General features: G+C 46.8%; 1 protein-coding gene across 3 annotated transcripts; it reads right to left on the bottom strand.

Moving 5' to 3' along the window:
* Positions 1 to 19100: 19100 nt before the first annotated feature.
* On the bottom strand, positions 19101 to 68941 carry NOL4L (nucleolar protein 4 like). 3 transcript variants are annotated; one of them, XM_089665553.1, is made up of 8 exons: positions 68842 to 68941; positions 57301 to 57423; positions 43437 to 43684; positions 41840 to 42028; positions 36213 to 36404; positions 30266 to 30406; positions 28920 to 29106; positions 19101 to 26108 (listed from the first exon to the last, which is right to left on the bottom strand). In XM_089665553.1, the coding sequence occupies exons 2-8, from the start codon at positions 57392 to 57394 to the stop codon at positions 25909 to 25911; spliced, it is 1251 nt and encodes a 416-aa protein (XP_089521679.1). In that variant the 5' UTR covers positions 57395 to 57423; positions 68842 to 68941; the 3' UTR covers positions 19101 to 25908. The 3 variants fall into 3 exon arrangements, with proteins under 3 accessions (XP_089521679.1, XP_089521682.1, XP_089521680.1); XM_089665556.1 differs by having other exon boundaries at positions 30266 to 30388; XM_089665554.1 differs by having other exon boundaries at positions 57310 to 57423.
* Between the last annotated feature and the right edge of the window lie 3148 nt (positions 68942 to 72089).

The following is a 72089-nucleotide window of genomic DNA, read 5'->3' as shown; positions in this document are numbered from 1 at the left end:
TATAGATGGCATCGCTGTGTGAGCTTCCATTACTGGCCTCCTCTTTCTGTCTGTTGGCCTTGTTCTGTATGGGGATTGGGGCACCTAGACCGCTTTAGTACCGCCCCATAGCAGAAATTCTGCTTCAGGGCGGCAGCTGTGCACAAAATCACGCGTGTGTGTGCGTGTGTATGTATATGTGTGTGTACATATATAGTGTGTGTGTGTATATATATATATATGTGTGTGTGTGTGTGTGTATATACATACAGTGGGGATCGAAAGTTTGGGCACCCCAGCTAAAAATTTGTATTAATGTGCATAAAGAAGCCAAGGAAAGATGGAAAAATCTCCAAAACGCATCAAATTACAGATTAGACATTCTTATAATATGTCAACAAAAGTTAGATTTTATTTCCATCATTTACACTTTCAAAATAACAGAAAACAAAAAAATGGCGTCTGCAAAAGTTTGGGCACCCTGCAGAATTTATAGCATGCACTGCCCCCTTTGCAAAGCTGAGACCTGCCAGTGTCATGGATTGTTCTCAATCATCGTCTGGGAAGACCAGGTTATGTCAATCTCAAAGGTTTTAAATGCCCAGACTCATCTGACCTTGCCCCAACAATCAGCACCATGGGTTCTTCTAAGCAGTTGTCTAGAAAACTGAAACTGAAAATAGTTGACGCTCACAAAGCTGGAGAAGGCTATAAGAAGATAGCAAAGCGTTTTCAGATGTCAATATCCTCTGTTCGGAATGTAATTAAGAAATGAGAGTCATCAGGAACAGTGGAAGTTAAAGCAAGATCTGGAAGACCAAGAAAAATATCAGACAGAACAGCTCGCAGGATTGTGAGAAAAACAATTCAAAACCCACGTTTGACTGCACGATCCCTCCAGAAAGATCTGGCAGACACTGGAGTTGTGGTCACTATTCCACTATAAAGAGATACTTGTACAAATATGGTCTTCATGGAAGAGTCATCAGAAGAAAACCTCTTCTACGTCCTCACCACAAAAATCATTGTTTGAACTTTGCAAATGAACATATAGACAAGCCTGATGCATTTTGGAAACAAGTTCTGTGGACCGACGAGGTTAAAATTGAACTTTTTGGCCGGAATGAGCAAAGGTACGTTTGGAGAAGAAGGGGCACAGAATTGAATGAAAAGAACCTCTGTCCAACTGTTAAGCATGGGGTTGGATCAATCATGCTTTGGGGTTGTGTTGCAGCCAGTGGCACAGGGAACATCTCACGAGTAGAAGGAAAAATGGATTCAATAAAATTTCAGCAAATTTTGGATGGTAACTTGATGCCATCTGTGAAAAAGCTGAAGTTAAAGAGAGGATGGCTTCTACAAATGGATAATGATCCTAAACACACCTCGAAATCCACGGGGGATTACATCAAGAGGCGTAAACTGAAGGTTTTGCCATGGCCTTCACAATCTCCTGACCTCAACATAATTGAAAATCTATGGATAGACCTTAAAAGAGCAGTGCGTGACAGACAGCCCAGAAATCTCAAAGAACTGGAAGACTTTTGTATGGAAGAATGGGCAAAGATACCTCAAACAAGAATTGAAAGACTTTTGGCTGGCTACAAAAAGCGTTTACAAGCTGTGATACTTGCCAAAGGGGGCAGTACAAGATATTAACTCTGCAGGGTGCCCAAACTTTTGCAGACGCCATTTTTTTGTTTTCTGTTATTTTGAAAGTGTAAATGATGGAAATAAAATCTAACTTTTGTTGACATATTATAAGAATGTCTAATCTGTAATTTGATGCCTTTTGGAGATTTTTCCATCTTTCCTTGGCTTCTTTATGCACATTAATACAAATTTTTAGCTGGGGTGCCCAAACTTTCGATCCCCACTGTATATATATGTGTGTGTGTGTGTGTGTGTGTGTATATATATATATATATATATATATATGTGTGTGTGTGTATATATATATATGTATATATATATATATATATATATTAGTGTGTGTGTATTCGAATCCCAACCACAGCACCACCTGCCTGGAGTTTCCATGTTCTCCCTGTGCCTGGTTTCCTCCCACACTCCAAAGACATGCTGGTAGGTAACTTGGCTCCTGTCCAAATTGTCCCTAGTATGTGTATGTATGAATGTGAGTTAGGGACCTTAGATTGTAATTTCCTTGAGGGTTAGGGACTGATGTGAATGTACAATATATATTATTATTTAAAGTTCTTCTATAGCGCCGTTAATTTACGCTTTACATATATATTGTACATTCACATCAGTCCCTAACCCTCAAGGGGCATACAATAATATACATGTATGTATGTGTGTGTATATATATATATATATATATATATATATATATATGTGCTGCATAAATCGACGGCACTCCAGAACTACCTGTAGTTGCCTCTTCATGCCCACCAGGGTTGTCAGCCCTATTCAGTTGTCTGCTGGACTGCAGAACAGCCCCCTCCTAGGTTATACAGAGGGCGAAGGTCTAAATTCCGGCAGGTGGGGAACTCCAATCAAGACATTCCTTATACCCAGACATACACATGTGCACTAGCAGAAGTTGACAACTGGCATTTACTTCTCTTCCACAGCGCCGGCCCTTTTTGGTATCGCACACATCTCTTTGGACGCTCGTCACGTTGTAGGTCTGAGCTGTGGAAATGCAAAGGAAATCTATGAGAAGCATGAGGCTAATCAGAGTTTTTACAGACTTTCATTTTAGCACATGTGCCTTAATATATTCTGAATGCCAAAAGCGGCAGTTAGTGCTCCTGAGATCCAGGCAGGCGTGTCTTCTTTCTCAAGGTGGCTACTGGTGGGTATGGATGACATGCCCATTTATTGGACTGTTGGTCCCATGACCATTGGCATACAGGTGGAGACGGCTGAAGGAGCTGAATCACAGCAGTGAAGGCAAGTCTTGATAGAGGTCATACCACCAGTATATGTCCATATAATGGGCGCAAGCCATTTTTGACCAAACTTGTGAGGTCAAAAATTCCAGACAAGAGCACAACTGGTGTTGGTGGAGGTACACCACATAGGACAAGAGGAATATTTGAACGGCACAAGTCATTGTGTATTGATAGAAACACATTTCTATTTGGTTTTTTATGCACGGTGTTTGTTATTTATTAATATTGTATAATATTTATTTTGCACTGGGAATATGTTATCTTGATTTTATTATTGGGTATATAAGTTCCTTGCATGTTTTTTTTTAGTTATTTAGCACATTTTATTCAACTTTAATTTTATATCACTTTAGAATGGCTGACGGGTTTTCACATTTTATATTTTTGGAGACAGCCTTTGACCTGTCAGAACTTTGACCTTCTGTGGAGTTAAGAGTTCAAAATAACGCACGCTAAATCATTTGGTCATGTGACCAAAAATGGAAAACGCTTGGGAAATTCATGATTGGTGTTGCAAACACCCTTTACAATTCTGTTGGTGCTTGTGCCCAGTTCATTTTCTTTTTTTTTTCTTTATAAATTTTTTTTTATATAAATATTTTATTAATTTTCAATATATCACATTACAACATTAAAATGTCAAAATATTCAACAATACACAATTCCCTTATACCTCTTCATTTTAAAGAAAATCCCACCCACCCCCTTTTCCCCCTTCTACTCCCTGATTTTTTTTTTTTTTTTTTTCCTCTTATGTCCTTGCTCTTCCAGGCGTACCTCCTGTAAGCATCTGGCTTGGTGCCCCTCATCAGCACTGGCGGCCCAAGGTTCTGGGTGTATTTGGGGCCTTGCCCCTCACTTGGGGTCCAGTCTAATTTTCACTGTGCAGCCACAACATGACTGGACAGACACACCAAAGGTACCCAACCCCCATACTTGCCTAACAGCTCTGGGTGCCTTTACTTGGTCTTCTCTGAGGGAACTGGCACCTGTAAACTAGAACCTGGTATCTATCCCTACTGTAGTGTTTTGTTTTTTTTTTTAGTTTTTTACTGAAATCTTCATTTCTATTGGTTTGGGCCAAGTTCCTGCTCTGTGGGGACCTCTATGTCCCCACAGGTTTTTTGATCACGTGATCTCAACTCCTTGTTTACATTGATCACAGAGGCTCTGTGCCATCCCCTGAAGAGTTCATCTCTGACCCTCCAGATGCTTGAGGTCAGGCCAAACCACTGTGCTCAAGGACCCTATCTGACTTGAGTCCCAACAGTCTATCGCTGAAGAGACTGTTTTTAAGGGACTGCAGTCTCCAGCCACCACCACAGAGTTAAAGGGGTTCATGTTGGCCCTTATTGATGCAATACATACTACCCTGCCCTGAGAGGACCTGCATAATATCTTCAGTCTTAGAGCTCATACTGCTGTAAAGACCTTCTCTTTATCTAGGCATTGCTCCATGTGGACTAGAAACACCCTAATGGGTTTGGGCTCTGCATGAGGTTGTGTCGAAAATTTTCTCTTTGGAGGCAATTTGTTAAACTGTGGACTGTTCCCTTTTGTTGGTCATCCTGTGTTGGTGGTGACCTTAAACTATCAAATGGGTTTGAAAAGACTCCTGTCAGGATGGATTCTCATGTCAGAGAATGGGTAGAGCAATTGTCTTCTTCAGTTGTGATGGTTTACTACACGCATCAAAACTTGTATCCTCAATGAGTCTGATGTCCGTACAGATACCTAGGGAACTATGGATGTACTATTGGAAGGACAATGACCTATCCAAAGAGCATCTTCACTCAGCTTTCCTGGGTCAAATGTCATATTTGACCCTGTCCTGAACACCCTGATCAGTCATGTTTCGGGAGGCCAAATTGTGCTTGAACACTAAAATAGAAGATAGAGGGACAGTTTGGTTGAATCTTGCCTTTCTACTACTTTCAGTAAGTGCCCCGGGCTCTTTGTTCCCAGTGAATTTTGATCAGCTTGTAAGTCCTAAATTGAGTCAGTTACTAAGAAGGCCCCCAGAGCAGATTTGCATCCTGGGTAGGAGCTTCCCTTTCTAGTCCACAGGCTGATCCTTTTTCTTCTGGGGTCTCTCCAGTTGCCCCTGATCTCCCTTGTGTTACTGGTCAGGATGCTACACATACCCCAGTTTGGGTTATTCCCACTCTGGACCCTTTTTGCTCTAGTTTGTGTTCGCTCAGGTTCTGGATCTTTCCCCCCGTGTCTTCCATGGTACACTTCAAGATTGTTCCTCTCCAGAGTGACCTACTGACCGACGTAGTAGATTGGGGCCAGTTCTAGTTCTTCCTCATTTGCACCTGTATTGTTTCTCCAGCCCACCTTTGCTCCCTGGAGCAATATTCAGGTAAATGCCATCTCCTGGCATCCCAATTGTGGAATGTTCATGTCACCTAAAAGGAAAAACCCAAAAAACTAAAGTTCAGGCTTGTCAGGTTTGCGTTGGCAGCCACCAGTGGGTAAGGTGGGCTAGCCTTGCCTTAAAAAGGTCCACCCCTAGCTCATTTGTCAGCAGGTAAGTAGTTCTTCAGTTCTGCTTTGAGGGACTACAGAGTGGCATGGAAAGTCCTCACTCTTTCCCCCCTTCTTTTCTCTCCCAGCTGTTCTCGGGTCTGTGATTTGGTAGTCCCTGTTGTAATCCAGTTGCTTTAGAGTTTCCGTTTTTTTTGTCCTGAGCAATTTTCATATTCTTGAGTTGAGGAGCCACTGCCTAATCCCTCAATAAACTTGGTCTCAGCCTAACTTTCCTACTTTGCACACCATCTAGGTATGGCAGTGCCTGCACCTCTGATGGGGAGTGGTAGACCCCCCCCCCCCCCCCCCCCCTTGTGATAGTTGTCTGACCCCTGTTTTGGATCATGTTGAGAGTATTAGCCTTGCTTGAAGGGACCTTCTAAAGGGCATTGCCTTTTGTAGTGATAGGTAAACTTTAGCCCTCCAGCTGTAGCAGAACTACATGTCCCATAAGGCATTGCAGGACTCTTGACAGCCACAAGCATGACTTCCAGAAGCATAGGCATGATGGGACTTGTAGTTTTGCAACAGCTGGAGCGTCACAGTTTGCCTAACCCAGCCTAAGAGATTCATCCCTCAACTGGTAACAGCTACATTGAGAGGAGAGGATTCTGCATTTCAAAGATCTATGCTGGAGGGCTTTCCTTGGAATTCTAGCAGGCAAGAGTCTCCAGTGTCCCGCAGGTGTTCTCTACTAGGAACAGAGGAGGTGCGGAGGACTTTATGGGCCTCTTCACTAGCGGGTTGGTGCAAGCCTCATGGGGATGGCTCTTCAGCTTCCTTCCCCTATCCTGCTCTTAACCAGCTAGATATTCCATCTAAAATTCTTGTCCTATGCTCCATGATTATAAATGGTGAATGCTTGTGAGCTATTATGAAATGAGGTGTTCAATATGTGACTTTAGATGTCCTTATTTCTCACGTGAGGTTCGCTGGCACTTGCACTGACTCATATGCTAGTGTATATATAATATTTTCAAAATAGATAGTGCCGCGCTCCCATGTACCAATATGTATATCTTATACTTTCAAAGTGTTAATGAATAGCTTTCAAGATACTGCATGTATCAAACAATTATTACTAGTGACTCAAAACATCATTGTGAATATTAATCTTCATGCAAGTGACATTAATAACTGATAATCCTAAGGTGATAGTGCCTATTAAAGTACAGTGATATACAAATCAGAAATACTCCTCTATTCTACTGTGATCCTTATATTTATATTGTGCAAACACATATATATTATGTGCACGTGCTTATGATATATTCAATAATAAAAAAAAAAAAAAAAAAAAAAAAAAAGTCTTTCAAAATAAATGTGCAGGTGGATTCTTGGTTCCCTCTCGCCGAGTGCTTAATGGTCTCCCTATGTGCTCACCTCTATATTTGCCTGAATAAATCCAGGCAAATACACTTTTTATCCTTCCAGGATAGATGGGATGGAATGATGCTCTTGAATTATCTCAGAAGGTGGATGTGGATTTATATTTGTTCTCCTGTAGCTGCTCATGAGTGGGTATACTGACCATCTCTCTGAGGATCTCCCAATTCCCCTCCTGGGGCTGTTTCCTTTTCCAGTCCTCCTTATATCAGCTCAAAGGGTGTTGTTCAATTGAGAAAGGAAGACAAACAGACCATAGTGTCTTATCCTTGTGCAAAAAGGGGGTTTATTGCTGCCAGTTGCACAGTAGTATACAATTGTAGTCCAGCATAAATGTGCTCTGCCTCTGTTCCTGCAGTGCTGTCTACCTGTGTCTGTATTCAGATCACCGAGCCTCTCCAGTGCAATGTCGTGACGTCAGAGCCCCTCCCCTACGCGTATCGTCACAGGGTCACGTGACTTCATCAGGGGGAATGATTAGCTCTTGAAGCTAATTCAAGAGCATCATTCCATCCCATCTATCCTGGAAGGATAAAAAGTGTATTTGCCTGGATTTATTCAGGCAAATATAGAGGTGAGCACATAGGGAGACCATTAAGCACTCGGCGAGAGGGAACCAAGAATCCACCTGCACATTTATTTTGAAAGACTTTTTTTTTTTTTTTTTTTTTTTTTTTTTTTATTATTGAATATATCATAAGCACGTGCACATAATATATATGTGTTTGCACAATATAAATATAAGGATCACAGTAGAATAGAGGAGTATTTCTGATTTGTATATCACTGTACTTTAATAGGCACTATCACCTTAGGATTATCAGTTATTAATGTCACTTGCATGAAGATTAATATTCACAATGATGTTTTGAGTCACTAGTAATAATTGTTTGATACATGCAGTATCTTGAAAGCTATTCATTAGCACTTTGAAAGTATAAGATATACATATTGGTACATGGGAGCGCGGCACTATCTATTTTGAAAATACTATGCTCCATGATTGTTGCGTCAATGAACCTTCTATCCATGGCTGGTCGGGTTTCTTCTCTGCAGGCCTCAGTGTCACGTAGGGGCGTCAGGGAGGATTAACTCCCCCCAATATCCCCCTCCAATGCAGGAGTGTGATTTGAACCTTCAAAACTTAAAGCAAATTGCCTTGTTTAGGCGTTGGGCAAGACTTGCCAGACCTACACAAAATTCTTGTCCTATGCTCCATGATTGTTGCTTCAATGGACCTTCTATCCATGGTTGGTCGGGTTTCTTCTCTGCAGGCCTCAGTGTCACCTAGAGGAATCAGAGAAGATTGACCCTCCCCAATGTCCCCCCCCAATGCAGGAGTGTGATTTGAACCTTCAAAACTTAAAGCAAATTGCCTTGCTTAGGCGTTGGGCGAGACTTTCCAGACCATTACACACCAAAAAAGGTATTTGGTGTTTCTTCCCCCAGCATCCTTTTCATTTTTCACTTACCTAACTTGACTCTATTTTTCGGGAAAGGTTGACCATTGATGGGTTTTGGAAAGGGGATGGAATTTGGGCATAATCAGGTGCAATCATTTTTTTTTTTTTTTTATTTATTTTTAATTTTAAAATATGACAGACATTAAAAGGAAAAAAGAATGAGACGTAAATGTATAATGGAAAATAATTAGAATCTTGACTTCAAATACCATCTAATGTTTTAATTTCTGAATTCGTTACTCCAGACCATTTAGATGATCTAACCACAGACCTCATCCCAGTTGCTGGTGTCTTGGTATCTTCACAATGATGTGATGCCGTGCGGCACATTGCATGTAATTTGAACCTCACCGCATTCCTGTGCAAATCACGTGATTTCTGTGTGGTGCAATTGGTGGCATTCTTTTTGTATGGTTCAAATCGCACCACATTCGCACCAAAATAGTGCAGGACCCTTTTTTTGTCAGCACTAGAATCAGATCGCATTGTGTTTTGCAAACCGATTTCAGGGTGTTAAATTTAAAATACACACCCTCAGTAGTTCGCATGAACGGCGTGTGATTATGATGCGGTGCGGAAATTGCACAGAAACCGGTGTGCGTTCTGCATCGCATCAGTGTGAACTCGGGGCTTACGGGTCCTAACTTTCTGCCCAATCAGCAGTAACCTTTGGTTGGCCTACTGATGGTGTTCAGAACTGGGCCTAAAATCCTTCTCCCTTCTATCCTGCTCCTACTAGAACAGTGGTGGGCAACCTTTTTTTTAAACTGAGCCAAATCTCGCCAAAACCACAATTGAAATTTATTTTGAGAGCCACATTTTTAAAACTGAAAATACATAGGATGGTACACTGTTTTTAGTTTCAATAAGTTTTTATAGTAATTCATCCCCCCTATAGTAATTCATCCCCCCTATAGTAATTCCTCCCCCCTATAGTAATTCATCCCCCCTATAGTAATTCATCCCCCCTATAGTAATTCATCCCCCCTATAGTAGTAGTAAGTAAGTAGCAAGTAGTAAGCCAAGTCCCCCCTGTGTCAATTCACTTACCTTTGCTCCGCGCGTTCCTCTCGCCGTGTTCCCGCGCCGTTCCGATCTTCAGGGCGGACTGTGAGAGGAGCCTAGCTCCTCTCACGTTCGTCGCGCTGCCCCGCCTACACACATCCTGACAGCCAATCACTGGCTATCAGGATGTGAGTGGCAGCGAGACTGGCCAATCATTGCATTTGAGCGCGCTGCCCTGGCTGTTTTTTTTTTTTTTTTTGGATCACGCTGCAGAGTCCCTGCCGCCCGAGAGGAGGGAGGGGAGCGGGCGCCCGGCACACAAGAGCCGCATTAAAGCGTGTAAAGAGCCGCATGTGGCTCGTGAGCCGCGGCTTGCCGACCACTGTACTAGAACAATGGACTGACAATATTTTACCCACTGAGCTCAGGCCTTCAGTTTCAGAAAAGAAAAAAACAATTATCTTTGTATAAAGAATTTTTATAAAGTAGCATTTGAAGATGATTTTTAGTTTTAATTTTTTTTGGTTTTCTTGCGACTCAGTATCAGCCCCTGCATTTCCTGAATGAAGAGGTTTGTGTGCCTGCCCCCAGGGGAAGGATGTCATCCTGGTGCCTGCACTCACCTTTCAATGATGCATAAAAAAAAAAATCTTACATTCATTTACTGTTTTGTCGATTGATTTCTGCATCATTACAGATGGCCCAGCGCAAGAGATCCTGCGTATCCTGTGAGTGATAAGACATCTGAATAAAACCTCGTTCACATGGGCAGTTACGCCAGATTTGTGTGAATTATTTTTTTTCTTACATTTTTAAAAATTTCAGTGCCGCATTTAGGCAGCCTATAAGGCTCCCTTCACACCTATGCAGTTTACTTTATGTCCGTTTTTCATGTATCTACATGGTTTTTTTTTCTTTTCAGATTTTTTTTTTGTTTTTTTTTTATTTTCAGGGGTTTTTTGTCTTTTTTTTCAGTTTTTTCTTTGCTTTTTTTATTTTTAGCTTTTTTTTTTTTCTGATTTTTTTTGTTTTATATTTTCTTTCAACTCTTTTTATTTTTCCAGCATAAAATTTTTTTTTGCTGCTGGGCAGAATAAAATTGGAAAACTCAAAAATGCATTACTCTGCATTTCAGCAAATTCTCCATTCAAATCTAGAGTAGCAAAAATGCTTTTTCTTTTTAAAAGAAAAAAAAAAAAACCTGACCCTTTTCCAAAAACATAGCAACTCAAAAGAGCCTAGATGTGAACATGTTTCAGAGGAAACCATGTTACAGGGACTGTAGTGCGTTTCTGTAAAGCACCAAAAAACGGCATTGGTGGGAAGGAGCCCTAAAGTCTAATAGGACACACAGTTGCATGGCCTCAGCCACTGGTCTTGATGTAGTGGTGCAGTCTCATTAAGTACTGCAAAAAAAAAAAAAGCAAACTTAAAAAATATATATATTTTATTTTCACACACAGGGTCTTGGTGGCTCATTATAGCCTGGTTTCCAGGTTGGAGTATCAGTACGTACCTTCCTGTGGGATTTACCGGCACCAAGATGTGTGGGTGTCCTGTGCATCCTGTCCCATTGATATTATTTGGGGTGCAGCCCTCACATGGACATAACTGTTGCTCCTCATCTGCATGCGCCGGAACCTACACAGGGGCTTATTCACTAAAGCTGGAGAGAGCAAAATCTGATACTCTTCTGCAGAGGAGCCAATCAGCTTCCAGGTTTTATTAGTGAAGCTTGATTGAACAAGCTGAGGTTAGAAGCTGATTGGCTCCCATGCACAGCTGCCCAAGATTTTGCAAGCTCCCGTTTGAGTCAATCAACCCCCTAGTGTCCCAGTGGCCTGTGCAGACTTGGTTTCATGTGATACATCGATATAAAATGTCTATTGGTTTGAGGTCTTCAAAATTTTCTACAATTGGGCAGAGCCAGTGCAAAACTTTCTATTAGTGCATGCTGGAAGTTGCAGCGTCTGCCTTAAATCACCGCACTACGCTCAACACCTAATATTCCAAACTGGCGCTGCCCCTCCACCACCCCGCAGCGTCTGCCTTGAATCCAGGAGACTGCGCCGAGAATGTACCCTCTGAGCCACACCCAACACCTAATGTTCCAAACTGGTGCCGTTCCTCCACCACCCCTCAGTTTCGGGCTTGAATCCAGGAGACTGGGCCGAGAACATACCCTTCCGAGCTACGCCTAACACCCAATGTTCCAAACTGGAGCTGTCCCTCCGCCACCCGCCTGTGAAATCTTCCCTCGCTCCCATTTCAGTTCAAGTTTGTCAAAAAGATTCTCAACGCCAATAAATAACTTATAAATATGTTTCATGTGAGCCCATGGATTAGGAGGGAAGCCATATTGGACCCTTACTGGGAGCATGGAGTAGGATGAACACGTTCGCGTTGGAGGTGCACAGCTCAGTGGATAAGAACAGCGACTGAGCCACACTGCGATACTAAATATTACCCAATCATAATAAATCTGAATGTTCATGGGATTGGCTGCTACTGAGCCAGACCCGAAAAAAGGAAAAAAATATTCTAAGTCCCACTTTTCAGCCACTTGGGTAAGACGGTTCCCTACAAATATTGAGAATCAGAATTTGGGGGTCACAGTTTAAATTTCTAAGACTAGATATACTGTTATTCTTTAAGGGGCTGCCTGCTGAACCCCCCACCCCCCATATATCTAATATAGGGTTTCAGCAGCCAACCAATGATTTCTGGAGTTGCCGGTTCAAATCTAGGTGAATCTCTTTCAATTTGGAGTCACTGATCACATTTCGCTCACTAAGTCTTCTTTTGCTCACCAAACCTCCAGAGAGCTGGTTGGCTCCGGGGTTACGTGAACCCTACCTGAGATTTTGCAACTGCCGGTTCGAATCCTGGTTCATCTATTGGAATTTGTGATGGTATTTTACTGCTGAAGTAGGAGAACAAACCCAACAGTTGCTGAGCAGAGGCGAGTAGCTCAGTGGATAAGAGTGTTGACCCAGGGCGCTGTAGACCCGAGTTCAAATCCACAGAAGCACTGCAGATCTCAAGGGCAAATCCATGAAAGTGCTTCAGACCCCGAGTGTGATTCCATGAAAGCACTGTAGACCCCCAAGGGCAATTCCATGAAAGTGCTGTAGGTTCTGAGGGCAATTTCATAAAAGCGCTGTAGACTCCAAGGGCAAGTACATGGAAGCACAGTAGACTCAAGCTCAAATCCCTGAGTGAAAGCTTGGAGGCCATGGACAACCCACCAGTCTGCTCCAGTCCCAGGTCCCCACAGACCTGTAACATGTGTGGGCATCACATTAGGTTGTGGACACCCCCCTCCTTGGTCCACAGTCTGTGACATCACTGCAACATATATAAATGGGCTGTCTTAGCGGGGCAGCCCATTCAAAAAACAGGGACTTAGGTTTTTCTTGGCCTCACACTATATATATATATATATATATATATACACACACCTCCCACCCAGGTACTGTACAGCACCTGAACCCCCTACTGGTGGGGACAATGTAGTGAATCTGAAACATATCACTACCCTGCTCCACCAGCAGAGGGTTCAGGTGCTTCATAGCACCTAGGACAAACAGGACTCCTGCAGAGGGATTTGAACTCAGGTCTCCAAGACACCAGTCAGAGCTCTTACCCTCTGAGCTACCACTCATGCTCAAGCAGTAACGTTCTCCCATTCCAGAAATACAAGACCCTTGCCCAATGAGAAAAAAAAAGACAACCAACAGACAGAACTTCAGCCACCACTACAATCCCTGCAAGGGTACTAGTCTTGGCACAGCCCCCAATTTCAGAATCACAAAGGACCCATAAAAAAGAAGCTGAAAAGTTGGAGAAAAAACAAATATGGTGGAGTACTGGCAATGCAATACAGATCACTCCATGTTCCATCAGACCATAACGTGCTATATGGATGACACAGCCCTACATGATGGACCTCGGCCTTCTGGTCCGAACAGACTAACGAGGGCAGAGACAGCAATAAAAACACCCATCAGAAATTCTAACCCCACCCTACTAAAGGTGTGTTCTTGACAGATTTCTCACTACTTCCTGTTCTGGCAGGATGGGAGGGGAAATCTGACAGCAAGACACACAGATCTGCAAAAAACAAAATAAAAAGTTATACCTGAAGATGGGCTTTAATCTTCAATGGTGGACCATACCTAGCTAATGCCTGAAACACAAGAGAGTAGGACATTTTATAGAACAATACATTTGCTCCCATTTTTTTGGTTTTATATATATATATGTGTGTGAGTGTGTATGTGTGTATATATGAGTGTGTGTGTGTGTATGAGAATGTGTGTGTGTGTATATATATACAGTGGGGCAAAAAAGTATTTAGTCACCACCAATTGTGCAAGTTCTCTCACTTACAAAGATGAGAGAGGCCTGTAATTGGCATCATAGGTAGACCTCAACTATGAGAGACAAAATGAGAAAAAAAATCCAGACAATCACATTGGCTGATTTGGAAAGAATTTATTTGCAAATTATGGTGGAAAATAAGTATTTGGTCACCTACAAACAAGCAAGATTTCTGGCTCTCACAGACCTGGACCTTCTTCTTTAAGAGGCTCCTCTGTCCTGCACTCATTACCTGTATCAATGGCACCTGTTTGAACTTATCAAAATTACATAAATAGTGCAGCGCTCAAAACTAACTTATATACACAAATAACTGTGCTCACATACAATGGTGACACACATATAGTGAAATGACCTCAATTATAAGTGCCACTTAATGATGATCTAAGGTGCCCACATAATCACACAAATATATGTAAAACGCATATAAACAACGTATGAAAACGCATATAAAAAAGTCCTCACTGGAAAATAATTTTAAATAATTTAAAAAATGTAAAAAGTGCTCCAAGTGTGGTGATGTAACCACACTTAATTAGATTTATCCTCAAAAAATCAAACACAAACAAAATTGTCCATAAATACTAGTGGCACACACATGCAAAGTGCATAAAAGTGCAAAAAATGTAAAAAAAAATTTGTGCAAAACAAATGTGTCCTTATTCCACAGCAGTGCAACTCTTCCCCTCCTACGGCTAGATTGCCTCCTCACCTCCTTACATCGACCCCTAAGGGCCACACAGCATTCAGGATCTCTCTGGATCCTTATCCCCTGGAGATCAGCACTTCTCCTGCCGTCCTGGATCACTTTGAGGGTATTTCGATTACCCCCACTCAGAAGCTTCTATAGGATGATTACTCACCATCCAGTGAGCAAGAAAGAAAGAGATCCTCTAAGTGCAGTATTTTAAAGCCAAAAAACACTTTAATGACAGTGTTTAAAAGACATATAGCCACTCACATATTTTCATATTCCTCTTGACTCGACATGTGGGTGTGCTGCATGTAATCAGAAGGACTTCCTGGGTATACCAAGATGGCGGTTGGCGCCGGAAGTGCGTCACCGCGTACCGGAAGTTTGGCGTGCTAGCGTGCCTGCGCGTTACGTCACTGTTACTCGTGACTTCCTCTTCCCAGAGGAAGTCACGAGTAACAGTGACGTAACGCGTAGGCACGCTAGCACGCCAAACTTCCGGTACGCGGTGACGCACTTCCGGCGCCAACCGCCATCTTGGTATACCCAGGAAGTCCTTCTGATTACATGCAGCACACCCACATGTCGAGTCAAGAGGAATATGAAAATATGTGAGTGGCTATATGTCTTTTAAACACTGTCATTAAAGTGTTTTTTGGCTTTAAAATACTGCACTTAGAGGATCTCTTTCTTTCTTGCTCACTGGATGGTGAGTAATCATCCTATAGAAGCTTCTGAGTGGGGGTAATCGAAATACCCTCAAAGTGATCCAGGACGGCAGGAGAAGTGCTGATCTCCAGGGGATAAGGATCCAGAGAGATCCTGAATGCTGTGTGGCCCTTAGGGGTCGATGTAAGGAGGTGAGGAGGCAATCTAGCCGTAGGAGGGGAAGAGTTGCACTGCTGTGGAATAAGGACACATTTGTTTTGCACAAATTTTTTTTTACATTTTTTGCACTTTTATGCACTTTGCATGTGTGTGCCACTAGTATTTATGGACAATTTTGTTTGTGTTTGATTTTTTGAGGATAAATCTAATTAAGTGTGGTTACATCACCACACTTGGAGCACTTTTTACATTTTTTAAATTATTTAAAATTATTTTCCAGTGAGGACTTTTTTATATGCGTTTTCATACGTTGTTTATATGCGTTTTACATATATTTGTGTGATTATGTGGGCACCTTAGATCATCATTAAGTGGCACTTATAATTGAGGTCATTTCACTATATGTGTGTCACCATTGTATGTGAGCACAGTTATTTGTGTATATAAGTTAGTTTTGAGCGCTGCACTATTTATGTAATTTTGATATTTTCACTGTTTGGGTAACAGATTAAGTGTTGGCAGCTTACAGTAGGGCTATTTCCCTTTTGCGCAGGAGGATCTCTGTTTATATTCTACCTGTTTGAACTTGTTATCAGTATAAAAGACACCTGTCCACAACCTCAAACAGTCACACTCCAAACTCCACTATGGTGAAGGACACCAGAAACAAAATTGTAGACCTGCACCAGGCTGGGAAGACTGAATCTGCAATAGGCAAGCAGCTTGGTGTGAACAAATCAACTGTGGGAGCAATAATTAGAAAATGGAAGACATACAAGATCACTGATAATCTCCCTCGATCTGGGGCTCCACGCAAGATCTCACCCTGTGGAGTCAAAATGATCACAAGAATGGTGAGCAAAAATCCCAGGACCACACGGGGGGACCTAGTGAATGACCTGCAGAGAGCTGGGACCAACGTAACAAAGGCTACCATCAGTAACGCACTACGCCGCCAGGGACTCAGATCCTGCAGTGCCAGACGTGTCCCCCTGCTTAAGCCAGTACATGTCCGGGGCCCGTCTGAAGTTTGCTAGAGAGCTTTTGGATGATCCAGAAGAGGATTGGGAGAATGTCATATGGTCAGATGAAACCAAAATAGAACTGTTTGGTAGAAACACAACTCGTCGTGTTTGGAGGAGAGAGAATGCTGAGTTGCATCCAAAGAACACCATACCTACTGTGAAGCATGGGGGTGGCAACATCATGCTTTGGGGCTGTTTCTCCGCAAAGGGACCAGGACGACTGATCCATGTACAGGACAGAATGAATGGGGCCATGTAACGTGAGATTTTGAGTGCAAACCTCCTTCCATCAGCAAGGGCATTGAAGATGAAACATGGCTGGGTCTTCCAACATGACAATGATCCCAAACATACCTCCCGGGCAACAAAGGAGTGGCTTCGTAAGAAGCATTTCAAGGTCCTGGAGTGGCCTAACCAGTCTCCAGATCTCAACCCCATAGAAAACCTTTGGAGGGAGTTGAAAGTCCGGTTTGCCCAGCGACAGCCCCAAAACATCACTGCTCTAGAGGAGATCTGCATGGAGGATGGGCCAACATACCAGCAACAGTGTGTGCCAACCTTGTGAAGACTTCCAGGAAACGTCTGACCTCTGTCATTGCCAACAAAGGATATATAACAAAGTATTGACATGAACCTTTCATATTCACCAAATACTTATTTTCCACCATAATTAGCAAATAAATTCTTTCCAAATCAGCCAATGTGATTGTCTGGATTTGTTTTCTCATTTTGTCTCTCATAGTTGAGGTCTACCTATGATGCCAATTACAGGCCTCTCTCATCTTTGTAAGTGGGAGAACTTGCACAATTGGTGGTGACTAAATACTTTTTTGCCCCACTGTACATATGTGTGTGTGTGTGTGTGTGTGTGTGTATGAGAGTGTATGTATCAATGTGTGTATGTATATATATATATATATATATATATATATATATATATATATATGTGTGTGTGTGTGTGTGTGCATATATGTGTGTGTGTGTGTGTGTGTAGGTGGCAGACTGTTAGCATTGTTCCTTGCTATCTCCTGGGACTTTACGAATCAAAACAAAAGTTTTTCATTCTAAAATCTATAAACAAACGTTTCGCCTTTCATTCCCATTTTACATTGAATGAGTTGTACAAGGAGAGGATTCACATATTATTGAAACCTGTGATGGGCGAAACGCGTTAGAGGCGTATTTCAGGAGGGGATGGAGCTTCGGTGCGTGCTTCCTTCTCTCCCCTGTATGCTTCTAATGCATCACGGATGACAAACTGGGCGCATCGTCCGCTGCATCACAAGAGACATGAATGGGACCGCCTGCACAGAGATGCACAGAAAACCTGGGCATCCCATGTGCGGGTACACGCAGCCCTACTACAGGCGTACGTTGTAGTACATCCCATGTGCAAGAAAACACGGTCCTACTACAGACGTACGTTGCAGTACATCCCATGTGTGGGTAAACGCGGTCCTACTACAGGCGTACGTTGCAGTACATCCCATGTGCGGGTAAATGCAGCCCTACTACAGGCGTACGTTGCAGTACATCCCATGTGTGGGTAAACGCAGCCCTACTACAGGCATACGTTGTAGTACATCCCATGTGTGGGTAAACGCGGTCCTACTACAGGCGTACGTTGTAGTACATCCCATGTGTGGGTAAACACGGCCCTACTACAGGCGTACGTTGCAGTACATCCCATGTGCGGGTAAATGCAGCCCTTCTACAGGCGTACGTTGTAGTACATCCCATGTGCGGGTAAACGCGGTCCTACTATAGGTGTACATTGTAGTACATCCCATGTGCGGGTAAACGCGGCCCTACTACAGGCGTACGTTGTAGTACATCCCATGTGCGGGTAAACGCGGCCCTACTACAGGCGTACGTTGTAGTACATCCCATGTGCGGGTAAACGCGGTCCTACTAAAGGCGTACATTGCGGCACATCCCATGTGCGGATACACACAGCCCTACTACAGGCGTACGTTGTAGTACATCCCATGTGCGGGTACACGCGGCCCTACTACAGGCGTACATTGTAATACATCACATGTGCGGGTACACGTGGCCCTACTACAGGCGTACATTGTAGTACATCCCATGTGCGGGTAATCACGGTCCTAATACAGGCGTACGTTGCAGTACATCCCATGTGTGGGTAAACGCGGTCCTACTACAGGCGTACGTTGTAGTACATCCCATGTGTGGGTAAACGCGGTCCTACTACAGGCGTACGTTGTAGTACATCCCATGTGTGGGTAAACACGGCCCTACTACAGGCGTACGTTGCAGTACATCCCATGTGCGGGTAAATGCAGCCCTTCTACAGGCGTACGTTGTAGTACATCCCATGTGCGGGTAAACGCGGTCCTACTATAGGTGTACATTGTAGTACATCCCATGTGCGGGTAAACGCGGCCCTACTACAGGCGTACGTTGTAGTACATCCCATGTGCGGGTAAACGCGGCCCTACTACAGGCGTACGTTGTAGTACATCCCATGTGCGGGTAAACGCGGTCCTACTAAAGGCGTACATTGCGGCACATCCCATGTGCGGATACACACAGCCCTACTACAGGCGTACGTTGTAGTACATCCCATGTGCGGGTACACGCGGCCCTACTACAGGCGTACATTGTAATACATCACATGTGCGGGTACACGTGGCCCTACTACAGGCGTACATTGTAGTACATCCCATGTGCGGGTAATCACGGTCCTAATACAGGCGTACGTTGCAGTACATCCCATGTGCGGGTACACGCAGCCCTACTACAGGCGTACGTTGCAGTACATCCCATGTATCAATTGGACTCCACGCCGCGTGTTCTGTAGTCCACATACAACATACAAGACGCCTGTGACCTCCATGAATGAGACTGCGCACACTCCGTGTGAAAGGTGGTATATTTTTATTATGCAGTGGGCGTTTAATCATTAGTTAGCCTTTTACATATGACATACATATTAAAAAGGGAAAAAAAAAAATCCACTTTGTGGCAAGTCAGTGCACTTTTGCGTTTTTATAATAACACCGTTTGGGTTTTTTTGTTTTTTTTCTGTGTCATAGAGCGCCTGGTAGTGTCTGTAAAAAGAGGACGAGGGGGGAGGAGTCTGTCTGCTAAACACATCACATCCTACAGGATCAAAAAAATAAAAAGCATCCTACAAATTATAATAACTAAAATCACATTTACCGATAAAAAGAAAGCATGGGGACAATAAATATCATTCTGTAATATATTATATATATTAGGTTTTTTTGTTTTTTTTTTTCCTTGAATTTGCCTCATCTGCTTCTAAAGAACCAAGTGCAGCTGTAGGGGGCTGTAGCGTGGGGGGAGGGGCTCTGGAGGAGTGCAAAGAAAAGGGGGGGGAGTGCAGGGCGGTGCACGGGACAGCCGGGTAGTGCAAAGGATTCGAGGTCTTCTGAAATCGCATCAAAGTGAGCTACAGAGGCGGTTTGAATTAAGATATCGAGCCAAAACGGTTGCTAAAAAAACAAACATTTGACAGGTTCTCTTTAACGGCCTTGAAAAACCTGCATAGCTGACATTACGGTCATGAGCCGCGGCTTTTTAGCCAAGTTGCCCGCAGGCGTTCTTCTTGGGATCACGATTAGCGCCGATTCACGCCGGTGCGACTTGACAGATGGAAGACGCACGGCAAGTCGCACCCTATTCGTGGCTATGGAACCGTTCGGAGTTGCTCCGACATTAAAAAAAAGGTTCCTGCGCTATTTTTTTTTTGTGGTTTCATATGCGACTTGCATTGACATCTGTGCCTGAAGTTGCACAGATTTGCGGCAAGTCGCGCGGTTTGGCGGCTTTGAAATCGATCCAGGGCCGCATTGGGTGAACCAGGGCTCGGGCATCCTCGGATTTTCTGGGATGGAAAAACAACAAGAACTGGAATACCAACCTTAGCTGGTGGGGGTAGGAAAGCTGCGCTCCAACTAGTGCTGCCCGCAGGTTCTCTTAATCACTTGGTCATGTGACTGCCGCCATAGGGGAGGATCAGCGCTACAACCACCGCTCCGAAAATCCGGTGCTCTGGCCGGAAGGTCTCTGTAAACCTCCAACAATGTAACAATTTTCGGAAAAGAGCAAACGGTCATCCTTTATTGAACATGGATAACACCCCTACGCGTTTCGGCCGCTTAATCCTCAATAAAGTGCCTAAGCAGTCGAAACGCGTTGGTTGGTGTCTCTTATGGCTGTTATCCACCATGTTTATTAACCCCTTCACGCCGGAACCTCCCCGCCCTTTAAGGGTTTCAGAAGACAGGAGGCAGGGAGGGGTTTGGGGTCATGTGACCGCCGTGACACGCCGTCACGGTGGTCACATGATTGGGAAAGATCCAGATCGAAAGAGGCGATCAGGAACTTTCCGTGAGTACCGGACATGTGTGCTGGGAGCATGCAGGGTACACACTCTCAGCACATATGTCCTTCTTTTTATAGAACACAAATGTGCGGCCGCTCAGCGTCCAGGCCCAGACGCCGGGAGGCCGCACATTTGCATTTGGCCAGCGTGAAGAGGTTAATGAACATGGATAACAGCCCTAAGAAGTTCCAACGCGTTTCGTCCGCTTAATCCTCAATAAAGTGCCTAAGCAGACGAAATGCGTTGGTTGGTGTCTCTTATGGCTGTTATCCACCATGTTTATGAAAGGATGACCCTTTGCTGATATCACCATTGTGCCGGCTCTCTGCAGAATTCAGATTGACCGATTATACCCCTCAGTGGAGATCACATGACCAGGTCCAAGCACTGTAGACAGTCAGGAAAGGTAACTATATCAACCTTTCTACCTACCCCAGGGAAAAAAGGTCTGCTCTAAAATCAGTTAGAAACCCATCGGGGGTAAAAGAAATGGCTGATGTTGGGGGATGAAGCTGGGAACTTGGGTCTACACTGGTGTCTTCACCCGCTTCCACCAATGCTGGGTGGACCTTGGATGCACCTCCACCCAGCACTGATTTTAGGTGCTCATCAGTCACCTGCACCCCTACCTAGCACCGAAATACACTACATTGCTGGAGGCTAACAAGGACACCCCCTTAAAGCCAACCCTCACACAATATAGGAGGAAAAAAGTCCACCCAAAACCCCTTGCGGAGGGACCCTGAGGAAGAGGTCTTCCCACATCTGTTGCCATGAATGTAGCCAGCCAAGCCTGACTTTTCATTTGAGCTACTATTGTCACAGGAAACTCTTCATACTGCCAGACAATGTAGTATTTCTGTAACCTGCACTCTACAGTGTAGCACTACTAGTGATGCACCGATATATCGGCCGCCAAAAATTATCAGCCAAAAATCAGGTTATCAGCCTTTTGCCTATAGAAGGAAAAAGGTGCATATAATGATAATTGACTTCAATGCAAAATCACGTCCCATTGACTTCAGTGCAAAATCGCGTTCCATTGACCTCAATGCAAAATAGTGTCCCATTAACGTCAACGCAAAATTGCGTCCCATTAACATTAATGCAAAATCGCATCTCATTAACATCAATGCAAAACTGAGCCAATGCAAAAACGCTACCTATTGGCTTTAATGCAAAACTGCGTCCCATTGACGCCAATGCAAAAACGCTACCTATTGGCTTCAATGCAAAAATATCCCATTGACTTCAATGCCAAATCACATCCCATTGACTTCAATGTCAAATCGCGTTCCATTGACTTCAATGTCAAAATCGCGTCCCGTTAACGTCAACGCAAAATTGCGCCCCACTAACGTCCATGCTAAATGGCATCTCATTAACGTCAATGCAAAACATGTGTCCCATTGACACCAATGCAAAATCGCGTCCCGTTGACTTCAATGCCAAATCGCGTCCCATTGACTTCAATGCAAAATCACATCCCGTTAACAGCAATGCAAAATTGCGTCCCATTAATGTCAATGCAAAAACGCTCCCTATTGGCTTCAATGCAAAATCGCATCCCATTGACTTCAATGCCAAATCCCCCCCCTATTGACTTTTTTAATTTTACATATATTTAATTTTATTTTCTGTCCAATTTTTTGTGCGTTACTTTCAATAAAAGTTATTTTCTTACGTTACTGGATTGTACTTTTTAAATTCATTGTCATTTAAATTCAAGATATTAAATAAAAAGTAGAATATATCACAATAATGTATAAAAAAAAATATTTAAAAAAAAAAAGTGTCCATTTCGGTTTCGTTTTTTTTGGCCAAGCAAATTTTCGGTTTCGGTCCAGAATTTTCATTTCGGTGCACCACTAAGCACTACTCTACGTAGATTGGTGACAGGCTCAGGCTAGCATGGAAAAACCAATCAAATTGCTTCCCTCGGCACATCCACGGCGTATACCGCCATCTTGTTTTAAAGCTTTCCAATGGATCACGCTTAATTCAAACAGCCAGGGTAGCTTAGTCTTGTGCGGTGTGAGGGTCTATATCTAATCAGGTGGGCCCTCACACTATATATGTTGTAGGCAGAACCAGGGGCGGACTGACACCTCATGGGGCCCCCGGGCAATAAGGGATCATGGGGCCCCTGTGTCCTCACCCACACTTAAACCACACCCAAAAAAGCCTATGAAATGTACCAGGGGCATCTCATGGGGCCCCTTACTGACCCTGGGCCCTCGGGCAGTGCCCAAGTTCACAAATGGTCAGTCCACCCCTGGATAGAACGTAAGTTGGCCATACCACGCATTTCAAGCAAACGTGGGTGTGGCCTCACCTTCACGGATTCAAAAAGGGGGCGGATCCAATAACTTTCGGAAGCCAGTCCGTAAACCCAGTAGCCATCAAGTGTGACTTCCTTTCTACCTGAGTCAGTGGGAGTAAAGTGAATCACGCGCTTCAAAAGGCGCCACCGTTTGCTGCCAGGGGATACCTGTGGCTTTTGGTAAGGAGAGGAGTGACCCCCCCCCTCCTGTCCCCTCTACCCCAGGATCCTGCAAGAGCTGGGGCATCCGTATATGTAAACAGGACACTCGTAGTCCGAAATTAGAACAGACCAAAATTTAAAAAAAAAGAAGACGTACGCGTTGACCGCGAGTAAAGCTGTCGGAAGGAACGTGTGGTTCAGATAAGTCAGTGGTTCTCAACCTGTGGGTCACGACCCCTTTGGGGGTCAAATGACCTCTTTACAGGGGTCGCCTAAGACCATCGGAAAATACATATTTCCGATGTGTAAAGAGCAGCTACTGTGTAGAAAGCAGCTGCTGTGTAGAAAGCAGCTACTGTGTAGAAAGCAGCTACTGTCTTAAAAGCAGCTACTGTGTAGAAAGCAGCTACTGTATTAAAAGCAACTACTGTGTAGAAAGCAGCTACTGTGTTAAAAGCAGCTACTGTGTTAAAAGCAACTACTGTGTAGAAAGCAGCTACTGTGTTGAAAGCAACTACTGTATTAAAAGCAACTACTGTGTAGAAAGCAGCTACTGTGTTAAAAGCAGCTACTGTGTTGAGAGCAGCTACTGTGTTAAAAGCAGCTACTGGGTTGAAAGCAGCTACTGTGTTAAAAGCAGCTACTGTGTTGAGAGCAGCTACTGTGTTAAAAGCAGCTACTGTGTTGAGAGCAGCTACTGTGTTAAAAGCAACTACTGTGTTAAAAGCAGCTACTGTGTTAAAAGCAGCTACTGTGTTGAGAGCGGCTACTGTGTTAAAAGCAGCTACTGTGTTGAGAGCAGCTACTGTGTTGAGAGCAGCTACTGTGTTGAGAGCAGCTACTGTGTTAAAAGCAGCTACTGTGTTGAAAGCAGCTACTGTGTTGAAAGCAGCTACTGTGTTAAAAGCAACTACTGTGTTAAAAGCAACTACTGTGTTAAAAGCAGCTTCTGTGTTGAGAGCAGCTACTGTGTTAAAAGCAGCTACTGTATTGAGAGCAGCTACTGCGTTGACAGCAGCTACTGTGTTAAAAGCAACTACTGTGTTAAAAGCAGCTACTGTGTTGAGAGCAGCTACTGTGTTGAAAGCAGCTACTGTGTGGAAAGCAGCAGTATTGGAGGTAAAACGACACTTCATGAATTCTAATTACTGGGTAAATAATTTTATGGTTGGGGGTCACCACAACATGAGGAACTGTATTAAAGGGTCGCGGCATTAGGAAGGTTGAGAACCACTGAGCTAAGTCGAAGTAATAATAGAAAAGAAATAAAAGCACCACAAAAATTATACAAAAAAAAAGGCTGCCGGGTCTTGTTCTGTTGTCAGTGCATCAAACCCCACCTACAAAGACAGAAAGTCGTAAGTGAGTCGTGACCGATTTAAAGAGGAGGTCGGTCTGGTAAAAAGTAAAAAAAAAAGGTTCACCAAGTGCTTAGCGGAAGCTCATCCTCCACGCGAGGACGGCCACGGTAAAAAGCTACAACGACCGACAGAAGCGATGCCGCTAAAAGCTGTGAATCCACAGTCACCGCACACAATGCAGCTCGCAGTTGAGGACTACCTTAGTTACACAGAGTCCTAAAAAGTTCCTGAATCACCCTAAAAAAAAAAACAAAATCATTAGTTGCAAAGTGCTTGCCTTGATGTGAATATAAAGGACGATAGCAGGAGGAATGGCTTTACAAGAAAACACGTAACAAAAAGAAAAACCAAAACATTATAGAAAAAGCGGGGGGGGGGAAAAAAAGAAAATGGCGACTTCAAATGGAATGTTCTGAAATGAGGTGGACCAAAAAACGGAGACAGTGGTTCGTTAATCGGGACGGAGAGAGCAGTAAAGTGAGGTCCGAACCAAAAGGTTCAGGTTGAGGGTTGAGCCGGTTGTCCGCCTGAGTTGTGTGTAGTCGGGGGGTTAGTTTCTGTGCAAAAAACACCTGTAAGAACGGACGTGCAAGGAGAAGAGGTCTCGTGGTCAAGAGAGGAAGGGGGGGCGGCTGAGTTTACCTGAAAAAAAGGCGATCTATAGCAGCAATAAGCAAATGTTAGTGTGTTAACATGATTCAGCAGCCCCGGTGGATGAGAGGTGGAAAGAGGATGAAGGAGGTATTTCATTCGTTGCTTAGCCCGATTTAGTGTGACGTCACCTGCGTGAGTGTGGAATGGTATGGTCCAAAAAAAAAGGTGATGGAAGGTCTCAGGAGCTAGGGAGGAGACAGGACAGTAAAGAAAAATGAGCTCCCCCTTGCTCCTTGGTGGAGTGCGAACAATGTCTATGGTGGAATGTCAAAGTGGACCTTGAAAGAATGGCGTAGTGGAATGGATCCAGCCAAAGCCAAAAACGGCATGGACGCTGGGAAGAGATGGAATGACCGTTGGATGGGAAAAGTTCTTCAAGGTGTACCTGTCACCTTTACAGAGCGCAGGCCGTTTTGCGAGCTTTCTTGGGAATTACCCTGCTACAAAACGACTTTGCTCCGGTTAGTCGATGGGTCCACTTACACACATACAAACACGAATATATTGTACAAATGAAAAAAAAAAAAAATCAGAAAAATAAATTAATAAAAGAAGAAATCCTTATCTCAATAAATATGCGATTGACGTCCGTCCCGCCGCTGGGCGGAGTTCGTTCTATCAGTAGAGCGCGGTAAGCGCAGGGACAGCGTCCTTTCCGATTGCCCAGCGGGATAAAATATGGCTCCTGCTCGGTGAGCAAGTTCAGTGTCTGCGACTGGGAAGAAGGGTGGGGGGTGGGGGGGGGGGGCGGAGGGACCTCGCTGTCTTCTCTCAGTCTGTAGAGTGAGAGGCCGAGGGCCGGGCCCGAGGGTTCAGGTCAATTCTGCTGCAATATTAAATTCTCCAGTTCATCGGCTGAGCGCAGAAGGAAGGCGGCCGACTCTCGGTACCCGGCGATCAGCTGTCGCACCGCTCCGATCTCCGTGGGGCTGAGCTGGGCGCACGGCATTGCCCGGTTGGTGGAGTTGGTGGGGGTGCTGCCAGAAGCCGAAGACTTCATGCTGAGATCAGTTGGACCTGTTTCAAGAAAAAAAAAAAAAGAAGGTCAAAGCTGGATGTGTCGTTGAGCAAATATCAGCTATGGGAGGATAAAATAAAATGATATGACGTGTGCAACCTCAGAGGGAACTAAACCCTCCTGTCCTTCACAGTCAAGGAAGCTGCCATCTTACCCTCCACGTCATCTGCAGTTGCCACGGTTCTGCAAATGCCATTAGTTATGATGGCCGCCATTTGATGTCTTGGCAGTTTAGCGAAGAACAAGAGCCACTGTGACAGTTATTATTCCTGGCATGACTTGACTGTAATAGGAAATTGGGTAAAGTGGAACTAAACCCCCCTATGCTTCATCCAAGGAAGCTGCCATCTTACTCTCCACTTCATCTGCAGCTGCCACAGTACTGCAAATGCCATTAGTTATGATGGCCGCCATTTGATGTCTTGGCAGTTTAGCGAAGAACAAGAGCCACTGTGACAGTTATTATTCCTGGCATGACTTGACTGTAATTGGAAAACGGGCAAAGTGGAACTAAACCCCCCTCTCCTTCATCCAAAGAAGAGGCCACCATAGCCTCTGTTTGGTCTGCACCTGTTATGGTGCTGCACATGTGATCAGTTATGACAACGGCCATTTCACGGTTCGGCAGTTTGGTTCAGAACATAAACAAATGGGACAGTTCGCATTCCCGATACGTGCTGATTTCTGAAACCGTCATATTGATAGGTTTAGTACCACCTTACCCTAGGTCAGGGGTGCAGCTCTCCAGCTGTTGCAGGACTACAAGTTCTATCATGCCTTTGCAAGTCCTAGCTATAACTGTCAATTGTCTCATGGGAAATGTAGTTCCACAACAGCTAGAGAGCCGCAGGTTGCCGAACCCTGCCCTATGTTCACATGTGCGGGCGGTGCTGCTGCGGATCCGCACGAAAATCCGTGCAGCCACACCACCCGCACAGAGGACTGCGGACCCGCGGGTGGGTGATATTAGTTCTAATGGCACGCTGCCTGCACTGGAAAACCGTTCTGGGAACCTCGGCTGCGTTTTCCAAAGAAGTGCCGGGACTTCTTCCCTGCGTGTCCCGGGGCACAGGAGTCCAATCAAATGAATGGACTCTCGTACCCGTGCAAAACGCGTCCCACACGGCCGGATAGATGTGAACTGGGGGTTAAAGTGATATCAACCCCTCGCCCTCCAGAGGATGTCCCCCCTTCTTGACCAGGTTGTTATTTTTGCGTTACGGCGCTGTGTTACTTCACCTGACAATTGCGCGGTCATGCAACGCTGCACCCAAATTAAATTTCTGTCCTTTTTTCCCCACAAACAGAGCTTTCTTTCTGTGGTATTTGATCATCTGTGCATTTTTTATTTTTTGCGCTATAAACAAAAAAAGACCGACAATTTTGAAAAAAACAAAAAAAAAACCAAAACATTATTTTTGACTTTTTGTTATAAAACATGTCCAGTAAAAAAATGAAAAAATGTAATTTCTTCATAAATTTAAGACAAAATGTATTCTGTGACATGTCTTCGCTAATGAAAAATCCCAAAACCTGTCAATTGGTTTATGTGAAAGTTATAGCGTTTACAAATGGCGGTATAGATACTGGAATGTTTATTTTTTTTATCCTAGTAATGGCGGCGATCAGCGGGACTGTGGCAGGCATTCTGACACTGGGGGGAACTGACTAACTGCCACTGACATCTCCAGTTACACCAATACAGTGATCAGTGCTAATAAAAAGCACTGACACTGTACTAATGGCACTGGGCATGAAGGGGTTAACATGGGGGGCGATCAAAGGGTTACCTGTGTGCTGTTTTGTGTTTTACTGTGTACTGTGTGTGTTATACTAGGCCAGGGGTGGGAAAACTGCGGCTCTCCAGCTTTGGTGGAACTACATTTCCCATGAGGCATTTCAACATTACAAAACTGACAGTTACAGCTATGACTTACAGAGGCATGATGGAACTTGTAGTCCTGGAGAGCCGCAGTTGGCCCACCCCTGTACTAGGGAAACATGCTGCTGTGTATTTCTCATAGAAATACACAGCAGCATGTTATTGCTGGCAGGAGAGAGACCTGTGTTGTTTACACACAGGTCTCTCCCCTGTCAAATGTTACTCGGCAATCACTGGTTGCCGGCGGAGGACCTTCGGTCAGGACCCGGTGATTGACATCTGTAGCCACCAATGGCGGCGTGGGTAGGGTCCCCCTACCCGGAGATGCAAATCACGTATATAAATGTGACTTTGCGCAGCCCTGCCGCCCTGTAGCAGTATTTCTGCTATAGGGTGGGGGAAAGAGGTTAAAGGCTTGTTTGTTTTTTAAAAAACAAACATGTCATACTGACCTGCCCTGTGTAATGGTTTTGAACAGGACAGCCCCGATTCTACTCTTCTCGAGTCCCCAGCAGCGCTCCTGTCCCCTCCTTCCTGCCTAGTGCCCCCACAGCAAGCAGCTTGCTATGGAGGCTGCCGAGCCGCTGCTCTGTGTGTCCACTCAAACACACGCAGCCCCACCCCTGCTCTCTCCTCATTGGCTCACTGGCTGCGATTGACAATAGTGGGAGCCAGTGGCTCCTGCTGCTGTCTCAACCAATGAGGAGGGAGAGATGCAGGAGAGCCGAGGCTCTTGTGCACATCACTGGATCAGGATGGGGCTCCATTAAGTTTAAGGGGGTGCTGCTGCAGTTCTTCAGTCCTTACAACCACTTTAAGCAGACATATATAGTACACATATACCATACACCCTACAAATGCCCCATTACCCTCCATATAAAGTCAGTCTGATCCTACACGGCTGGTTATTGTACAGGGCGGAGCTTACCATTGCAGTGGTTTCCAGTTTGCAGTGAGGTGGGAGGCGCCAGGTTGCCTCCAATGGACCCGTAACCGCGATAAGTGTAGTGGAGACTTCCGTTCACATAGACGGGATCCTGGACAAAATTGGTCGCCGGCAGTGTGAAGGTGGACTGTGAGAGGCCGGAAGTCTTCTCTAAGGAAACATTCTCTTCCTGAGGAGGATACAAGGACACAAGGTGACCAGGAGCCATACTGACTGGTAGAGCCAGTGCTGGGTGCGAAGGAAGAAAAAGGAGAAGAGAGGGAGAGGAGGAGAGATGAGAAGAGAGTGGTAAGGAAGGAAAAGAAGGGGAGAAAAAGAAAAAAAGAAAAGAGAAGAGGAGGATGGGAGAGGAGAGGAGTAGGGGAGAGGAGATAAGAGGAGGAAAAGAGAGGAAGAGGAGAGAGGAAGAGGAGAGAGGAAGAGGGGAGAGGCGAGAGGAAGAGGGGAGAGGCGAGAGGAAGAGGGGAGAGGCGAGAGGAAGAGAGGAGAAGAGAGGAGGAGATACAGGAGAAGGTGGAGGAGGGGAGAGGAGTTGAGGAGGGGAGAGGAGTCGAGGAGGGGAGAGGAGAGAGGAAGAGGGGAGAGGAGAGTGATAAGGAAGGAAAAGAAAGAAAAGAAGTGGGAGAAAAAGAAGAGACAAGTGGTAAGGAAGGAAAAGAAAGAGAGAAAAAGAAAAAAAGAGAAGAGGATAGGAGAAGAGGAGGAGAAGAGGATGGGAGAGGAGAGGAGGAGAGGAGATACGAGGAAGAGGGGAGAGGAGAGAGGAAAAGGGGAGAGGAGAGAGGAAGAGGGGAGAAGAGAAGACAGGAGGCGGGGAGAGGAGGAGGGGAGAGGAGAGAGGAAGAGGGGAGAGGAGAGAGGAAGAGGGGAGAGGAGAGTGGTAAGGAAGGAAAAGAAAGAAAAAGAAGAGAAAGAAAAAAAAAGAAGAGGAGAGGAGGAAGAGAGGAGTGAAGAGGAGAGGAAAGGAGGGGAGAGGAGAGAAGAGGAGGAGGGGAAAGGAGAGGAGAGATGAAGAGGGGAGAGAAGAGAGGAAGAGGGGAGAGGAGAGAGGAAGAAAGGAGAAAAGAGGAGGATGGGAGAGAAGTGGAGGAAGGGAGAGGAGAGCAGTGGAGGAGAGGAGAGAGGAAGAGGGGAGAGGAAAGTGAGAAGGAAAAGAAAAATAAAAAGCAGTGGGTGTGGTTGGGAACACCTCTTGTGATTTACAAACTGGCAAGAAAAAGGTATTCTCAGATTATTGCCATCAGACAACTATTTGGGAAAATCAATATATCAGTGCACGTCTAGCTTCCTGCTTTGCACTGCCAATGTTTCCAGGGACACGGGATTACCTGAGAGGTCTGATAAACTTCTAGTCTCATCCTTTTGGCGGCTTTTCTTGATTCGCTCTCGCAGGCGGCTGCCAGAATGTTCTCCGCCATGGCTGAGGTCAGGTGAGGCGGAGTCGGCCTGGCCTGGGAACACAAAGGGCGCTGTGTATAAGACAAGAGAGCAATATCACATACAAAACAGACGGACCCCTGACATGGCCATACCTGGCTACACACACAGACTGCTACCTATCCGACCACGGAGGAGCACCGTGCCTTCTGTATGACTGTGGTCGGGGAATTACATTGTCAGCATTTGTGACATGGCCTGCTTTTATGAACTCTTTAACCACTTCCACTCCGGACACTTTCCCCCCCCTTCCAGTCCGGACACTTCCCCCCCCCTTCCAGTCCAGACGCTTTCACCCCTTCCAGTCCAGACACTTTCCCCCCCTTCCAGTCCGGACGCTTTCCCCCCCTTCCAGTCCGGACGCTTTCCCCCCCTTCCAGTCCGGACACTTTCACCCCCCTTCCAGTCCGGACACTTTCACCCTCCTTCCAGTCCGGACACTTTCACCCCCCTTCCAGTCCGGACACTTTCCCCCCCTTCCAGTCCGGACACTTTCCCCCCCCTTCCAGTCCGGACACTTTCCCCCCCTTCCAGTCCGTACACTTTCCCCCCCTTCCAGTCCGGACGCTTTCACCCCTTCCAGTCCGGACGCTTTCCCCCCCTTCCAGTCCGGACACTTCCCCCCCCTTCCAGTCCGGACGCTTTCACCCCCTTCCAGTCCAGACGCTTTCACCCCTTCCAGTCCGGACGCTTTCACCCCTTCCAGTCCGGACGCTTTCCCCCCCTTCCAGTCCGGACGCTTTCCCCCCCTTCCAGTCCGGACACTTCCCCCCCCTTCCAGTCCGGACGCTTTCACCCCCTTCCAGTCCAGACGCTTTCCCCCCCTTCCAGTCCGGACACTTTCCCCCCCTTCCAGTCCGGACACTTTCACCCCTTCCAGTCCGGACGCTTCCCCCCCTTCCAGTCCGGACACTTTCACCCCCTTCCAGTCCGGACGCTTTCACCCCCTTCTAGTCCGGACGCTTCCCCCCCCTTCCAGTCCGGACACTTTCACCCCCTTCCAGTCCGGACGCTTTCACCCCCTTCCAGTCCGGACGCTTCCCCCCCCTTCCAGTCCGGACACTTTCACCCCCTTCCAGTCCGGACACTTTCACCCCCCTTCCAGTCCGGACACTTTCACCCCCCTTCCAGTCTGGACACTTTCACCCCCTTCCAGTCCGGACACTTTCACCCCCTTCCAGTCCGGACACTTTCACCCCCCTTCCAGTCCGGACACTTTCACCCCCCTTCCAGTCTGGACACTTTCACCCCCTTCCAATCTGGACACTTTCACCCCCTTCCAGTCCGGACCAATTTTCAGCTTTCAGCGCTGTCACACTTTGAATGCCAATTGCGCGGTCATGCAACACTGTATCCATATGAATTCTTTAGAATTTTTGCCAGACAGATAAAACTTTATTTTGGTGGTATTCACCACTGGGATTTTTTTTTTTTTTTGCTATATAAATGAAAAAGTCCAAAAGTTTTGAAAAAAAGTGTTTTTCTTATAAAATTTTGCAAATAAATAATCTTCCTTCATAAGTCTTGGCCAAAATTTATTCAGTTATCTTTTTACTAAAAAATAAAATAACCCAAATTAGTTTATAACCAAAAATTATAATTTTTCCAAAACATTTTTTACATTTTTATTTTATTTTTTCATATTATTATTTAAGTTTTTGTTTTTTTTTAAACATACTGTCACCCTAGCAGTACAGTATCACCATAGTGACACTGTACTACTTGTGGGGGGTGATGAAGATTTTTTTTTCCTTTTTTTACACTGATTGCTTTTATACCCATAAAGGCTGTAAAATCAATAATATCTCCTTCTCTCTGGCTGCATTCTTGCAGCCATTGAGAAATAGTGTGTGAGCTGTGATTGGTCACAGCTTGTCACATGGTACAAGGCTGTTGTGAATAGCCCTGTACCATGTGATCTCTGTGATTATTCACAGATTCCACACATAGTAAGCAATGATGTCAGGAAGTGAAATCTTGCTCACTACTCTTCATGTGATCACTGATTGGCCAATCAGTGATCACATGATCGGGACCTCACACAGAGGTCCCGTACAACAATCAGGAGCGTGCACAAGCAGGGACCCGGCCACCCGCCCCTGCACTGCTCCCATCCAGCTGTTTATATACATGGGCAGGACAGGAAGTGGTTAAAAAGATTATTATAAAAAAAAAAAAAAACATGTTATACTTACATGCTCTGTGTAATGGTTTAGCACAGAGCAGCCCCGATCCTCATCTTTTTTTGTTGTTGTAATTCCTTTATTTTTTATTTATGTAAGCAGACGCTTCATGGTACAATATATGCAGGAATATAATGACAAATGGCATGTAAATAATCAAGCCGGGAATGTCCTTAAGTAAACTGGAAATAATATATATCAAACAGGAACAAGAAAGGAAAAAATCATAGGCGGGACTAATAATCCTCATCTCTTTGGGTCCCCCGCCGGCGGTCCTGGCTCCTTATTTCCTGCTGAGTGCCCACAAATAGCAAGCCTCTTGCTATGGGGGCACTCGAACAGGCTCGCTCCTGAGCCATGCCATTGTCCATTTACACTCAGAGCGGTGCGCAGCCCCGGCCCCTGCTCTCTCCTCATTGGCTCGCTGGCTGTGATTGCTGTGTGAGTCAATGAGGAGGGAGAGACACGGGACAGCCACTGCTCTCATGCACATCCCTGGATCAAGATGGGGCTCAGGTAAGTTTAGGGGAGATGGGGGGGGTGAATGGGGGTCCTTGTCTATTCATACCCAGAGAGTGGCTCAGCCCCGCCCCCTGCTATCACCTCATTGGCTCACTGGCTGTGATTGACAACAGCAGGAGCTAATGGCTCCCACTTCTGTGTGAGTCAATGAGGAGAGAGAGACACGGGAGAGCCGCTGCTCTCATGCACATCCTTGGATCAAGATGGGGCTCAGGTAAGTTTAGGGGAAATGGAAGGGGGGGGGTGAATGGGGGCCGTTGTCTATTCACACCCAGAGTGTGGCTCAGCCCCGCCTTGCTCTCACCTCAATGGCTCACTAGCTGTGATTGACAACAGCAGGAGCTAATGGCTCCTACTGCTGTGTGAGTCAATGAGGAGGGAGAGACACGGGACAGCTGCTCTGTCATGCACATTGCTGGATCAAGATGGGGCTCAGGTAAGTTTAGGGGGATGGGAGGGTGAATGGGGGTCGTTGTCTATTCACACCCAGTGTGTGGCTCAGCCTCGCCCCCTGCTCTCACCTCATTGGCTCACTGGTTGTGATTGACAGCAGCAGGAGCTAATGGCTCCCACTGCTGTGTGAGTCAATGAGGAGAGAGAGACACGGGAGAGCCGCTGCTCTCATGCACATCGCTGGCTTAAGATAGTGCTCAGGTAAGTTTAGGGGGGACGGGGGAGCTGCACCCAAAAGGTTTTCCATCTTAACGAATAGGAGGATTGCAGCTAAAGCTGATTTTTATATTTTGAAGCACGTTGGGCAATTCATGATTGTAATCCGGGAGCTCTGCTTCAAGCGTCACACTTCTGAAAATGTCAAATCACCGAACTAGAAGAAGGGGGAAAAATATCAAAGCGACAAACTAAAAAGAAGAAAAAAGAAGAATAGAAACAACAGGAAGACTGTAGGTGGCTACAAGGAACATTTACATCATATATATTTCCACCACAACTTGCAGCGGGCAGCCTATAGGAGACACCGCCGGGTATACACTAGTAGAATTTTGTTTGAAATGTTTCATTTTAAGAACGTTTGTGGGGGAGGGGAGGCTGAAATCGATGTCTGTTCTCGATTGCAGTGACAAGAAAATTCAAAGGAGAGAGATGAACATTTTTTCTTGAATGAACAAATACCCAGCAATGAATGTACTTTCAGTCTGAGAAATTACAGTCATTCCCTAATCAAATGTTAAAGTAAGTAAACTAAATTTCAAATTATTTGTCAAATCAATGAACGTACCAAGAGTTTTTGTGCAAATGTACATTTGAATATTCGTATAAACCAGGGGTCTCCAAACGTTCTAAACAAAGGGCCAGTATACTGTCCTTCAGACTTTGTGGGTGCCGGACTGGGGCCAGTGGGAGTAGAAAATGTCCTGGTGTCAGTGGGACTAAACACTGCCTCATCATTGGTGTCAGTGGTAGGAATAGGGTCCCATTGTCATTAGGATGCATTGTGCACCCTCATTAGTGGCATTGGAAGGACATATGCCCAATTGTTGGTGTCATTGGAAGGAATTGTGCCCCCTCATTAGTGTCATTGGAAGAACATATGCCCAATTGTTGGTGTCAATCTGAGGACACATGCCCAATTGTTGGTGTCATTGGGAGGAATTGTGCCCCATCATTAGTGTCATTGGAAGGACATATGCCCAATTGTTGGTGTCAATCTGAGGACACATGCCCAATTGTTGGTGTCATTGGGAGGAATTGTGCCCCATCATTAGTGTCATTGGAAGAACATATGCCCAATTGTTGGTGTCATTAGGAGGAATTGTGCCCCTTCATTGGTATCAGTGGTAGGGCATATGCCCAATTGTTGGTGTCATTGGAAGGAATTGTGCCCCCTCATTAGTGTCATTGGAAGAACATATGCCCAATTGTTGGTGTCATTAGGAGGAATTGTACCCCATCATTAGTGTCATTAGGAGGAATTGTGCCCCATCATTACTGTCATTAGGAGGAATTGTGCCCCTTCATTGGTTTCAGTGGGAGGGCATACGCCCAATTGTTGGTGTCATTAGAAGGAATTGTGCCCCCTCATTAGTGTCATTGGAAGAACATATGCCCAATTGTTGGTGTCAATAGGAGGATACATGCCCAATTGTTGGTGTCATTAGGAGGAATTGTGCCCCACCATTACTGTCATTAGGAGAAATTGTGCACCTTCATTGGTTTCAGTGGGAGGGCATACGCCCAATTGTTGGTGTCATTAGGAGGAATTGTGCCCCTTCATTGGTTCAGTGGGAGGGCATATGCCCAATTGTTGGTGTCAATGGAAGGAATTGTGCCCCCTAATTAGTGTAATTGGAAGGACACATGCCCAATTGTTGGTGTCAATAGGAGAAATTGTGCCCCATCATTAGTGTCATTAGGAAGAATTGTGTCCGTTCATTGGTATCAGTGGTAGGGCATATGCCCAATTGTTGGTGTCATTGGGAAGAACTGTGCCCCCTCATTAGTGTCATTAGGAGGAATTGTGCCCCTTCATTGGTATCAGTGGGAGAGCATATGCCCAATTGATGGAGTCATTGGAAGGAATTGTGCCCCCTCATTAGCGTCATTGGAAGAATACATGCCCAATTGTTGGTGTCATTGGGAGGAATTGTGCTCCATCATTAGTGTCATTAGGAGGAAGTGTGTCCCTTCATTGGTATCAGTGGGACAGCATATTCCCAATTGAAAGATTGGGGGTCTATTAGACCCCAGATCTCTCCTATGCCCTAAAAGAATTTGATCATACCAAGATCGGTGTGATCAAATGCTTTCAAGATTTAAAAATGGTGCGGTTTACTTCCAGGGAGAGCTCATTGGAGACCTTCTGGGCCGCCATGGGTTTCGGGTTCTCCGGCGGGTGGTGGAAGGGAGGTAGGCGACCCCTTCTGCCACCTATAAAAACAATCCAGCAGCTAATTGGCCACTCAGATGGACTCATCACCTGGAATACCACTTGAAACCCGTAACATACAAGTGGTTATACTGATAGCAGGCTGTATGCTTGGCTCTAGATCCTGCTGTGTACCAGTGTAGTATTTGCCACACACAATCAATCACCGCAGTCCACAATAAAGACACACAGAGAATTGTACGCCTAGTAACTCACGCAGACCCTGAGAGCATCCGGTTCACATCTCACCATCTCCATGCCGTTCTTCTTCATGCGCCGACAGGACTTCAGGTAAGTGCGGATGCGCTTTCTGGCGCGTTCCTGGAATTCTGGGAACTGACGGCTGCATGACTCGATGATCGCCTGTATCTTTTCCTTGGGCTGCTTGGAGATGGGGACCATGCGGTCCAGATTCTCGTCCACGAAGAGGCGCACAAACATCTGATGTTTAGTAAATGGAAAAACGCCACATATTAGGACAGCTGACACCGGTGGGCATTCCACTGTTACAGAAGAACATCACCAAGTGCTATAAGTTTCTTTAATGGCCACATAACTAACACTAATGCATTTTTTATTTTTTTTTAAACAATTACGAGTCTTTAAGAAAAATAGGATTTTGATACTCACCATAAAACCCTTTTCTTGGAGTCTGCTGAATGAGAAAGGAAGACTTTAACCTTCAGGTTTTACTGCTCCTACAGGAGGACTTGACATTGGCAAACAAAAACTGTAGGCTAGCCCAGGATAGCCACTTCTACTACCTCTATGCCTCAGGTTTTCACCAAAGCAGTAGCCTGATCATAAACACAAAGGGAAGGGACCTCTGTCTCTCAATGGACCCTAAGAAAATTATATTCTGGTGAGTGCAAAAGCCGTATTTTCTTTCTTGTTCATTGAGGGATACAGGAAGATTTGAACCTTCAGGGTGTCCAAAGGCAGTCCAACAGAGGGGTGGGCAACAGAGAAAACCAATGTTAGCAGACCCAAGAGAACTGGGGACTGCCTGCAGCTCAGCGCTGTCTGAAGGACCTTACACCATCAGCTGGCATAAGATAAGAAGGAAACATCCAACTGGTATAATTTAGTGACTGTGTGAATAGAAGTCCAGATGACAGTCTTGAACATCTGGTAAATAGTTATTTAATGCCAAGAAGCCCTCACAGATCTAGTAGAGTGCAAATGGAAAATGTAGAATCCAATCTTGAGATGGTGGATGATGGTCTTTCCAAGCTACTTAGAGATGGTGGAACAAGAAGCCAGTGTACCCTTTAAGGGTTGATGCAGAAGGACAAAAAAGGAATCGGTCGTTCTGAGATAGACTCTCATAGCCTGAACCATATTCAAACAATGGAGGGAAATTTTCTTTTTGGTGAACCGAAGACATCAGAAGAACAGCAGGATGAGCTCCTGGCTGAGGTGAAAGGCAGAAATACTTTTGGCAAGAAGAGTCTCAACACCACCTTGTCTCTATGCAAAATCATAAAGGGTTCTTTGTAGGATAAAGCCCCCAGCTCAGACATTTGTCTCACAGAGGTGAAGGCTACTATGAAAACCACCTTGTGGGTGAGATTGGAGAGAGGAATGTCTGTAAGGGATCCAAATAGCAGTTTCAGCAAGTCAAAGAGAATCAGATTCAGGTCATATGGAGTCAGCAAGGAACTGACAGGAGAGCCTACACGGAAGAACCTGGTGAAAAATTTTAACCAAAGCTTGAGACTCCAACGGCCTCTGAAACAGAAATGAAATGGAAGAAACCTGACCTTTAATTGTGCTGAGCATCAAAAGCTGATCCCAGAGGAGAGAAGAGGATTTGGCCCACAGAGAAACCCCTGTGGTAGAAGCCCCAAAACTCATACCAAGTAAAGTAAGCCTTCCATGTCTAAAGATAGATTTTGTGTTCAGTAGACTTTCCCCCCCCTGGAACACCTAAAGTTGTACGGACAACTACCGCAGGTCTAGGCACTGCTGAATGTGGAAATCAGCCTGCCAATCATCTAGGCCTGAAATAATCATGGCTGACAAGGCTGTGATGTTCTGCCCCTGCACAAGATTTGCTTTATCTGTCACATACCTTGGTTGGAGGCCAAGTTGACGAGTGGGCTTCCCTTACGGCTCTGGTCCAAGCACCCCTAAAGGTTGTGACAGAGGTACAAGGCTCAAAGCAGCACAGGTGCCGGTAGCTTGGTAGCAGGTGACTGCCAGGAACAAAGACATTGTCAGGGTTGGCCTGGGCATACATGGTGAGGCAGAGCGAGATCCAGTAGCAGGCCGAGGTCAGCACCAGGGAATCCAAAATCCACAGAGCAAGGTCAGGGACTAGCTGGGTCAGCAGCAGGAGATCAATCAGCATAAGCAGGAACACAGGTCACTGGAATGCTGAAGAATTTCCACTGATTAGCACACACTAGGGTTTCCTTTAAATCAGCAGTTTGGTGACTATGCGCATAGCTGTGTGTGCCAATGCGTGTGGACATGTGCATTGATATGCGTTGGCCCACACAGATGGCCCTACGTGTCAGTGCACACTTGATACTAGCCTGAGGTTAACTGTGTGCTGGTACATGTGCACGAGAATTAGCTGCATGGCAGTGAGCATTAGCATTAGCTGTGAGAGCATTGGTCCTCTGACACTACCTCTCTAGCAACAGAAAGACTTCTGCTTCCTCCATGATGGCGGATGTACACGTTTCTTTGTCCAGATGAATCCAAACTAAATGACCTTCCAGCATGATGGTCCAACACTACAGGAACAGCCAAAAAACTTGACGCTCTACAATGTTGTTCGGGTGATGAGATTTTAATCACGACCAAATCCCCTGAGCTGAAAAGGTACTCAGGACTCTTCCCTATCCTAACAGGCTAGAGTCCAGTCTTACAGAAGACTGGAAGAAAGGAATAGCTAGTTCAGAGGCAGGTTCCTGAAACACCAAGCCAGGGACAACCTGGTCCTCTGCATCAACAAAACTGGTCTGTCCAGAGGCCGCAGCAAATTGTCCCATGACAACAGAATGTTGTGGTGCAATGTCTGGAGTAAAAATGGGCAAAGTGAACTGCCCCAAAGAAGGCTACCATCAGTTCCAAGGTGCATCAGGGCTATTAACAGGGCCAGCACCTTAGTGAACATCCAAGGTGAAGACTAGAGGTCAAAGAGTAGGGCCACATCTTGTAGTGTAGGGGTCCTTTGACAAAGTGTAGGAAATGATGAAGTACTGGAAAGGTGGGGACATGTAAGTAAGCATCTTTGATGTCCAAGGAAGTCAGATAGTCCCCCTGGTGAAGGAAGGTAATGACAGATTTGGTGGATTCCATTCAGAGTTTCTGGACCCAAATATTCAGAGCCCTGAAATCCAAGATGGGGCACCTTTGGTTTTGGGGACAACAACCAGATTGTTGAGTTTAACTCCTGAAACCATTTTGAAATGGGGAAATGACAATTTGATCCAGAAGGACGAAGAGGGCATGATGGAGGTCTGCTAGCCTGTGCAGAGACACAGGAAGGTTGGGGGTGAAAAACCAAGAGGGGTGCAGGGATCAAAATTCCAGTTTGCAGCCCCGGAACAACACCTCCCGCATGCAGGAAATGTAAGCTGTCCAAGTGAACACAAAGGTCAATTCACGCTCTACCCACTCTGAAAATTGTTGGAACCATTTTGAAAAGGGGGAATGACAATTAGATCCAGGAGGCCGAAGAGGGCATGATGGAGGTCTGCTAGCCTGCGCAGAGGCTCAGGAAGGTTGGTGGTGAAAAACCAAGAGGGGTGCAGGGATCAAAAATTCAGTTTGCAGTCCTGGAAGTGAACACAAGGGTCAGTTCACGCTCTCCCCACTCTGAAAATTGGGGGCACACCTTTATGCAGAGGAAGGCATGGCAAACATGGAGTATCAGGCCTTGGGGAGCCAAGTTTGGAGGGTCTAGATGAGAAAGATGAGGGACCGGAGAAACAAATGAGACATTTCTTAACAGTCAGAGAAGGAGAAGACTTTGCAGTCCGTTCCTTAGGATTCTTTGCCTGTTGGGCACCAGGTGCATCCCAGTGGTGTCAAGTTCCGGTCCAAAGAGACATTGTCTCCTGAAGGCCATGCAGATCTGTTTCTTTTCTCAAAGGTTCCGCAGTCCAGAACTTTAGCCAAAAAGCTGAACTAACATGAACGCACATACGAGAGTCCCGCAAAATGTCACTGGCATCTGATCCTCACATTTAATCAACAAGGGATCAACCTCAGCTGTGGCTAGATCACTTTTAAGAGGTTTTTGGTTTAACAAAGTAAGGTCAAAGCCAATATCAAGTGCCAGGCAAGATTCGCCAGCAAGGAAAAAGCTCCAGAAAGAGCTTTAGCTGTTTATTGGTTGGGTCATTAAAGGCCATTCTCCACCATAATACGGTAGTCACCTTGTTTAAGGCGAGGCACTGCCAGATCCACACACACCAATTCTATAAAAAGTGCTCATAAAACAGATACAAGTCTAACAAGCGTTCCTCCTCTTGTAGGTGGCAGCATAACCCAAAAGTTCAAGACTTCCTGTGTCCCTCAATGGATGAAAAAGAAATGTATGTTTCAACTGGCTTTGTGTGAGACACTTGCAGCCCCAGTACAGCAGAACTCAGACTGGAAAGAAGAGAAGCAGCATAAGGAAGCAACCAGTTGTGTTGCAGTGCTCATGTGCTAAAAAGGGACATGTTGATAGAAGAAGAGAGCAGAGTTACAGAGAGATGAGCTCTTCAGTCTTCTGCTTCTCCTGAAAGCGGAGTTCCACTTGCCCTGTCAAAAAATAAAAGTCAGCAGCTACAAAAACTGTAGCTGCTGACTTTTATAAAACAGCCACTTACCTGTACCTCGGTCCCGTGGTGTGTCCCCCGCAGCCTGTTTCACCGGCCGTCCTGTATTCCAGGAGGCCGGCATCTTCAGTGTGGGCACCCGGCTGTGATAGCTTGTGGCTTCACAGCCGTGTACCCACTGGGCATGTGCGAGTAGCACTGCACTTCATGAATGGTCCTGTAGTCTCCTGGGACAGGTCATGTGTTCCAAAAGACTACAGGGAGGGAGGACACCCTCCGCTTCTGATCGCCTAGGCCCGCCCCCCAAAGGTGCCAATCCTTAATGGGGAGCGAGGGAGCAGTCCTTAAAGCGGAACTTCCCCTTTTGGGTGGAGATCTGCTTTAAGCTATCCAGTCACAAGCTGGGAAGGGACAAGACCTTTAATTGCTACTGAAATGCACCAGAGAAAAATCTGGTGTCCTTCCCTCGCATGCAGGGCTGTGCTGAGTGGCAGAGTTGTGTAAACGTAAGGACTGGATGGAAAGAGATAAATATCTTTTGCAGGTAAACAGCTCCAATAAATGTATTCTCATCTGTGTATTTACCTGTCTTCTGGAATTCAGCTTTTTAAAGTGGAGCTTCACTCTCTCAATCAACACTGATGATTTTTACTCCATATGCTGCTAGCATCAATAAATAGATAGGAAGGTATATTATATTTTCTTGTTTAAAACTGTTTTTTTTACAATTCTTCAGTTACTTCCTGGTTTCTGGCCTAGACCAATGAGGTCATACATCCCATGAGTCTTCAAAAGGGGAGGAGGGGTTTCGTCAGCTAAGCATGCCCTCCTGCCTAACTAAGGGCAGATGGAATCCAGGAAGTAAATGCTACATGAATCATCTGCCCTTACTTAAGATGGCCATGGAACTTTCCAAGCAAAATAAAGCATGGAGACATGGATGGATGGGGGAGTTTGCTATGAATATCAAAAATGAATGACATAGTGTTTTTGGTTTGTGCTGCTCAGATGCAGTGTAGATCCATTTTAAGGAACAGAAAATGATTAAATATTTTCTATTGCCGCTAACCTGAAGTCTCCATACAGGAAACTCACATTAAAAGCTTTCAGACGTTCAGGGTCCAGCCCCTCCGTGTCTGTGATGCGGTCGTTATCTTCGTGGTCGTCGTCATCATCGTCATCCACAGCCGCAGCTCTGCCCACCGACAGGTCCTCTGCGCAGCCACTTACTTCTGTCACTTCTGTCTTGATGGAGTCGTAACTTCCTGAGCTGTATGGAGGGGACTGACAACAATAAAAAAAAAAAGGAGGGGGGGGGGGTGTCAGTAAATTGTCCAGTGATTGACACCATTGCCATTACAGGTGGAAATTATTATTATTATTATTATTATTATTATTATTATTATACAGTATTTATAAAGCGCCAATAGTTCGCTCAGCGCTGTACATTACAAAGGGGGACAGAATATGTGACAGAACAATACCAATACAATGCAAAACATGAGGGGATCGAGGGCCCTGCTCTTTGGAGCTTACAATCTAGGAGGGAGGGGATGGTGGCACAGGAGGAGATAGCTGTGGGGGATGGAGTGGTAGGAAGAGTGGAGGAGGTCAGCAAGTTAGCAGGGGGTGGGGTAGGCTTCCCTGAAGAGATGGGTTTTCAGGATGCGCCTAAAGGAGAGGAGAGTAGGTGATAATCTGATGGGTTGGGGCAGGGAGTTCCAGAGGATGGGTGACACCCTGGAGAAGTCCAGGAGGCGGGCATGGGAGGAGACCAGGGAACTAGAGAGAAGGAGGTCTTGTGAGGAGCGGAGTGTGCGTGTTGGGTGGTACTTGGATATTAGGTCGGTGATGTAGATTGGGGCAGTATGGTGGACAGCTTTGTACGTCAGTGTTAGGATTTTGAAATTTAACAATGTTTAATAAGAAGGTTCTAGTGTATTTCAGAAGGGTGAGCATTGCTGAAATACCCAGCCAGACCCAAGAGCCATCTGACCCTGGATGACGCCCGATGACAGACCTTGGATGTAAAGGGCTCCATTCGCACCTTATCAAACTGTCATCCAGCCCACACCTCCTCTTCAACTTTTTGGTGGAGTTATCCTATAAAGGTGCACCTCTTCTGTGACGGGAGTCACTTTGGGTGGGGGGCCCATGGAACCCAGCTTACTTTGGAGAGGTGGGGAGACGCCTGTCTCAGCTCCCCATATCCCTCTTATGTGTAAGTCACCCTGTGCCTGTTAGGGGTACAGGGTGATCTGTCCTGATATTGGGGTGGGGGGTTGTTGATTGTTTAATGCCATGTGGTTGCATTCCATTGTTCTATTGTGTGTCTTGGTTGGGAACAAACTATTATGGGATATATGTGTTTGTGTATTGGCTTGGTGGGGGGTGTCTCCAGCAGCCCTCCCTCCTGATGGGACTGTCTGTTGGTGTGTCTCTGGTTACTAAAGGTAGATTGCCCCGCCCTGTATCATTATGCAGGGAGGGGGGACTGTCCCCTTGAATGTATATATCTTGTATCTGTGTTAAAATAAAGTAGTCTATTTCCTGGATTACTTCAAGACTGGTGTCGTCTAGTCTTGTATGGTCAGCTGTGGTGTCTGTGGTCGGTGTTCGGACGGAAGTACCCAAGTGCAGTCTGGGGACGGTTCCGTTACATCTTTCTTCCCCACAAAGAAGATGAACCTACCTCAGAGGTGGCTTTCAGGGCATATTTTCCTCGGCTCCTCAGGGCCTCAGTGTCGGATGGATATGGCGGGACCCCCAGGGAAGGCCGGACTTTGTCACTGAGGTTGATGGGCTGCTCTTCCGATGTGGTGGTCTGTTCCAGGGCTGGAGCAGGGGGGTTCCCATTCATGTCAGGTAGCGGAGTGGGAGTGGTGGATGGGTTGGTTACAGAAAAGGGGTTCCCGTTGCAGCTCTCTGAGGAAGACTCATCTGAATGAGACAAAGCGAGATCAACAATCGTTAAAATATTTCCCCTTAAAGGGATCCAGTCATACCTGGAATTATACAAGAAGCTATACAGAGACCGGGAAAACTGGAGGTCAGAGGTCATCTACAGAGTTCTGAACACTCAGAAGCTGGAAGACGGTGATCAATCTTCTTTACAATACAATCCGTAAGATTTGTATCCAATTAGTCGGGTGCTTGTACACTGACCTACATTCCTTTTCACCTTTATGGCGCTGCATTTTGCTCTACTCTCCTTTCCACTGCCCACTTTTACGCTTTGTCTGCAGTGCAGCTCACAGGAGCCTCAGAAGAGAAGCAGGAAAAACCGGAAGTCTGTCATCACCAAGTCTCTGTGCATCTCTATGCATTGCAAGTAGAACATGGCTGGTGGGAGGGGCTAGTCACCAGGGCGCTGTACATAGCTTCTTGAAAACATCATAGCACCCTGCCTTAGTATTCCTCCCAAGAGCCCTCAGTTCTGATGCAAGCAGTGGGTGGGCTCTTAGGAGGAGATATGCAAAATACCTTGATGGGTGGGTGCAGTGGTGTATTTAGGTTTTGTGCTGCCCTAGGCAACACAAAAATCGGCACCCCCCCCCCCTTGCAGGGAGAACCTGACATTGACCAGGAACACCCCAGCCCCCCACCAGAGTGAAACAGGAAGATAAAAGGTAGCCAACACGCAGGGCCAGAACAAGTAGTGGGCGGGAGGGGCAGCTGCCCCGGGCACAACGTCTTACTGTAGGGATGGATGGGGGCGCCTTCCCTCTGTTACAAGCAGTGGTGTATTTAGGTTTTGTGCTGCCCTAGGCAAATCAAAAATCAGCACCCCCCCCCCCCCGCCGCTCAGAGAAAAGCTGACATTGACAAAGAACACCCCTGCCCCCCACCAGAGAGAGCCTTCCACTACCACTGCCCCCCGTACACCAGCCTCCATCCCCCATGGCGAGAGAAAGACACTCACCTTCACAGCTCCCGACATCCCCAGGAACAAGAGTTGGGCTGTGCATACACCGTCATGAAACCCACAGCCTCTCTCGGAACCCACCAGGTCCCCATGCCACGTGTCATCCCTTCTTCCGAGGGGCAGTGCTGCCCCCCCCCGAAAGATGCTGCCCTAGGCAAATGCCTTGTTTGCCTTGTGGTAAATACACCCCTGGGAGGGGGTCAGTTTGGAGGAGTGGGCAGTCCTAGGCAGGTTGTGATGCCGAGCCTCCATGATTGAAAAAACTGAAATCCAAAGAATGAAAGGGTTGGACCAGGGACAGTCAAGCTGGGGATGAATGGGCTAGAATATGCTGGAGGTCCTCCAGTCAGGAAATGAGGTCTGACTGACTTTCTGCAGCTTCTAATGCACATTGTGAGAAGCTCACAGTGTGCAGTGAAATCAGAAGAAGCCGTTTCAGTCCAGGAGAGGAGCCGCTACACCTGTGCAAGACTGAAGGGGAGGAGCCGGTACACCTGTGCAAGACTGAAGGGGAGGAGCCGGTACACCTGTGCAAGACTGAAGGGGAGGAGCCGGTACACCTGTGCAAGACTGAAGGGGAGGCGCCAGTACACCTGTGCAAGACTGAAGGGGAGGAGCCGGTACACCTGTGCAAGACTGAAGGGGAGGCACCGGTACACCTGTGCAAGACTGAAGGGGAGGAGCCTGTACACCTGTGCAAGACTGAAGGGGAGGAGCCAGTACACCTGTGCAAGACTGAAGGGGAGGCGCCGGTACACCTGTGCAAGACTGAAGGGGAGGAGCCGGTACACCTGTGCAAGACTGAAGGGGAGGAGCCGGTACACCTGTGCAAGACTGAAGGGGAGGAGCCGGTACACCTGTGCAAGACTGAAGGGGAGGAGCCGGTACACCTGTGCAAGACTGAAGGGGAGGAGCCGGTACACCTGTGCAAGACTGAAGGGGAGGAGCCAGTACACCTGTGCAAGACTGAAGGGGAGGAGCCGGTACACCTGTGCAAGACTGAAGGGGAGGCGCCAGTACACCTGTGCAAGACTGAAGGGGAGGAGCCAGTACACCTGTGCAAGACTGAAGGGGAGGCACCGGTACACCTGTGCAAGACTGAAGGGGAGGAGCCTGTACACCTGTGCAAGACTGAAGGGGAGGAGCCAGTACACCTGTGCAAGACTGAAGGGGAGGCGCCGGTACACCTGTGCAAGACTGAAGGGGAGGAGCCGGTACACCTGTGCAAGACTGAAGGGGAGGAGCCGGTACACCTGTGCAAGACTGAAGGGGAGGAGCCGGTACACCTGTGCAAGACTGAAGGGGAGGAGCCGGTACACCTGTGCAAGACTGAAGGGGAGGCGCCAGTACACCTGTGCAAGACTGAAGGGGAGGAGCCAGTACACCTGTGCAAGACTGAAGGGGAGGCACCGGTACACCTGTGCAAGACTGAAGGGGAGGAGCTGGTACACCTGTGCAAGACTGAAGGGGAGGCGCCGGTACACCTGTGCAAGACTGAAGGGGAGGCGCCGGTACACCTGTGCAAGACTGAAGGGGAGGAGCCGGTACACCTGTGCAAGACTGAAGGGGAGGAGCCGATACATCTGTGCAAGACTGAAGGGGAGACGCCAGTACACCTGTGCAAGACTGAAGGGGAGGAGCCAGTACACCTGTGCAAGACTGAAGGGGAGGCGCTGGTACACCTGTGCAAGACTGAAGGGGAGGAGCCGGTACACCTGTGCAAGACTGAAGGGGAGGAGCCGGTACACCTGTGCAAGACTGAAGGGGAGGAGCCGGTACACCTGTGCAAGACTGAAGGGGAGGAGCAGGTACACCTGTGCAAGACTGAAGGGGAGGAGCCGGTACACCTGTGCAAGACTGTACTTGTCTACATCCCCTTAACCAGGAGCTCTGATGTCTGAGACTGTTATGCATCCTCAGGAGCTGGGAGACAGTGCAAGAGGGCAGCAGATTTTTCTCTGCAAAATGCATTTCAAACAGAATATTCAGAGTTCTGCACTAACCCGGACAAGACTGGTTCTCTTGGAAGATTTCCATGCATCCTCCGCTTCTCTCCAGAGGCTGCTGTGAGCCGGATCTGTGTGCACAGATCCAGGGAAATGCTAAAACACTGAGCGGGGCCAGAAGAGTCAGGAAAAGTCAAGAACGAATTAGATGACAATGAGAAAATGAATCCCGCAGGAAATGAAAGCGCAAGGCCCGCACGTTGTGGAGCTCACCAATAGACCTCCCAAGAGAGAAGAGACTGGTTTGAGGATTTAGCCTCCACCAAGCAGGGAATTGGTTTTAGGGACTGACCCTTTAAGCCAGTGAAGATGAAGGGCGCAGAAGCGTTGTCACTGATCCAGCAGAGAGGAAATGATTCCTTTTAGGTAATGGGACCTGTCTGCAGACAGAGGGACCAAATCTGCCTGGAGACTGGGCACGCGTGGAGCTCTCATCAGATTAGGGCCGCCTCGTTTGCTGCAAAGCCTCATTCCTCTTCCGAGGGAATTTAGCTAATTCTGGAATGGAAGGACAGCGGATTATTTCCGAGAGCCGGAGAACGTCCGAGATCCAAGGAGAAAGAAGGAAGGAAAACAAGGGGGAGGGGAAATCCTGGAGAACACACAAGAAAAATGCCATCTCACACCTACGGTGCGCCATCTGAGCTGGTTGGAGAATCCAAGTAGAGGGCCGCTGACTGTGCGCCCCAAGCCACGTATGTCAGAGGTGTGCATGGGTAACATTCGTGGCCCAATATGGAATGTCAGGGGAAGGCACCAGAAAAGAATATCTACAAATAAAGGTGGAGTAATATTCTTCAGAACAAACTTGAGAGCCAGGAGACCATGTGTTCAGAAGGAGGTCAGCAATGGCAGCTCTCCGATTCTATCATGCTGGGCTTCCTTTAAAAATACTTTGTCCAATCAAATCTCTAGAAAGCTCAATCCTGATATTGTTAGTACTCACCTTCCCGGAGCTCCCCCACCAAGTCATTCCTCGGGGTCACACTCTGTCCTTGTCAGAGGGTACTGGAGCTTGCACAAGGTTGATGTCAACCCCTCCGTCTCATGTGACAGTGTGAGGATCTGGGGATTGGCCACTCAGCCTTGAGAACTACCCCCTAGGAGGAAATCACAGTCTAGCCCATACCCCCTAGGAGGAAATCACATGCTAGCCCATACCCCCTAGGAGGAAATCACATGCTAGCCCATACCCCCTAGGAGGAAATCACATGCTAGCCCATACCCCCTAGGAGGAAATCACATGCTAGCCCATACCCCCTAGGAGGAAATCACAGTCTAGCCCAGCAATGGGCAAACTACGGCCCGCGGGCCGTATATGGCCCAGCGGACCTTTTAATCCGGCCCGCGGAGCGTGCTAAAAAAAAACACAGCCAGGGCAGGCAAACATTGGCTGTCAGGATGTGTGTAGGCGGGGCAGCGTGACGAACGTGAAGGGAGCTAGGCTCCTCTCACAGTCCACCCTGAAGACCGGAACGGCGCGGGAACACGGCGAGAGGAACGCGCGGAGCAAAGGTAAGTGAATTGACACATGGGGGACTTGGCTTACTACTTGGGGGGGAATAGTACTGTGGGGGATGAAATACTATATGAGGGATGAATTAATATGGGGAATGAATTACTATATGGGGAATGAATTACTATAGGGGGGATGAATTACTATATGGGGGATGAATTACTATAGGGGGGATGAATTACTATAGGGGGGATGAATTACTATAGGGGGGATGAATTACTATATGGGGGATGAATTACTATATGGGGGATGAATTACTATGGGGGATGAATTACTATGGGGGATGAATTACTATATGGGGGATTAATTACTATGGGGGATGAATTACTATACGGGGGATGAATTACTATACGGGGGATGAATTACTATATGGGGGATGAATTACTATGGGGGATGAATTACTATGGGGGATGAATTACTATCTACTCTTGGTCCGGCCCCCGGGTCCAATATATGAACCCATTGCGGCCCTCAAGTCAAAAAGTTTGCCCACCCCTGGTCTAGCCCATACCCCCTAGGAGGAAATCACAGTCTAGCCCAGGGGTGGGCAAACTTTTTGACTTGAGGGCCGCAATGGGTTCATATATTGGACCCGGGGGCCGGACCAAGAGTAGATAGTAATTCATCCCCCATATAGTAATTCATCCCCCATATAGTAATTCATCCCCCATAGTAATTCATCCCCCATATAGTAATTCATCCCCCATAGTAATTAATCCCCCATATAGTAATTCATCCCCCATAGTAATTAATCCCCCATATAGTAATTAATCCCCCATATAGTAATTCATCCCCACAGTAATTCATCCCCCATATAGTAATTCATCCCCCATATAGTAATTCATCCCCCATAGTAATTCATCCCCCATATAGTAATTCATCCCTTATATAGTAATTCATCCCCCATATAGTAATTCATCCCCCATATAGTAATTAATCCCCCATATAGTAATTCATCCCCCATAGTAATTCATCCCCCATATAGTAATTCATCCCCCATATAGTAATTCATCCCCCATAGTAATTCATCCCCATATAGTAATTCATCCCCCATATAGTAATTCATCCCCCATATAGTAATTCATCCCCCATATAGTAATTCATCCCCCATAGTAATTCATCCCCCATAGTAATTCATCCCCCTATAGTAATTCATCCCCCATAGTAATTCATCCCCCCTATAGTAATTCATCCCTCCTATAGTAATTCATCTCCCCTATAGTAATTCATCCCCCATAGTAATTCATCCCCCATATAGTAATTCATCCCCCATATTAATTCATCCCCCCTATAGTAATTCATCCCCCATATAGTAATTCATCCCCCATAGTAATTCATCCCCCCTATAGTAATTCATCCCCCCTATAGTAATTCATCCCCCCTATAGTAATTCATCCCCCATATTAATTCATCCCTCATATAGTATTTCATCCCCCACAGTACTATTCCCCCCCAAGTAGTAAGTCCCCCTGTGTCAATTCACTTACCTTTGCTCCGCGCGTTCCTCTCGCCGTGTTCCCGCGCCGTTCCGGTCTTCAGGGCGGACTGTGAGAGGAGCCTAGCTCCCTTCACGTTCGTCACGCTGCCCCGCCTACACACATCCTGACAGCCAATGTTTGCCTGCCCTAGCTGTGTTTTTTTTTAGCACGCTCCACGGGCCGGATTAAAAGGTCCGCCAGGCCGTAGTTTGCCCATTGCTGTACTAGCCCATACCCCCTAGGAGGAGATCACACACTAGCCCATACCCCCTAGGAGGAGATCACATACTAGCCCATACCCCCTAGGAGGAAATCACATACTAGCCCATACCCCCTAGGAGGAGATCACATACTAGCCCATACCCCCTAGGAGGAGATCACATACTAGCCCATACCCCCTAGGAGGAGATCACATGCTAGCCCATACCCCCTAGGAGGAAGTCACATACTAGCCCATACCCCCTAGGAGGAAATCACATACTAGCCCATACCCCCTAGGAGGAGATCACATACTAGCCCATACCCCCTAGGAGGAGATCACATACTAGCCCATACCCCCTAGGAGGAGATCACATGCTAGCCCACACCCCCTAGGAGGAGATCACATGCTAGCCCACACCCCCTAGGAGGAGATCACATACTAGCCCATACCCCAAAGGAGGAGATCACATACTAGCCCATACCCCCTAGGAGGAAGTCACATGCTTGTCCATACCCCTAGGAGGAAGTCACATGCTTGCCCATGCCCAAAAGAATCAGCTACTTAACAAAGGTACTGACAGCCCAGTGAAGGGAAGTATAAACGGGTGGTTGGGGAGCTTCTAAATGACGGGCACTTTGCTCTGAATTGGAAAATCAACAGAAACTCCTTTAAGGCGACTTCAACATTTTGCCCAAAAAAATAATAAAAGAACTCACTGCAAAAAGCAAAAATGTACTTATTATTGACTGCACTGGAGCCAGCAAGCCATTGTAGCCATGATGGGCCACATGTGCAATGCTCTGGCTCAGACTCTTCCTCCAGCTCCGAGGTACAGATCATCCGCTGGAAGACGTGTCAATGGACTGACCTCATGGCACTTGTGCCCCATTGGAAACTATGAGTCCCCCTGCCCTGCCGGAGTCATAACTGGGAATCACAGGCAGAAGGAAGGACTTAGTGTCCCCAGCTCTGCTGCATTGTGTCCTTGGAAATGAATATATAATGATTCTGACTATATCAAGTGCATGAAATACACAACCCCCCCCCCCCCGGACTCCAGTCTGCAAGGAATGCATTAAATACAAATCTGATCATTTCATGTCACCGTTGTCATATTGTCTGATAATGATCACAGCCTGACTTGTAGTGAGAAAAGATTTCATTTCCTGCCGATGACACCCCGTGTGACACCCTCAGCACCACCCTACACAGTGTGAGGACGCAGCAAGGGACCGCTGTACTGAGCCATAGGACTGTGTGTAATAGATGGATACAGGTCACCAGGACTGTGTGTAATACATGGATACAGGTCACCAGGACTGTGTGTAATAGATGGATACAGGTCACCAGGACTGTGTGTAATAGACGGATACAGGTCACCAGGACTGTGTGTAATACATGGATACAGGTCACCAGGACTGTGTGTAATAGACGGATACAGGTCACCAGGACTGTGTGTAATAGACGGATACAGGTCACCAGGACTGTGTGTAATACATGGATACAGGTCACCAGGACTGTGTGTAATAGATGGATACAGGTCACCAGGACTGTGTGTAATAGATGGATACAGGTCACCAGGACTGTGTGTAATAGACGGATACAGGTCACCAGGACTGTGTGTAATACATGGATACAGGTCACCAGGACTGTGTGTAATACATGGATACAGGTCACCAGGACTGTGTGTAATACATGGATACAGGTCACCAGGACTGTGTGTAATACATGGATACAGGTCACCAGGACTGTGTGTAATAGACGGATACAGGTCACCAGGACTGTGTGTAATGGATGGATACAGGTCACCAGGACTGTGTGTAATAGACGGATACAGGTCACCAGGACTGTGTGTAATAGATGGATACAGGTCACCAGGACTGTGTGTAATAGACGGATACAGGTCACCAGGACTGTGTGTAATACATGGATACAGGTCACCAGGACTGTGTGTAATAGACGGATACAGGTCACCAGGACTGTGTGTAATAGACGGATACAGGTCACCAGGACTGTGTGTAATACATGGATACAGGTCACCAGGACTGTGTGTAATAGATGGATACAGGTCACCAGGACTGTGTGTAATAGATGGATACAGGTCACCAGGACTGTGTGTAATAGACGGATACAGGTCACCAGGACTGTGTGTAATACATGGATACAGGTCACCAGGACTGTGTGTAATACATGGATACAGGTCACCAGGACTGTGTGTAATACATGGATACAGGTCACCAGGACTGTGTGTAATACATGGATACAGGTCACCAGGACTGTGTGTAATAGACGGATACAGGTCACCAGGACTGTGTGTAATGGATGGATACAGGTCACCAGGACTGTGTGTAATAGACGGATACAGGTCACCAGGACTGTGTGTAATGGATGGATACAGGTCACCAGGACTGTGTGTAATGGATGGATACAGGTCACCAGGACTGTGTGTAATAGACGGATACAGGTCACCAGGACTGTGTGTAATGGATGAATACAGGTCACCAGGACTGTGTGTAATGGATGGATACAGGTCACCAGGACTGTGTGTAATAGATGGATACAGGTCACCAGGACTGTGTGTAATGGATGGATACAGGTCACCAGGACTGTGTGTAATAGATGGATACAGGTCACCAGGACTGTGTGTAATACATGGATACAGGTCACCAGGACAGAGGGGTCACTATGGGTGTGTGTGGAGTATACAGGAGGGTCTTGTGTACATGTATGTGTCCCAGCGTGTGGATCCGTGTGTGTGGCCTGCAGATCTGCACCAGCCGGGCTGGCAGTGGCAGGAGACCTTCCCCTCCCCCATTTCCTTCTTTCACAGAATCTCAGTTGATCTTACCAGGATTAAGCTGTATTATCCCTGCCAGTCACACTGTACACATCCCCCCCCCAGCCGGACCCCCACTGCGCCAGATGACACCAAACTGACAATGTCACCGTACTGTACCCTGCTGGGCACAAGACACGGCAAGACACACGGCACGCTCTATTCTCTACACAATCACGTCTACTGCACCCAACTTTCCCCCCCCACACACTGCACCCCACTCCCCCCCCGCACACTACACCCCACTGCCTCCCCTACTCCACTGCACCCCACTCCCCCCCACACACTCCACTCCACTGCCTCCCCTACTCCACTGCACCCTACTCCCCCCCACACACTCCACTCCACTGCATCCCCTACTCCACTGCACCCAACTCCCCCCCCCCCACACACACACACTGCACCCCACTGCCTCTCCTACTCCACTCCACTGGCTTCCCCCGACACACACTGCACCTCACTACCACCCCCCCTCCCCCGACACACACACTGCATCCCACTGCCTCCCCCCAACACACACTGCATCCTACTGCCTCCCCCCAACACACACTGCACGCTACTGCCTCCCCTCCCCCACTGCACCCCACTGCCTCCCCCCCCCACACACACTGCACCCCACTGCCTCCCCCCGACACACACTGCACCCCACTGCCAACCCCCCTCCTAACGACACACACTGCACCCCACTAATCAACCACTACACTGCACCCCTTTACCTTCGCCCCCACTACACTGCACCCCACTGCCTCCCCCCGACACACACTGCGCCCCACTGCCAACCCCCCTCCTAACGACACACACTGCACCCCACTAATCAACCACTACACTGCACCCCTTTACCTCCTGCCCCCACACTGCACCCCGCTGATCAACCACTAATTGAACCCCAATGCCTCCTCCCGACACACTGCACCCCACTAATCAACCACTACACTGCACCCCACCGATCAACCACTACCCAGCACCCCTTTACCTCCTTCCCCACTACACTGCACCCCACTAATCAATCACTACATTGCACCCCACTGATCAACCACTAGACTGCACCCCACTACCTTCTCTCCCAATACACTGCACCTCACTGCATCATCCCCCACCACCCAACACTGCACCACACTGATCAAACACAACACTGCACTCCTTTACCGCCTCTCCCACTACACTGCACCCCACTGCCTCATCTCTCACTACACTGCACCCCACTGCCTCATCTCTCACTACACTGCACCCCAATGCCCCTCAACACTGCACCCCACTGATAAACCAGTACACTGCATCCCACTGCCTTCTCTCCCACTACACTGCACCATCAATCATAACCTAACACTGCACCACACTGATCGAACACAACGCTGCACCCCACTCCCCAATACACTGCACCCCAACATCTCATCTCCCACTACACTGCACCCCACTGCCTCATCCCTCCCACACTTCACCACACTCCCTCATCCCCCACTACACTGTTCCCTAGATCACATCCCCGCTCATCTCCCACCACACTGTATTATAGATCACCCCCCCCCATCTCCTACCACACTGCATTGTATATCACACCCCCCTCATCTCTCACCACACTGCATTATAGATCACACCCCCCTCATCTCCCACCACACTGCATTGTAGATCTCACCCCTCTCATCTCCCACCACACTGCATTATAGATCACACCCCCCCTCATCTCCCACCACACTGTATTATAGATCACACCCCCCTCATCTCCCACCACACTGTATTATAGATCAAACCCCCCTCATCTCCCACCACACTGTATTATAGATCACACCCCCCTCATCTCCCACCACACTGTATTATAGATCACACCTCCCTCATCTCCCACCACAATGTATTATAGATCACACCCCCCTCATCTCCCACCACACTGCATTATAGATCACACCCCCCCTCATCTCCCACCACACTGTATTATAGATCACACCTCCCTCATCTCCCACCACACTGTATTATAGATCACACCCCCCCCCCTCATCTCCCACCACACTGTATTATAGATCACACCCCCCTCATCTCCCACCACACTGCATTATAGATCACACCCCCCCCCCCTCATCTCCCACCACACTGTATTATAGATCACACCCCCCTCATCTCCCACCACACTGCATTATAGATCACACCCCCCTCATCTCCCACCACACTGCATTATAGATCACACCCCCCCTCATCTCCCACCACACTGCATTATAGATCACACCACCCTCATCTCCCACCACACTGTATTATAGATCACACCCCCCTCATCTCCCACCACACTACATTATAGATCACACCCCCCTCATCTCCCACCACACTGTATTATAGATCACACACCCCTCATCTCCCACCACACTGTATTATAGATCACACCCCCCTCATCTCCCACCACACTGTATTATAGATCACACCCCCTCATCTCCCACCACACTGTATTATAGATCACACCCCCCTCATCTCCCACCACACTGCATTATAGATCACACCCCCTCATCTCCCACCACACTGTATTATAGATCACACCCCCCTCATCTCCCACCACACTGTATTATAGATCACACCCCCCCCCCCTCATCCCACCACACCGCATTATTGATCACACCCCCCTCATCTCCCACACACTGTATTATAGATCACACCCCCCTCATCTCCCACCACACTGCATTATAGATCACACCCCCCTCATCTCCCACCACACTGCATTATAGATCACACCCCCCTCATCTCCCACCACACTGTATTATAGATCACACCCCCTCATCTCCCACCACACTGCATTATAGATCACACCCCCCTCATTCTCCCACCACACTGCATTATAGATCACCCCCCTCATCTCTCACCACACTGTATTATAGATCACACCCCCCTCATCTCCCACCACACTACATTATAGATCACACCCCCCTCATCTCCCACCACACTGCATTATAGATCACACCCCCCTCATCTCCCACCACACTGTATTATAGATCACACCCCCTCATCTCCCACCACACTGCATTATAGATCACACCCCCCTCATCTCCCACCACACTGTATTATAGATCACACCCCCTCATCTCCCACCACACTGTATTATAGATCACACCCCCCTCATCTCCCACCACACTGTATTATAGATCACACCCCCTCATCTCCCACCACACTGTATTATAGATCACCACCCCCCTCATCTCCCACCACACTGTATTATAGATCACACCCCCTCATCTCCCACCACACTGTATTATAGATCACACCCCCCTCATCTCCCACCACACTGTATTATAGATCACACCCCCCCCCCTCATCTCCCACCACACTGCATTATTGATCACACCCCCCTCATCTCCCACCACACTGTATTATAGATCACACCCCCCTCATCTCCCACCACACTGCATTATAGATCACACCCCCCTCATCTCCCACCACACTGCATTATTGATCACACCCCCTCATCTCCCACCACACTGCATTATTGATCACACCCCCCTCATCTCCCACCACACTGCATTATAGATCACACCCCCCTCATCTCCCACCACACTGCATTATAGATCACACCCCCCTCATCTCCCACCACACTGCATTATAGATCACACCCCCTCATCTCCCACCACACTGTATTATAGATCACACCCCCCTCATCTCCCACCACACTGTATTATAGATCACACCCCCCTCATCTCCCACCACACTGTATTATAGATCACACCCCCCTCATCTCCCACCACACTGTATTATAGATCACACCCCCCCCTCATCTCCCACCACACTGTATTATAGATCACACCCCCCCTCATCTCCCACCACACTGCATTATTGATCACACCCCCCTCATCTCCACCACACTGTATTATAGATCACACCCCCCTCATCTCCCCCACACTGCATTATAGATCACACCCCCCTCATCTCCCACACACTGCATTATTGATCACACCCCCCTCATCTCCCACCACACTGCATTATAGATCACACCCCCCTCATCTCCCCACCACACTGCATTATAGATCACACCCCCCTCATCTCCCACCACACTGCATTATAGATCACACCCCCTCATCTCCCACCACACTGCATTATAGATCACACCCCCCTCATCTCACCACCACACTGTATTATAGATCACACCCCCTCATCTCCCACCACACTGCATTATAGATCACACCCCCCTCATCTCCCACCACACTGCATTGTAGATCACACCCCCCTCATCTCCCACCACACTGCATTATAGATCACACCCCCCCTCATCTCCCACCACACTGTATTATAGATCACACCCCCCCTCATCTCCCACCACACTGTATTATAGATCACACCCCCCTCATCTACCACCACACCTGTATTATAGATCACACCCCCCCCCTCATCTCCCACCCAGTGCAGCCTATCCTCTGGCTCTCTCTCCAGCTCAGTAGTCATACAAGATGGCCTCGGCCCGCACTCCCTGGGAGCGCTCTCTGCCCTGAATGGCATTGTGTCTGTTTAGTCTATTTACCTTTTACAATGCGGCTCATCCAGATGTAACACACCCCTCTGACACCCCGACCTCTTCCTCACATTCCTCCCATGTAACCCTTCCCTCCCCCACACCCGGTGCTAACTCACCGTCCTCACCAGGGCCCGGCACATTCTGGGGGCTCCTCATCTTCTCCTCCTCGCTGGGGCACCCCGACTTATCTGCCCATGTGGGGTCATTCATATCTCGTCCCCTCTCACCGAGATCTCATCCTGAAAGACACAAGAAGCGGCGTGGTGAGTCCAGAGGACAGACAGACTAACCCTGCAGGTGTCTCTCCATCATCCGTGTCCTTGACATGTCAGACAAGACTCTACCTGGAGGCCATGAGAAGTGGGACACGCAGAGCATGCAGTGAGAAGGCCGACGGCCCGTCCCCTGTCACTGACACTCCTCAGACTTTGGCCACTTCTCCTGCAGGCAATAAAAATTCAATACGGAAGTTGAGCGCTCGCTGGAGGAATCCCAGAGTCCTCTGCCGTGATCAGCAGAGACACACAGAACCTGTACAGGAGGAGGAAGAGGAGACCCACCCGACCATTCACCTGTCACCTTCCCAAACATGGACCAATCACAATCCCTCCCAAACACTGAACCCCACGGAGGATCCGCTGACAACCAGATTGGACTGACTGCTTCCGAACCCTGCCTTACATTCCTCCATTCCTGGACCCAACTGGTGCATTATGGGAAGACCTGCACTTCCTGGTTTTTTATTTATTTTAAACATTTTACAAAACGCAAATCATTTTGGTTGACATTTTTTTTTTTTTATAAAAGACTCAGTTTCACTTAAAAAAAAAAAAAAAAAAAAAGAAAAAGATATCCCACATGTCACAACCGGACTGAAAACAAAACAATATCCTGACCTATGCCATCGCAGGCCTTTGATATGATCTAAGAATTAAAAAAACTACGAACAATCGGATTGGACCGTGCGTTGGCAGCCTGGGTCCCATTCACATTGTGCGTCATGTTAATGCATTGCTGCGCCTCAAAGTGCGCTTCTCTGAGGCAGCCTATGAAGCCCCATTGACACCATTGTGTTTATGCCTGCTTTGTGAGCGTTAGGGCAGCCCGTTCATTTTGTGCACAGGTCAGTCCGTTTGATCTGCGCACAGGGCAGTCCGTTCATTTTCTGCACAGGGCAGCCCGTTCATTTTGCGCACAGGGCAGCCCGTTCATTTTTCGCACAGGGCAGCCCGTTCATTTTACGTACAGGGCAGTCCATTCATTTTACGCACAGGGCAGTCCATTCATTTTTACGCACAGGGCAGTCCGTTCATTTTACGCACAGGGCAGCCCGTTCATTTTGCTCACAGGGCAGTCCGTTCATTTTGCGCACAGGGCAGTCCGTTCATTTTGCGCACAGGGCAGTCCGTTCATTTTCTGCACAGGGCAGCCCGTTAATTTTCTGCACAGGGCAGCCCGTTAATTTTGCGCATAGGGCAGCCCGTTCATTTTACGCACAGGGCAGCCCGTTCATTTTACGCACAGGGCAGCCCGTTCATTTTACGCACAGGGCAGCCCGTTCATTTTACGCACAGGACAGCCCGTTCATTTTACGCACAGGGCAGCCCGTTCATTTTACGCACAGGGCAGCCCGTTCATTTTGCGCACAGGGCAGCCCGTTCATTTTGCGCACAGGGCAGCCCGTTCATTTTACGTACAGGGCAGTCCGTTCATTTTACGCACAGGGCAGTCCGTTCATTTTTACGCACAGGGTAGCCCGTTCATTTTGCTCACAGGGCAGTCCGTTCATTTTGCGCACAGGGCAGTCCGTTAATTTTATGCACAGGGCAGTCCGTTCATTTTGCGCACAGGGCAGCCCGTTCATTTTGCGCACAGGGCAGCCCGTTCATTTTGCTCACAGGGCAGTCCATTCGATCCGCGCACAGGGAAGTCCGTTCACTTTGTGCACAGGCAGCCCGTTCGATCCGCGCACAGAGCAGCCCATTCGATCCGCGCACAGGGCAGCCCATTCGATCCGCGCACAGGGCAGCCCATTCGATCCGCGCACAGGGCAGCCCATTCGATCCGCGCACAGGGCAGCCCATATGATCCGCGCACAGGGCAACCCGTTTGATCTGCGCACAGGGCAGCCCGTTTAATCCACGCACAGGGAAGTCCACTCCTTTTGCGCACAAGGCAGCCCGTTCGATTCGCTTACAGGGCAGCCCGTTCATTGCAACGCTCAGCAGAGCGTTGTCACCCTATAACAGGAAGTACCTGAACAAGGACCCTCATGGCAGGATCACCAGGGGTTATGACTAAGCCTGCAAATTTACAAATACTGAAGACGACTCCAGCCAGGGCTGCATGGCATTTCTCAGGGCGTGTTACCCGATGGTGACAACACTGGACCTGTAATGTGACTAAAACTCCAACTGAAGCCGTGTAACGGGGTGACAACGCAAGAGAACAATGGGAAAATGGGCAGAGTGTTGTCACCCTACAACAGGAAGTGCCTGAACAACGACCCTCATGGCAGGATCACCAGGGATTATTTTACTGGAAAAAAAACCCCAAAAATAAAACAAACAAAAAAAGCCAAAAAAAAAGCAAAAAAAACAAAAACCCCCAAAAAATAAAACACAAAAAAGCCAAAGAAACACACAAAAAACCCCCAAAAAACACAAAAAATAAAACACAAAAAAAGCAAAAAAACCAAAAAAACTCCAAAAAAAAAAAAACACAAAAAAAGTCAAAAAAACACACAAAAAAACCCCCCCAAAAAAACACAAAAAAGCCAAAAATGACCCCACAAAAAAACCACAAAAAAGTAAAAAAAAACCACGCAAAACCCCCCCCCAAAAAGCCAAAAAAAAGAAATAAAAAATAAAACACAAAAAAAAGCCAAAAAAACCAAAAAATAAACAAAAAATAAAACACATAAAAACACACAAAAAAAAGCCAAATAAAACCCAAAAAATAAAACATAAAAAAAGCCAAAAATAACACACACAAAAAAAAGAAAATCCCCAATTCCCCCCCAAAAAAACACACATATACAAAAACAACAAAAACAAAGGGCAGACTCAATGGGCCACTGGGTCTTTTTTCTGTGGTCACGTTTCTATGAATCCTTAAAGTGCATATCCCTGACAATGAAAAAAAAAATGTTGCGGTGAAACGGCGGCTTGTTATCTGTCTAGGACGTGGGGTCCCGCCCACAAAGCAGGTGGACCAGACAGGTGGAAAGGGTTTAAAGGTCACCCATTGTCACTGGAACTATGTATGAAAGGGGCGGGGCCGGCTTCTAAATAATGATGGGGGGGCGGGGACACAGGCGCCCTCTCCTTATCTAAAGGTACTGCCGCGCCTTTTACTAAAAACACAAGAAGACAAAACAAAACCTGCAAAAAGAAATGTGAACGTTCCCACTGCTCCCCGCCATTGCCCAATACAAACATCACCAATATATATCCCGGCTTTACCTGTAGGTGCGGGAAAGCCACATTCTCTGCACGTTCCCGCACCGTGCTCACTGCCTTTGCGATGTGCCGCCGGTGTCAATGCAATGTTAATGGCACCCCAAACGCAGACTAGATTGTATCTGGTGCGGCGCATTTAATAAAAAAAGCAGCGCATGCACTCCTTTCTGCGCATTCCGGTGCGATTCCAATGAATGGGATGCAAAATGGCACCGCATGGGAACGCACAGGAATCGCACCGGAATGTGTGCCGTGATCTCGGTGTGAACCGCCACTTATATTTGTTCAATTTATGTACTCCAAAGTGTTGTCACCAGAACAGGAAGAAAGGAGAACTTCTCCAATGGGGACACCTGTTGCTGAGATCTCCTCTCACTTCCTTCTCTGTCTCCAGACAGGAAGTAAAGGAAAATCCCTCCAATGGGACACAGACAATAAAAAAACATTGAACCGCTTCCCTTCCACCGTATATATATATATATAGCCTGGTAAGGAAGCAGTTATACCGGGATATGTACAATTTGTGGTCTGTGTACACAAATGAGGCTGCCCTAAGATGAAACCATAATAAATTCCTATAATACGATGTACATATATTGTCAGTAATCAGATCACATTCACGCCTCGCAGCGGGCGAACTTCATCAGAAAGACTACATCAGGGTCCTAATTAATATCTAATTAATGACATTTACAAGTAGAAGCTGATTGGCGGTGTACAAAGAACAATTGTCATGGCAACATACGACCCGATCAATTTACTGCTAATTAATGCGCCTTTCCAGCTCCGAAAGATGACTAATACCATTGTATTGCGCACATTACAATCAGATCGGACGCATCGCTCCCATCGCGCCATGTTAGCGCCTAGACAACTGGGTAAAGACGGCAAATTAAATCATATCCATCTAATCTGTCGATGTTGGTATCCGGCCCTTTTAAGAGACGTAAATTGCGATCGCTGCTGGAATTATCAAAAAAAAAATAGGGGAGGTGTTATCCATAAGGACCAATCAAACGGAATCTGTAGCTTTTTGTGTACCTGTTTGGGCTTTGGAAGCGACAGCCTTGGCTTTGGTCTACAAGATTCCTAAGTATCAGAAACAGCAAATGTACGTATGCATAGAATATAAATACAGCAAATATATAATAAGAGGAGAAGAAGAAGAAGAAGGAAGAAGAGGGAAGAAGTAAGCAGAAAGAAGAGGGAAGAAGGAAGAAGAAGAAGAAAGAAGGAAGTAGAAGAAGAAGGAAGAAAGAAGAGGGAAGAAATAAGCAGAAAGAAGAGGGAAGAAGAAGAAGAAAGAAGGAAGTAGAAGAAGAAGGAAGAAAGAAAGAAGAGGGAAGAAATAAGAAGGAAGAAGAAGAAGAAGGAAGAAGAAGAAGAAAAAGAAGGAAGAAGAAGGAAGAAAGAAGGAAGGAAGAAAGAAGAAGAAAGAAGTAGGAAGAAGAAGAAAGAAGAAGAAGGAAGAGGAAGAAGAGGGAAGAAAGAAGAAGGAAGAAGAAGGAAGAAGAGGGAAGAAAGAAGAAGGAAGGAAGAAGAAGGAAGAAAGAAGAAGGAAGGAAGAAGAAAGAAGGAAGAAAGAAGAAGGAAGAAGAAAGAAGGAAGAAGAAAGAAGAAGAAGAAAGAAGAAGAAAGACGGAAGAAGAGGGAAGAAAGAAGAAGGAAGAAGAGGGAAGAAAGAAGAAGAAGAGGAAAGAAGAAGTAGAAGAAGAAGGAAGAAGAAGCAGGAAGAAGAAGAAGAAAGAAGAAGAAAGAAGAAGAAAGAAGAAGGAAGGAGAAAGAAGAAGCAGAAGAAATAAGAAGAAGAAGAAGAAGGAAGAAAGAAGAAGAAGGAAGAAAGAAGAAGGAAGAAGAAAGGAAGAAGAAAGAAGAAGAAGGAAGAAGAAGAAGGAAGATGGAAGAAGAGGGAAGAAAGAAGAAGGAAGAAGAGGGAAGAAAGAAGAAGAAGAGGAAAGAAGAAGTAGAAGAAGAAGGAAGAAGAAAGAAGAAGCAGGAAGAAGAAGAAGAAGGAAGAAGAAAGAAGGAGAAAGAAAAGAAGAAGAAAGAAGCAGAAGAAAGAAGTAGAAAGAAGAAGAAGAAGAAAGAAGAAGAAGAAGGAAGAAGAAGCAGAAAGAAGAAGAAAGAAAGAAGAAAGAAGAACAAGAAGAAGAAAGAAGAAGAAGAAGAGGAAGAAGAAGAAGAAGAAGAAGAAGAAAGAAGAACAAGAAGAAGAAAGAAGAAGAAGTAGAAGAAGAAGAAAGAACAAGAAGAAGAAAGAAGAACAAGAAGAAGAGGAAAGAAGAAGAAGGAAGGAGAAAGAAGAAGCAGGAAGAAGGAAGAAGAAGGAAGAAGAAAGAAGAGAAAGAAGAAGAAAGAAGAAGAAGAAGAAGAAGAAAGAAGAAGAAGGAAGAAGAAGGAAGAAAGAAGCAGGAAGAAGAAGAAGAAGGAAGAAGAAGACGAAAGAAGAAGAAGAAGAAGAAGAAAAAGAAGAAGGAAGAAGAAAGAAGAAGCAGAAAGAAGAAGCAGGAAGAAGAAGAAGAAGAAGGAAGAAGAAAGAAGGAAGAAGAAAGAAGAAGAAGAAGGAAGGAGAAAGAAGAAGAAGAAGAAAGTAGGAAGAGGAAAGAAGGAAGAAGAAAGAAGAAGAAGAAAGAAGAAGAAGAAGAAAGAAGAAGAAGAAGAAGAAAGAAGAAGAAGAAAGAAGAAGAAGAAAGAAGAACAAGAAGAAGAAGAAAGAAGAACAAGAAGAAAGAAGAACAAGAAGAAGAAGAAAGAAGAACGAAGAAGAAGAAAGAAGAAAGAAGAAGAAGAAGAAAGAAGAAGAAGAAAGAAGAACAAGAAGAAGAAGAAAGAAGAACAAGAAGAAGAAGAAAGAAGAACAAGAAGAAGAAGAAAGAAGAACAAGAAGAAGAAAGAAGAAGAAGAAGAAGAAGAAAGAAGAAGAAGAAGAAGAAGAAGAAGAAGAAGAAGAAAGAAGAACAAGAAGAAGAAGAAGAAGGAGAAGAAGAAAGAAGAAGAAAGAAGAAGCAAAAGAAAGAAGAAGAAAAGGAAGAAGAAGAAGATGAAGAAGAAAGAAGAAGAAGAGAGAAGAAGATGAAGAAGAAGAAAGCAGAAGAAAGAGGAAGTAGAAGAGGAAAGAAGAAAGAAAAAGGAAGAAGAAAGAAGAAGAATGATTATTATATAAATAAAAATATAATAAGCAAATATATAAAACAATAAGTAAATATAATAAATACTAAAATATGAATCAAATAAAATCTAATAAAAATATCAAATAAATATAATAAATAAATAAAAACATAAGAAGCAAATAGAAATAAGAAATAGATACTAATATAGTAAATTATATAATAATAATAATAAATAATAATTAAAAATATAAAAAGAAATATACAGGCGTAGCTCGGTTTACGAATTTAATTTGTTCTGCGGGACTTTTCGTATTGCGAAAAATTCGTAAACCAAAATGCGGTTTCCCATAGGAATGCATTGAAAACCAATTCATCCGTTCCGGAGGTCAGAAAAAAGTCAGAAAAAGTCTAATCTGTTCAAAACTCTTTATAAAGTGCACTTTAAAAGCATAAATACTGTACAGGGACATGATTGAAAAAAATGTGTAAATCGAAAATTATGTTAACCGAGGTACGCCTGTAATAAAATTACATACACACACATATGCACACTTTATTGCCAAAAGTATTGGCCCCGCCCTCCCAATCATGTGATTCAGGTGTTCCAATCCCCTACATATCATGTGATTCAGGTGTTCCAATCCCCTCCATATCATGTGATTCAGGTGTTCCAATCCCCTCTATATCATGTGATTCAGGATTTCCAATCCCCTCCATGGACACAGGTGTATACAATCCATCCCCTAGGCATGCAGACTGCTTCTACAAACATTGGTGAAAGAATGGGTCGCTCTCAGGAGCTCAGTGACTCCAAGCGTGGTCCCGTGATAGGTGGCCACCTGGGCAATAAGTCCATCCGTGACATTTCCTGGCTACTAAATATTCCACGCTCAACTGTTAGTGGAATTATAACAAAGTGGAAGCAACTGGGAACAACAGCAACTCAGCCACCAAGTGGTAGGCCACGTCACATGACAGAGCGGGGTCAGCGCATGCTGAAGCGCACAGTGCGCAGAAGTCGCCAACTGTCTGCAGAGTCAATAGCTAAAGACCTCCAAACTTGGTGTGGCCCTCAGATGAGCCCAACAACAGGGCGTAGAGAACTTCATGGAATGGGTTTCCATGGCCGAGCAGCTGCATCCAAGCCTTCCATCACCAAGTGCAATGCAAAGCGTTGGATGCCGTGGTGTAAAGCACGCCGCAACTGGACTCTAGAGCAGTGGAGACGTGTTCTCTGGAGTGACCAATCATGCTTCTCTGCCTGGCAATCCGATGGACGTGTCTGGGTTTGGCGGTTGCCAGGAGAACATTACTTGCCTGACTGCATTGTGCCAAGTGTAAAGGGAACTCTTGAGGCGTCAGCATACCAAGACATTAGTCCATTAAATAGTTCTCATGATAAATATTGAAAAATCACAGAGTGTGTTCCGTGATGGAGCAAGCTTCCGGACCAAACGTCCTTCCTCAGGCTGGGACTGCTGCCTACTAAAGTTACAATGGAACCAATACATCTGCATCCATCTACATACACAGGAACCAGATACAAAGTAATTCACCCCATCATCCAATGAAATGTGTCCTGCACAGAGCAATCCCCATGATCAGGCGTGGAAGCAGTCCAATCCCTGACATCGGGCGTGGAAGCAGTCCAATCCCTGACATCGGGCGTGGAAGCAGTCCAATCCCTGACATCGGGCGTGGGAACAGTCCAATTCCTGACATCGGGCGTGGGAACAGTCCAATTCCTGACATCGGGCGTGGGAACAGTCCAATCCCTGACATCGGGCGTGGGAACAGTCCAATCCCTGACATCGGGCGTGGGAACAGTCCAATCCCTGACATCGGGCGTGGAAGCAGTCCAATCCCTGACATCAGGCGTGGAAGCAGTCCAATCCCTGACAACAGGCGTGGGAACAGTCCAATCCCTGACATCGGGCGTGGAAGCAGTCCAATCCCTGACATCGGGCGTGGGGGCAGTCCAATTCCTGACATCGGGCGTGGGAGCAGTCCAATCCCTGACATCGGGCGTGGGAACAGTCCAATCCCTGACATCGGGCGTGGGAACAGTCCAATCCCTGACATCGGGCGTGGGGGCAGTCCAATCCCTGACATCGGGCGTGGGAGCAGTCCAATCCCTGACATCGGGCGTGGGAACAGTCCAATCCCTGACATCAGGCGTGGGAGCAGTCCAATCCCTGACATCAGGCGTGGGAACAGTCCAATCCCTGACATCGGGCGTGGGAGCAGTCCAATCCCTGACATCGGGCGTGGGGGCAGTCCAATCCCTGACATCGGGCGTGGGAGCAGTCCAATCCCTGACATCGGGCGTGGGAACAGTCCAATCCCTGACATCGGGCGTGGGAGCAGTCCAATCCCTGACATCGGGCGTGGGAACAGTCCAATCCCTGACATCGGGCGTGGAAGCAGTCCAATCCCTGACATCGGGCGTGGGAACAGTCCAATCCCTGACATCAGGCGTGGGAGCAGTCCAATCCCTGACATCAGGCGTGGGAACAGTCCAATCCCTGACATCGGGCGTGGGAGCAGTCCAATCCCTGACATCGGGCGTGGGAGCAGTCCAATCCCTGACATCGGGCGTGGGAACAGTCCAATCCCTGACATCGGGCGTGGAAGCAGTCCAATCCCTGACATCGGGCGTGGGGGCAGTCCAATCCCTGACATCGGGCGTGGGAGCAGTCCAATCCCTGACATCGGGCGTGGGAGCAGTCCAATCCCTGACATCGGGCGTGGGAACAGTCCAATCCCTGACATCGGGCGTGGGAGCAGTCCAATCCCTGACATCGGGCGTGGGAGCAGTCCAATCCCTGACATCGGGCGTGGGAGCAGTCCAATCCCTGACATCGGGCGTGGGGGCAGTCCAATCCCTGACATCGGGCGGGTTACTATCACTAAGTCCATTGAGGGGAATTTACTAAACCAGACGCCAGAATCTGGAGCAGCCAATCAGCTTCTAGCTTTCATTTTTAAAGCCTAATGGAACAAGTGTAAGCTGGAAGCTGATTGGTTGTGGGTGACCAATGTAGAGGGCTTGTTCACAGAAGTGGTTGAGGGCGGTAAAACCCCACGGTTGAACTGCCTATTTAACACCCCACAACTGCACCTCCTTTAGCTGCAGAGGCCCGGGGTCTACACATGCCATGGCAGGTAATGTATCCTCAGTGGCTTCCGGATGACCCGCCAAAGTGTGAGCCATTCAAGTGAATGCAAGAACCCGGCCAGTGTGCAATGTGTGTGCAATGTGTGTGCTACAGCGGGGTTCAAGCAGGCTCTGCAGAGGAGGCAGCACTACGGAACACACTCATCCCATACATGTACTCTACCTGGGTCTGTCTACACACAGTATACAGTGCAGTGTTGGGGGTATTATTGTGTTCACTGACACCAGTGTTGGGGGGTATTATTGCGTCCAGTGACACCAGTGTTGGGGGTATTATTGTGTTCACTGACACCAGTGTTGGGGGGTATCATTGCGTCCAGTGACACCAGTGTTGGGCGTTATTATTGCGTCCAGCGACACCAGTGTTGGGGGGTATTATTGCGTCCAGCGACACCAGTGTTGAGGGGTATCATTGCGTCCAGTGACACCAGTGTTGTTGGTATCATTGCGTCCAGTGACACCAGTGTTGGGGGTATTATTGCGTCCAGCGACACCAGTGTTGAGGGGTATCGTTGCATCCAGTGACACCAGTGTTGGGGGTATTATTGTGTCCAGTAACACCAGTGTTGGGGGTATTATTGTGTCCAGTGACACCAGTGTTGGGGGGTATCATTGCGTCCAGTGACACCAGTGTTGGGGGTATTATTGCATCCAGTGACACCAGTGTTGGGGGTATTATTGTGTCCAGTGACACCAGTGTTGGGGGGTATCATTGCGTCCAGTGACACCAGTGTTGGGGGTATTATTGCATCCAGTGACACCAGTGTTGGGGGTATTATTGCATCCAGTGACACCAGTGTTGGGGGTATTATTGCATCCAGTGACACCAGTGTTGGGGGTATTATTGCATCCAGTGACACCAGTGTTGGGGGGTATTATTGTGACCACTGACACCAGTGTTGGGGGGTATTATTGTGACCACGGACACCAGTGTTGGGGGGTATTATTGCGTCCAGTGACACCAGTGTTTTGGGTATCAGTGCGTCCAGTGACACCAGTGTTTTGGGTATCATTGCGTCCAGTGACACCAGTGTTGGGGGTTGTTCGGTGTACATTGTGATACTTTGCAAAGAATGCAGCAGGACAAACATGTCTGTCTGTGGAGGTGCACTGTAGTCCACATAGATGTGTATACTGGAGGTGTGCAGGGGGGGGACAGATCACCACACAGGGGGGAGGAGTCAATGCTTAGAGTGGCAGTTGTAGTGGCAAAGGATGGCAGAGGGGGCTGAGGCAGGATGATAGGAGGGGGGAGGGAAGGGGAGGACAGGGATGAAAGGAGGGGGGAGGGAAGGGGAGGACAGGGATGGCAGGAGAGGGAGGGGATGATAGAAATGACAGCAGCGAGCAGGGGTGGCAGGATAGGGATGACAGAGGGGAGCGGGGAAGGAGTAGGGATGACATGAGGATGGAGGGGAGGAAAGGGATGACAGGAGGGAGGGATAGGGATGACAGGAGGTGGTAGAGGGGAGGATAGGGATGATAGGAGAGGATAGGAATGACAGGGGAAGAGGTAGGATAGTGATGACCAGAATGGGGATGACAGGAGAGGAGGATAGAGATGGCATGGGAGGGGGAGGATAAGGATGACCGGAGGGGTGGATGCGGAGAAGAGGATGAGGATGACAGGAGGGGAAGGGGAGGATAGGGATGACAGGAGTGGGGGGATAGGGATGACAGGAGTGGAGGAGGGGGGATAGGGATGAATGGAGGGGAGGATAGGGATGACAGGAGCATAGGGATGGAGATGAGAAGTTCTCTCTGGTCGATCTGTCAGCCATTGTATCGGGCGGCCTGTGTATGTATATGAGGGGCCCTCCTATAGCCTGGGGCCCCGGCATTGCTCAATCCCCCGGCTACATCCCCCCTCCCCCACACACCGACCCCCTCCCCCCATCCCGCTCCCACCTCAGCCCGGATCCGGGTGTTCGGGCGCCGTGTGACAGCTGCGGCTGGGCAGGGACTGTGTGACGTCACAGGCCTCCCCGGCCACCGTACCCGGGAGAAGGAGGGGCGGGGACAAGCGGAACACTGACCTCTACAGGCTGCGTGTGAGTACTGCACCCTCCGCATTGTATACTGTCCATCCTATACATTGTATACTGTCCATCCCATACATTGTATACTGTCCATCCCATACATTGTATACTGTCCATCCCATACATTGTATACTGTCCATCCCATACATTGTATACTGTCCATCCTACACATTGTATACAGTCCATCCCATACATTGTATACTGTCCATCCTATACATTGTATACTGTCCATCCCACACATTGTATACTGTCCATCCTATACATTGTATACTGTCCATCCTATACATTGTATACAGTCCATCCTATACCCTACACATTGTATACTGTCCATCCTATACATTGTATACTGTCCATCCTACACCCCATACATTGTATACTGTCCATCCTATACATTGTATACTGTCCATCCCACACATTGTATACTGTCCATCCCATACATTGTATACAGTCCAGCCTATACCCCACACATTGTATACTGTCCATCCTATACATTGTATACTGTCCATCCTACACCCCATACATTGTATACTGTCCATCCTATACATTGTATACAGTCCATCCCACACATTGTATACTGTCCATCCCATACATTGTATACAGTCCATCCTATACCCCACACATTGTATACTGTCCATCCTATACATTGTATACAGTCCATCCTATACCCTACACATTGTATACTGTCCATCCTATACATTGTATACTGTCCATCCTATACATTGTATACATTCCATCCTATACCCCACACATTTTACAGTTGCAAGAAAAAGTATGTGAACCCCTTGGGATTACGTGGAGTTTTGCATGAATTGGGCATAAAATGTGCTCTGAATGTCATCTAAGTCACAACAATAGAAGAACACAGTCTGCTGAACATAATACTACACAAACATTAGATGTTGCTATGGTTTAATTGCACATAACATGTAAACATTCACAGTGCAGGGAGGAAAAAGTATGTGAACCTTTGGACTTAATAACTGGTTGACCCTCCTTTGGCAGCAATAACCTCAACCAAACGTTTCCTGTAGTTGCAGATCAGACCTGCACAACGATCTGGAGTAATTTTGGACCACTCCTCTTCACAAAACTGTTTCAGTGTAGCAATATTCTTGGGATGTCTGGTGTGAATCGCTCTCTTAAGGTCATGCCACAGCATTTCAATCGGGTTGAGGTCAGGACTCTGACTGGGCCACTCCAGAAGGCGTATTCTGTGCTGTTGCAGCCATTGTTTTGTTGAATTACTTGTATGCTTTGGGTCATTGTCCTGTTGCATCACCCATCCTCTGCGGAGCTTCAGTTGGCGGACAGATGGTCGTACGGTTTCCTGCAAAATGTCTTGATAAACTCTGGAATTCATTTTCCCATCAATGACAACAATCCGTCCAAGCCCTGAGGCAGCAAAGCAGCCCCAAACCATGATGTTCCCTCCGCCATGTTTTACAGTGGGGATGAGGTTTTGATGTTGGTGTGCTGGGCCTTTTTTTCTCCACACATAGTGTTGTGTGTTCTTCCCAAACAACTCAATCTTGGTTTCATCTGTCCACAGTATATTTTGCCAGTAGTGCTGTGGAACATCCAGGTGCTCTTTTGCAAACTTCAAACATGCTGCAATATTCTTTTTGGACAGCAATGGCTTCCTCCGTGGTGTCCTCCCATGTACTCCATTCTTGTTTAATTTTTTTTCTTATTGTAGATGTGTCAACAAAAATGATAGCATGTGCCAGAGATTTCTATAGGTCTTTAGCTGACACTCTGGGATTCTTCTTTACCTCATGCAGCATTCTGCACTGTGCTCTTGCAGTCATTTTTACAGGATCACCACGCCTAGGGAGAGTAGCAACAGTGCTAAACTTTCTCCATTTGTAGACAGTCTGTCTTACCGTGGACACATGAACATCAAGGCTTTTAGAGATACTTTTGTAACCCTTTCCAGCTTCATGCAAGTCAACAATTCTTGATCGTAGGTCTTCTGAGAGCTCTTTTCTGCGAGGCATGGCTCACATCAGACAGTGCTTCTTGAAACAAGTAAACCCAAAACAGGTGTGTGCTTTTTAAGGGCAGGACAGCTGTCAGCAACACATCCAATATCATCACACTGATTGGAGTTAAGGTTGGCTCACTCCTGGCTCCAATTAGCTCTGGGAGAAGTCATTAAGCTAGGGCCTCACATACTTTTTCCTCCCTGCACTGTGAATGTTTACATGTTATGTGCAATTAAACCATGGCAACATCTAATGTTTGTGTAGTATTATGTTCAGCAGACTATGTTCTTCTATTGTTGTGACTTAGATGACGTTCAGAGCACATTTTATGCCCAATTCATGCAAAACTCCACGTAATCCCAAGGGGTTCACATACTTTTTCTTGCAACTGTATACTGTCCATCCTATACATTGTATACTGTCCATCCTATACATTGCATACTGTCCATCCTATACATTGTATACTGTCTATCTCATACATTGTATACTGTCCATCCTATACATTGTATACTGTCCATCCTAAACCCCACACATTGTATACTGTCCATCCTATACATTGTATACTGTCCATCCTACACCCCATACATTGTATACAGTCCATCCTATACATTGTATACTGTCCATCCTATACATTGTATACTGTCCATCCTATACATTGTATACTGTCCATCCCATACATTGTATACAGTCCATCCTATACCCCACACATTGTATACTGTCCATCCTATACATTGTATACTGTCCATCCTACACCCCATACATTGTATACAGTCCATCCTATACATTGTATACTGTCCATCCTATACATTGTATACTGTCCATCCCATACATTGTATACAGTCCATCCTATACATTGTATACTGTCCATCCCATACATTGTATACTGTCCATCCCATACATTGTATACTGTCCATCCTATACATTGCATACTGTCCATCCTATACATTGTATACTGTCCATCCCATACATTGTATACTGTCCATCCCATACATTGTATACTGTCCATCCTACACCCCATACATTGTATACTGTCCATCCTATACATTGCATACTGTCCATCCTACACCCCATACATTGTATACTGTCCATCCTATACATTGTATACTGTCCATCCTATACATTGCATACTGTC

The sequence above is a fragment of the Staurois parvus genome, unplaced genomic scaffold, assembly GCF_062004578.1.
Source record: "Staurois parvus isolate SC_StPar_1 unplaced genomic scaffold, SC_StPar_1.0 ptg002240l, whole genome shotgun sequence".
NCBI classification, from domain to species: domain Eukaryota; kingdom Metazoa; phylum Chordata; class Amphibia; order Anura; family Ranidae; genus Staurois; species Staurois parvus.
The sequence above is the reverse complement of the archived record's forward strand: the minus strand, read 5'-3'. Positions and strand labels throughout refer to the sequence as shown.

Coding starts and splice junctions, on each gene's coding strand:
- NOL4L (XM_089665553.1), bottom strand. CDS start 57,394: ATGAATGACCCCACATGGGCAGATAAGTCGGGGTGCCCCAGCGAGGAG. Junction 42,029..43,436: donor CCCTGAAAGCCACCTCTGAG/GTAGGTTCATCT, acceptor TATTGTTGTCAG/TCCCCTCCATACAGCTCAGG. Junction 36,405..41,839: donor AACGTCTGAAAGCTTTTAAT/GTGAGTTTCCTG, acceptor ACTAAACATCAG/ATGTTTGTGCGCCTCTTCGT.